Below are 70,828 nucleotides of genomic sequence, written 5' to 3'. Positions count from 1 at the left end.
TCTAGAGGGCCAATCAAGGTTACATCAATGTTTTAGTACTCATGGCAACCTGGTTCAGGGCTTAGATATGACATCACCATGTTTTATCCGGTGCCTCGCGAAACACTCCTATTAGTGTTCTTGACATGGTCTAAGGTACGAAAAAACGGAACTCACTAATATCAGCAATAACTCGAAAGATTGGGACAAAAGAAGTGAAATAAGATAAGGAATAGACATTAACAGTTCACTCCGTCTACTCATCCATCTCTTTCCGTCTACTCATCAACTTTACAGTTCCTTGGCCACTTTGTTATTTTAAGGAGTTTCTACATTGGGATTGCTAATCTGAAGATGGGTATCACAGGGGAGCTTGTTAGGAGTGTCTTCTCGAAAAGCAAGTCCATCAGAACTCATGAAACCAATGTAAGTCAGTTTCGCTAATTTTGTTGCATATTATTTATCATCGTGTAACTCTCGAGACCATTGCACATTAGTACTGCATTCTGCAATCATGATACCTTTGCCGTTTTAACATGCTTTCACCTTCTATTTTGTTGCTCAATTTACACAGTTGTTTTATTTATCGATCAGGTCAGAAGTGATTTAGAACGAAAAAGATGGAAGAGCTCAGTTAGATCGTACCTGTGTGGGGATGAATTCAACTCTGTTCTTGCGGAGGAGGATTCAGCGTCTGTGAGGAGCTCTAAAGTCACTTTATCAACTGAACCTGAATTTAGTTCGACCTGTGTAGATGATCCCGCTTCTTCTGTTTGGAGCTCTGTGGATACAGTCACGCAACCTATGCCAGAGGACTTGGTCGAGAAAACAGATGCAGAGAGCAAGCAAAAGGATGTAGATATTCAAGAAGAAAAACAGAACTCAACCTCTAATTTGTTTCGCAAAGATGATGCAGCAATTGTGATCCAGTCAGCATTAAGAAGCTTTCTGGTCAATTCACACAGTCAGACTTGCACATTACATGCTTAATTAATTTGTAACTCAGATTATCACAACAATCTCGCCATATGTTTATGTAAAAGGGTGCATTGCTACAATTTATGTTCAGGGATTGCAAGAACTAAAGGGGTGAATTTGAATTCTAAACCTTGCAGTGCATATATTCCACTTTTTGAATCTTATGTTTAACGTCTTTCAGGCTCGGAGACACAAAGAAGGACTCAGCTTGATGGATTGTAAGGAAAAGTTCAGTGTAGGAGCAGAAAGTAAAAGGAGTGAGTCTGTTGGAACATCTATAGAAGTTCAAACTGGAAACTCAACAGTTCACTCCTTTCGAGAGGAGAATGAGAGTTTGATTCAACGAGTGCAACACAAAGGTAGAACTCAAGTACTGAAGCTGAAGGTAAACTAACAAATAGTGTAGTTCTCTTGGTAATCAGATACATATATTTAGCACACTATAGTAGCAATGCAGAACAAATCAATTTCTATAGACAATTTAAGGCAGCATATAGAATTGATGATTAATTAGCAATTGGCAGTCTAACTTTGAAATTAGAATTGCAGACATGCCACCTCGATCAAATAATGAACCAACCACCGTTCCCAATTGAGTAGCTTGACCATTCTATTTTATCTGAGATTACTCGATACTGCCATCTTGCAGAAGGACTGGGATGATAGCACCGTAAGCAGCAATAAATCAAAGCTGAGAATGCAAAACAGATTAGAAGCAACAACAAGGCGTGAAAGAGCATTAGCCTATGCCTTCTCGCAACAGGTAAATTGTCAAAATATATAACTAAATAAAATATAGATAATTTGTGACAAAAATAATCATATCAAGTTCATAACTGGTGTTTGATCTTTTAGCTGAGAGTCTGTTCTAAGAAGAAACACACCAGATCCGAATCTGATGTGGAATCTAACATGGGCTGGAATTGGCTCGAACGTTGGATGGCAACACGTCAGCAAGAGAATTGCTTAACAGAAATAACTAAGCAATATGAGCCACTTAACAGAAACCAAAAATCAGCTACAAGGAAGAGGCTGTTATTTGATGTAGCGGGAGAAGAGGAAAGTTGAGGATCAGACGAAATATCTAAACAAGTTGATAATATTTCTATTTCAGCATTCTCAAAAGAAAAGGAAGATTACACAAAGCCCTTACAGGATAGGCTAAAGCCAACAAGTGTTTCAAGATGCAAGACTTTGCCAAGCTACCACTATTCAAAGGAGACTGTTAATCTAGATGCTCAAACAAATAATCCAAAGGACAAGGTTAAGGTAGATTCTCAAATAAATATATAATACTAACTAGAAAAGTGCAGAATTTCTGTCCGAAACAGATAATTTTCTGCTCAAGTTTCTCAGACATGATGGAATGGAAAGTACCATATCAGCATTCAGCAGCATTAACAGAACTATGTCATCTGATACAGGTCTTCAAAAAATATTCTGCAGGAAAGGATGAAATGGACAAAAAACATAACAAGCTAAAATAGTCTTCGGAATTAAAGAGAGAAGCAGAATGTAAAGATGCTGCCACTAAAGCATCGCCAGAGCTCTGAGATTGCACATAACTACTCCAAGTATTTCAGTAGCAGAATATTCGGCTAAGATTGGATTTGCATAATAGTGTTGTGGCTTCTTACTATATGTAACTCGAGGTCGACTTGGTGTAACAGGGTTGTGCCTTTTTAGAATATGTAGTATTTTGTTATCTGCCTACATGTGCAGGTTATAACTTTCAAGGGAAAATAAGTTAAGAGTGCTACATTGGATGTTTTATATTAGCACTGGATAGAGAATTGAGATGTGTTAACCAAGCATGTCACACCAGTCAGTGTAGAATCTTAACAGGGTACGGGTATACCAGAAGGCCTTATATCAGGAACATACTACAAACTGTCAAAAAAGACTCAGAAAATTTCTTATAAAGTAAAATTTGCCAAGATTATAACACATTAACAATTGGAAAATAAGTCTCAAAGATTGCAATCCAAAAAATTTAATACACTCACTCTGGCTACCTACCAATGTTTACCTACCAATGTTTCCGTATAGACATAAAATACCTAGCAAATCAACTTAAAGAGTATAATTTATTCAATAAAATTTCATCACGGAGGACATTTTTTAGGCTTCTCATTATCGACATCATCATTCACGAACCTTTTCCAGAATGCATGTGACTTCCATACCATTGCCATATCTTCGATAGGAATGCCTTTAGTCTCAGGCAACAAGTAGTACACGAACACGGTCATTACTACGACGAAGATTGCAAAGAACACGAAAAGGCCAAATTTCATCCGACATAGCATCATCAAAAAGAGTTGAGTAATGACAAATGTGAAAAACATGTTCACTGAAACTGTGATAATTTGTGCGGCCGATCGAATTTCGATTGGAAAAATCTCACTTGCTATTAACCAGCCTAGAGTCCCAAGACCAGGAAAATCCAACCATATATATTAATATGAAAGCCACAATAGCAATAGCATACCACTTGGATAAATTATCACTGTCGCCAGATGTTCCAAATTCTTTGCCAATAAATTGCAACAATAACCTGTCAAAAAAAATTACATACACAACAAAGTAAGAGCATACATCTCAAAATAGGTAGGGCTAAGTCCATGATATTATAAATAGCATTGTTTATTGAATTAAATATGTATATCTGTCATGTAATCATCTAAATACCTCCTTGGTAGAAAAGAACTTTCCGGCTGAATTTATCAACAACATACATAGCCACAAAAGTTGCAATCACATTCACTAAACTAGTGATCATATCAGATGTAAATAAGATTAAAAAATATAATGAAATTATATTTTATAGAAGTCTCGTGCAAATAATGAACTTAAATATCTTAGTGAGACGGAGGGAGTATGTACGAAGCAAACAATTTATTCATCTTCATGAGAACATGCAAAAGAACAAACCAAGTACAAGACATGTCAACAGAGAGCATTAACATAGCTATGAGATCAAAGTACTGTCGTAAAGCTTGAATAACAAATAATATTATAACTATAATATTGATTTATTGATGCTAGTTTGAACAATATGTTCTACATTCTTGTAGTCAATCAAGCATTACATCCCCAAATCTTTAAATAATAAAAAAATCGGCCTAAATTGAGTTTTGGAAAACCTATACTAAATCACTAGCATAATCAACTCGTTAAGATAACATAAATTTAAATTTAATCAAATACATGCTATAATTTTAGTTCAGATATGCTATAAATTACTTTAATAACCTTTATTAATAAGCGAAACCGAAACTTCATTTCAAGTGGTACTTGGTTTCACTTATTTTTTTTATACCACCACCTTTTGGTTTCACTTATTTTTTGCTACCACCACATTTTGGTTTCACTTACCTTTTGGTTTCACTTTTGATGATTCATGTTATAAATCTAACTCTAATTGTATTATTATTATTATTTTTGATTTTTATATGAATTATAATTATATATATTATTTTTACCCGTTTTTCTTTATTAATAATTTTTTTAAGTGATATTTTGTTTTCACTTATTTTTTATTTCTATCACTTTTTGTTTTTTTTTATTTTTATGATTCATGGTGTAACTCTAGTTGTAATATTTTTATCCTATTTGATTACTATTTGACTTATAATTCTATATGTATTATTTTTACCCGTTTTTCTTTATTAATAAACGAAACATATTCACTTATTTTTTAGTTCCAACCTTTTGGTTTCACCTTTTCTAACTCCAAGTGTATTATTTTTATCCATTTTTATTCCTATATGACTTATAATTGTATATGTATTATTTTTACTCATTTTTGAATTTTTTATTATTTTTATAGGTTTGAATCCTATTTTTAATTATATTTTAAAATAAATAAGTTCATATATTGGCTTAACTAAATAGGTTCCGAGAAATATAAACCACGACCAAGTAAATAGGCTATGTGTTTAAATTGAAAATTTTAATTTAGAATTTTTTAATTTGTTGGTAGAATTCCATTTTAATAAAATGGTATGAATATTATAAAAAATTGTATTTTGGTTTCACCACTAGAAAATAATAAAATTGTTCAAACCGTAATATGATTACAATTCTATTTTCGTAGAACTCCAAATTATTTATTGATTGGGTACTTGGTTTCATCTTAGTACGCTTACGCCGAATATTGGTTTCACCCCTATAGTTCTCTTTCCTGCAGAGTTTTATATTGTTTTTTAACAAAATATATATTGGAATCATATTATAATTACGATATTTCTATTTTTCGTGAATTCTTTTTTATTTTTATTAAAATAATAAAATGGAATCCTTTAAACAGTGTTATTATTAATTAATAAGGAAATCATCTTTTAAGGGATACTCTGGTTTCACCTCTTTTCGATTTTACGAACTTTTGGTTTCACCCTTTTTTTAAATCTTGCTATAACTCTAAATATACCATTTTTATTCTTTTTTATTCATATAAGACTTAAAATTCTATATGTAATACTTTACCCTTTTTTGATTCGTATATACCACATATTTATATTGTTTTTATATAAACAAAATCGTATATACATTGTAATTTCTAGATTCATGCCTACAGAATGCTATTTTAGCACCAATTGCAAATTTATACATACATAATGATTATTTTATCAGAAAAAATTATGCAATCACAAACTATATAAAAACACAAATTCAGCTAACAATAAAAAATTTAATATGCAATTACTTAGTGCTGTTGATTAAATTTTTTGTTAAATTATTCATCAATCGTGTCGCGACTAAAGTTTTGATGTAAAATATTAGTTATGTCTTTTTGAACAATATATACATAATAACGTTGAGTTTGTTGTTATAATAAGATTTGAATTAATGAAAGATACATATAATTTAAAAATAAAAATTGCAATAATAGTACAATTTTATTTATTATATATTTAATAAAAAAATTAAAATAAATTTTTATAATCATTATTAAATATTGATATTTTGATATCGGCCTGTGTTTCGCACGGGTTATCTACTAGTACATAATAAATGATTACTTACATAATAAATGGGTGGTATACATGGGAGGATCTTTTTGGGACACGTGTCCTCCTTAAAATAAATTTTTATCATTCTTTATGAATAATTTTTTAGAAAATATATGAAAGTGCACCCCGAAAATTTAAAAATATAAGAGTATATTTACAAAATATGGTTAGTGTCCCTGATCATGTATGGTTTGGATAGTTGTTAATATTTATATATTGCTCATTTATAATATATAACTTTAAAGAACTTTAATATAGTAATTTTTTTTATCGCAGGTAACCGCAGCTTCTATCTTTCGAGTGCGCACGGAGTAAACCAAGTAAACCACATTTAAGCGAAAACTCTGGCTCGTGAGCCATAATCATAAATTCTCCTCCCGTGAATTCGAACCCGTGACCAAGAAGAAGATAGTTATCATCTCTTTAACCAACTGAGTCAATGTAATTATAATTTTTGTTTAAATGCATTTGATTTATAATTAAGATCAAATAACATAAAATAATAAGTGATTGGTGAGATTCAAACATTTATTTGTAGTTTTTTGGAAATAATAATATATTGCTGGACAAATTTGAAACTAGAAACTTTAGTTAATATATTTTTAGTATTTAAATTCAACGGTTTTGTTCATTTTATTACCGACGATTTGATTGCGATGCTAAAATAAAGGGTGCATTATAAATTACAAATTATCACTTAATTTACAAGAGTTCAAACACTACACCCAACAACTTTGTTGGCACTTATTTGCAAGTTGCAACTAGGCTACTTGCAACTATGTTGACTAAGCCAAAACTTGTACCAAAATAATTATAAAATGAGTGATATGTATCGGAATTTAATTCGTGTGCGCACATAAATGCACGCGAGTCCTATATTATTTTGAGAAAAGTTACTATTTATAAATTATTTGAAAAAAAATTTGTAACAAATTTGAGTCCGTCTAGCATTTTTCATGAGTTATCATAGATCATGCATAGAACCTTGGTAAAAAAGTTACATCATCTTTACAAAAGTTTTCTTTTTTGCCAGTTTTACCAGAAAAATAGTGCATTCTAAATTTCTAATGTGTCAACTGTCAAGTATAAGTCTTGATACGCTTTATATCGCGTTTTTCAATCTATATCCTTGATGATTATGCAATGATTCTCAAAAGACATGAAACAACCTCTGGTCTGAGTAGCAAACAAATTATACTAGTCACCTATTATTTCTTCAGATTTCGCGAAAAAATTGAAAATGCAAGGCCTTGTTTATATGTTTACATCAACAAAAATTCGCAAACTTGAATGAGATTGGATACATGAATGTATTTGAGTAAGTAAATCTGATAATCTGGCCATTCTCCAATGGCCTTCCTTCATTTACCAAACAATCATCATAAGAAAGCCTCTTGAAGGCTTTTGGATTAACGATTTTCGCGGAAGCAAACCAACCGCAGTGAAGATGAATGTTTGAAGTTGCACAGCCATGAACACATGTGTTTACTATCTCAACTATGTATTCAGGTATCCCAGTTGATGATCCTTTGCTTTGTGAAATACTCAAATCCCTGCTTGTGCAGCTCCCTGATTAAAAACATACGTAAACGCAGTTTAGCAAAACAAGATTATCCTGTTTGAGGATATCAAATACAGATCATAATGAATATGAACATTTCTTCAATTAAAAGAATTCGAGGCTACAAGTAACAAAATTTTCTTTTACCATGCTGCAGAAGTTTTCTGTGGTTCGGGTTTGTCGATTCAGTCATCGTAGTTGTTGTAGTGTTTCGGACTGCACTTAAGACTGTACTTGAAGATGCATTTTGAGAAGCTGCATAAGGAGAGATGATTCAAAAATACAAATGAAAAGGTTTAAAAAAATATAACTAAGATGAGTTGTTGAGGCTGATCAAGAAAGAAAGTGGTAACTAAGTTGTAGTGTACCTGAATAGAATTCAATGTTGCATACCACAATAATGGCTATCAGCAGGTACAATCTCATTTGAAGTAAGCTCATTTTGCAGCAACTGTCACACAAATGCTCATGTGAGAAAAATTCTGTTGGAACCTTGGGCCACAAATGACAACAAACTTGGTTCAATGCTAAAGAACTGGAGAACAATATGGTGGTTCAAACCAGAGTTTGTGTGCAAATATTGGAAGAGAAGCCTAAAGCAAAGACAAGATTGACAATTTTACATAAGTGTTCCCAAGAATAATAGCTAATGCATGTGATATTATCCCTGTGTTCCAACTTATCTATATCGTTTGACTATCTGGGATTACATTGACTCAATTTTGATAGAATATATTTCGAGTTTTCCAAAATATTATAAATAATGTTTTTCATTTTTGATTAAAGTAGAGTCAATTTGATCACCAAAAATCAAACAAAACCGATCAGCTCGGACACAGGGGGAGAGTATAGTAATTTAAACAAGTTCTGATCACCTAAATACAATCTTCATCCTATGAAGATGGAGCTAGATTACCAGACTAGTAGCAGTAGGGTTGTAGTAGAGGTTGAATTTACATGCATATGTTTGAAAATATGATAGGTCAAAAAAGGTGATATTTCGTATCAATTCTACACAATCACCTCAAATCAAGTCTTGTGAGATTATAAGTCCAGATAAGACTCAGACCCAGCATGCACTGCACAGGCAGTCTTTTTGTAAGGGCTAAAGTCTACAACATCAACACAAACAGCTAGCTACTAATATGCTCTACAATTAGCTAGCTTTCCATTTATGCATCTCATTCTTTAGTTATATTCTTACCATTTCTTGCCCGCCACAATGGTCGAACTAGGATCATAAAATATTCGGTATTAAAATAATTTATTGTTAATTTTTCGAATCTAGCCGGAGTTTAAAGTTAAAATTTTTAAATAATTAATTAAAAATCATGACTTTATTAAAAATTTCTTACTAACATTTTTAATTTAGCTGGGATTTCAGCCTAGATTTCCCGCTATTAGATGATTGTCTAGTAAAATGGTCAATTGGGTGTGTTATTATTGACACTATGAACACTCATACACATGTAACACTGATTAAGATTTACTGTAAAGCATGTTTCAGTTTTACTGATCTTTTAAGATATAAAATAAAAAGCATGATTTGAGAGAGATGACAACTTTAGTAACGTTACGAGGTTGATTTTGATTTACATGCAGGGTAATTTAGTCAGAAAAGATTGAAAAGAAGGCACTGTAGCTAAAACATTAACCATGTTTAGCAAAAGAGGAAAAAAGTGATTTCAACAAAATTCGAATATGAATAAGGTATAGACAGTTATTCTCTTAAACGGTACTCCCTCTGTCCCTTTAAATATTTCCTAAATGATATGTCGGTACTGTTTATAATATGAGACAAATTATTAATTTACGCATAATTTGTAAGCCTAAATATACTCATGAGTGATTTTGTTGGATTCGTGTTTATGAGTATTTTAATACGGTGAAATTTTTACATTTAATATTCATACGAAATTAAAGATATTAACAATCAAAAGTGTGCATTGGCAAACATGCCCGACACAAACAGAAAACGTTTTTAGAGATGCAGGTAGTAGCATACAATAAAAGAATACAGAACATGTGTATCATACAATGATTCATATAACTATATAAGTGACAATAAAATATGATTTTCACAAAAAAAACACACAATACAGGCATGTGTTAATTGATGCAATAATGATAGAATTGTAAAGAACATAATCAAATGGCCTTTCAACAATAAATATCAAATGAAAGAAGAGAATTTTGTACCTTCTAAAGGAGAGGAGGTAAGCGTGTGTATAAATACTCGCATATGATATCTTTTACTTATAAGTTTTTAATTTTCTTCCTAAAATTTTGTTCAAATTTGTAAATTTTTCTTCAGCTGTAAAACTAACCGAAGATTATTCAGCCAAGCTTTCAGATTTTGGCTTGTGGAATGAAATTGCTTCAAATGAGATGCAAGCAAGTTCCAGAATCTAACGTATACAATTTTGGTATTTGTTCCAAAAATCACCGATTTTATTAATTAATTATCCAATTAATCGTTTTAATATATTCCGCTGATTCGATTTTATAATCTGATTAATCACTGCATTATATTAATAATATATTTAATATGATAAATTAATTGTTTTTATATTTTATTAAACACATAATGTTTCGATTAACTATTCCGATTAATCACCAATTATCAGATTAATTATTAAAAAATTGTAGAACAATATCAATTTCCGCCTTTTATAACAATAATTTTGGTATAATATAATATTGTTTGAATCGGTAATGGTAGGCTAATTTACATGGTTGAGAGTTTTACTCTCGAGAACTGGGCATCCGACTATCTAAAACTAAAAGGTAATCAATCTCTCAGGGTTGTAATTCGAGTCGGCTTACCCGGCTCGAACTCGTTTCAATAGGCTCGACTCGATTTGTTTAGTTAAACGAGCCGAGTTCGGATAGAAATCCCGACTTGTTTAATTACACGAGCTGGCTCGACTTGACTCGTGAAATTAAACGAGCCGAGTTCGGGTAGAGTTTTTGGCTCGATTAAGTGTAAAATTAAACGAGCCGGCTCGCACGACTCGTTAAAACCGGCTCGTTTACGACTCGTTAAAACCGGCTCGTTTCGCTAAACGAGGCGACTCAACTCGACTCGTGAAATTAAACGAGTCGAGTTTGGGTAAGGGTTTAGGCTTGATTAGTTAAACGAGCCGGCTCGGCTCGACTCGATTAATCTCGTCTCGACTCGATTAATCTCGGCTCGAATTATGTCCAGCTCGAAATTCGACTCGCTCAGCTCGAATTACAGCCCTACTCAGAAATGTGGATCAAATTTTGACTTTTTTGATGCAGAACAGCTCGAACAAATTGGTAAAGTTATAAAATCTTGACGCCATTACGCCCCCGAAACAAAGGCCCGCAATGAAGCTGCAACTTTTACCAATTGATTAAATTCATTATTAGCAACATACGACAAACCAATCGACTGAAAAATCAAAACATATCTCGAAAAAAACCCTTGACCTGACTATCGATTCCAGCAATCCAACAACACATATATGTACAAATTGATATTAAACAACGAGATACAACTATTCATACCATCATGTTTTATTAAAAATGATTGTAAATGAAACCCCAAATTCACGAGAAAAATAAGAAATTTAAAACAACACACTTCAGTGATTTTGATGATATAAATAGATAGAGGTTGATTTAGGATTCGATTTAATTAATAAAATGCACGATTTTATTAAGAAACAAATAAAATATTTAAGTTTTAATTTCGTTAATGATGAAAATGGGGCGAGGAAGAAGACACGAGAACATGAAATGAAAAAATCTTATTTACCCGTATAAAAAGTAACGGAATTAAATAAAGTACACACAACGAGCTACACTTTCTTTTTTTTTGACAAATGCAGAAATTTCTCATTAAATTGAATATAATACAGTCGGGGAAAATCCCCAATCGTCGATACAACCAGGTGATAAAACAAATAACATACTAAAAATAATTAGATTATTTGTTTCCTGATCGTTTAACACATAGAATTTAAAAATTCTTAAAATAAAAACGAAATCAAAGACATCCCAAGCGATCCAAATTGGAGCAGCATCTCTGAAAATAGCAATATCTCAATTGACCATATCACATAAAAACTATGGTTAGCCCAATGTTCAGAAACACCAATCGCATAGAATGAGATTGGAGAAACGGCACCCCAGCTATCTACATGCCGGACACCAACTATAGACATGTCGAAGGCACCCCATCTATCTACATGCCGGATATCAACTATAGACATGCTGAAAGTATAAACCCATAAAAGATGAACAATCTTTAGTTGTGAAATGTGAGCTCTTGCAATAATCACCACCGTCCCAGATCCGATGCAGGCTTTGCAGATCACCAAAAATATCAATAAATTCGTTCTCAACAGATCCATCACCAAATAAATCCAAGCATGACTAAATAAAAACATAACAAACACTCCAAAAGGAGAGACAAAACACACACTCCAAGCGGAGAGACACACAAACATCCAAAAAATTGGGTTTTATTGAAAGGAAATAAACGAGAATAACAGAGAATAAAGGGGTTCCGGTGGAAAGCCCCTCGATTTACTTGAAAATAGACAAACCATAACAAAAATGATGAAAGAAGGGAGACGGCTCGCGTGGTGGGATCATTATTTAATGAATAAAGTTCGTGTAGTCAACGAGCTACACTTTTTAAATAAATTAAAACTGTCCTGTAACATGTGCTAGTTTATAAATTATATAGCCCATCTGTTTCATTTTATCAGTCGTTTGACTTTTCTGCACACATCTCAAGATGCATTGACCGCATAGTAAAAATTATTATTTTTAAAATTTTCTTTTTATAAATAAAAATTTAAGTTATATATTTTAATTCAAAAAAAAAATATTAAAAATTATTATTTTAACTATTCAGTCAAAACACTTAGAAATGAGTGCAAAAAAGTCAAAACACTATTAAAAAGAAACAGATGTAGTAATATTTAAGTGGACTACCACCTAAAGTATTCCTACACCAATCTCTCTGTATTCTTTCTGTCATATTAAATAGCTCATTTTATCCCATACTTATAGCCAATAAAATGTTTCCACGTCACACGAAAATCTGAAATCTAGATTTTAACTGAGCAATCTATGATACAAAGTGTGCTACGTGTCACCACTCCAACCATTACTCTGCTTCAGCTTCACTTACCCATTTACCCCTACCTCTACAACTTATCTCAGGTAAATTAAAGAATTAAGAAATAAGTATTAAACAAAATACAAAATTTTACCCTTGTTTAAACTTAAAGCATATAATAAAATATAAGTAGAATATAAGTGAGTGTGATTAGATAACTAAAGTGGTAAGTGGTAACGTTTCATTATTTCGATAATTCGATTTTCATTTATTTGAAATTTGTTGAAACATATATTAGATAACTGAAGACAGAAGAAGAAATGAGCGCTAACCTTTCATTATTTTGATAATTTTGTGATAATTTGATTCTCGGTCATCTGAAATTCGTTGAAATGTATATTTGTACCATCACACCAAATTTATTTGATAAGTGCAATTTGTCTCATATAATTTTATACATTTTTTTTGGGTACGTTCTTCTCAATTATATATGTTTGAAAAATAATAAAATTTTATAATATAAAAAATAACTACATTCATTTTTCCTTTACATTCATTTTATACATTAAATAATAATTGTTCCCACCACTTAACCCATTTTTCTTATTTTTCTCTACTATATTATATTTTTTACTATATTATATTTTTTCTTAATCCCGTGCCAAACCTCCTATATACGGGACCGAGAGAGTACAAGATTAATTAGTAATAATAAAATATTTAAATAAAAATTTACACTTGTATGGAATGTGAAGTCCCACCACAAAGCTCTCTCTACTACACAAACAGTTTTATCTGTTAAAAAACACACACTAAAAACACACAGTTGAGCAGAGCAATGAAGCTCTTCTCTTCTTCAACCACTTCAAACCCATCAAACTTAACAATCTTCTCACCAAAACAAACCCCAAAACCATCAAAACCGCACATCTCAACACCCTTTAAACCTGCACACACAAAACCTCATTTACACACACTATCATCCTCACTTCAAGAAAACCAAGCTTCAGCTGAACCATTCAGTGAAGACAAAGATAAGCTGAATGAAGAGATCAGAGCTACTAGACAGTCTTTAGAGGAGCTTCTTGTTGTTAGAAGACCAGTTCTGGATTCAGTAGATGAAGATGATGAGGAGAACTTGGCTTCTGTTGATGCAAGTGTTTCGAAATTTGCTAAGAAAATGCCTTTTTTTGAACCTGGAAGAGTTGAGTCTAGAGAAAGCCCTTTGGTTGTGAATTTAGACTTGGCTCTTTATAGATCAAAGGTTTTAGCCCGGAATTTTCGATATCAAGAAGCAGAGGAGCTTCTTAAAAAGGTAACATTATATAAATGATGTACGAGACGTCGAGAGTTCAAATCTACGTGTACCGACCGTACTAAGCCTTTCGGAGAGAAAAAGACTTAATTGCACGAAAATGAGGTGAAGTGTAATATTTTTGCACAAAAATAGATGACATATAATATTAAGCACCCGTGTGACTAAACTTTATACGTGACACGTTTTTGTGCAAAAAAAATTATAGTTCAGGCCATCTTCGTGCAATTAAGTCAAAAAAAAAAGCGGAAATGTTTATGTACATGGGTCATTTTGTGATTTATATGAATGTTGATGATGAATTGTGTTGTGTGCAGTGTATAAATTATTGGCCAGAAGATGGGAGGTCTTATGTGGCACTTGGAAAGATATACAACAAACAATCTAAAGCAAATGAAGCTAGGAGTGTATATGAGAAAGGTTGTCAGGCAACTCAAGGAGAAAATGCCTACATTTGGCAGGTTATTTCATTCATACTATTTTGATGTTATGTCTTTTACATGGCAAACTTGTAGAAATCTAAGCTGGTTTTTTTACAAGTAATTCACTTGCCCTTGTAACTTAACTTTAATGTGTTTTATGTTCCTAACTTGACATGATAATGACCCCGATTATCGAATTAAATGAGTGAATTTAGCTAAACACAGATGGTTGCCTAGTGAAATTTATAGGCTCTGAAGCATATGCTGATTGGTAGAACAAATCATTTAGCTCAATTCTGTAGAACTGTAGTAAACTCTGGTTTGGGAAGATGAAATTTCTTTCATATATTATCGTAATTCAAATTACCAGATAGCTGCAGGATAGAGAAGTGCTAGGTGCATTTTTTAGAATATTGTTTCTTCCAGTAATACTTGCAATGTCCACCTGATATCGGATGGTCGACCATTACACATACACAACTGACATGGATAAAATTTATACTAGGCAAGTTTCTTACCGCGCTTTAATCTCTAAAATGGGTGATTGTTTTCATTTGAAACAGTGCTGGGCCGTTCTAGAAAACAAAATGGGAAATATTAGGAAAGCTAGAGATCTATTTGATGCTGCCACAGTTGCTGACAAGAAACATGTTGCTGCTTGGCATGGATGGGCTGTCTTAGAGCTGAAAGCCGGAAATATTAAGAAAGCTAGGAATTTACTCGGAAAAGGTCTCAAATACTGTGGTAAAAATGAGTATATATACCAAACACTTGCAATGCTTGAAGCTAAAGCAAATCGGTTTGAGCAAGCGCGTTATTTGTTCAGGCAGGCTACAAAATGTAATCCTAAAAGTTGTGCTAGTTGGCTCGTAAGTGTTCTTTAAAAAGGATAATTTTTGTTTGAGGATTGACATGTATCCGCATAATCCTTACCTTATCCCTTGTCCTTTTTTCTGCAGGCCTGGGCACAGGTTGAAGCTCAGCAAGACAATAATCTTGTCGCCAGGCAGATTTTTGAGGTTAGTGTGCTTTCTTATATCTTAATGAACTCCGATATATATCAGATAGCAGTCATATACATATGATACATTCATCTTCTCGAGCAGAAAGCAGTCCAGGCGAGTCCTAAGAATAGGTTTGCATGGCACATGTGGGGAGTGTTTGAAACTAATCAGGGTAATATTGATCAAGGAAGAAAACTTCTAAAGATAGGTCATGCACTAAATCCAAGAGATCCTGTGCTTCTTCAAACTCTAGCTTTACTGGAATACAAAAATTCAACTGCAAACCTTGCTCGAGTCTTATTCAGAAAAGCGTCTGAATTGGATCCACGACACCAACCTGTGTGGATTGTAAGAGCTCGTTTAGTACATTGTTCACAGTTTGTTCTTTGCGATTTTTTTTTTGGCTAAGACATTGCGATCTTTTTAGCTCTTGCTACATAACAATGTAGATCCTTGAAACAAATATTTTGCATCTTTGAGTGCATAAGTTGTATCATAGACGATTAACTTGTTTTAAAACAGGCTTGGGGATGGATGGAGTGGAAGGAAGGAAACATAGCCACAGCCAGGGAACTATACCAAAAAGCACTGTCAATAAATTCAGCCAGCGACAGTGCTGCTCGCTGTCTCCAGGCAAGGGCAACTTAAAGCTTGCTTGATTTGTTTTCCTGTTGGTTCTTAGAACATGAATTCAGGTGGTGCTAGTCTACAAGAAAATTACCTTTCCTGACATGAAAATATATATTGAATTCACAGGCCTGGGGTGTCTTAGAACAGAGAGCTGGCAATCTATCTGCAGCTAGAAGGCTATTTAGATCTTCACTTAATATAAATTCTCAGAGCTATGTAACATGGATGACATGGGCATCACTGGAGGAAGACCAGGGGAATGCTATACGTGCTGAGGAAATCCGAGACCTCTATTTCCAGCAGGTATTAGCCATCATAATTTTGTTTTGAACAATCTTATTAGAGATTAGACCTTAAGCTTATCGGTCATCATACATATGCCATTTGCCCATGCATAGGCTTGGAATCCTCTTATTTCTTGTACCTAAGTTCCAACAAAGGTTTTATTTTATATAGATACACATTTTGGATTTGGTTCAAGTAGGAACTGAAAGTTCTGCACAACAAATTGCAGAACCACAACTTAAAAAGTGCAGAGCGACGAGCCTTTGGTTTATGTTATGTGGAGCCTTTGGTTCTCACAGTTTGTCTGGTTCTCCCCTGAAATGTACAAGTAGATATATAAACTACAACTTAATTAGGTTTTAATGCTAAAGGATTTCGATGCTCTTACTTAATTGTTTCAAAAAAAATAAAAATTCATAGTATCCTAGTGACTACTGACTAGTGCCATGTTTAGTTTTGTCAAGTTTTAGGCCGGCATACCTTGGTATTACTGTAAAAAACTTTATAGTCGTGACTAACAATACGACATACTAATGGCTTATTCTTGTGAAACAGCGTACAGAAATTGTGGATGATGCTTCATGGGTTATGGGAGTCTTCGATATCATTGATCCTGCAATTGATAGCATAAAGAGACTACTTAACATTGATCAGAACTCATATTACAAGGCAACTAACTTCAATGATATTAGTAGCATAAGAGAAGAATTAGTTGTCTCTTCAAATGATCTCGTCAATGGCAGTGGTTTCAACTTGGATGGTTTTATACGAGGGAAGCTATCACTGGACCCGTCTAGATTGGACATTATACTGGAAAGGTCATTTCAGAACCCAGTCCCGGGAAATGCTAACTCTTCAAGGATATGGAGAAGGTCTTCTAAAACAGTTGTCAGTGATCCAAGATCAGGAATTACAACAAGGAGTATAACATAAGCCCAGGTATGCAAAAACAAGTATTTGTCGAGATCAGTTTTGCAGCATATTCTTTCCCGTGGATCCTAGGGAGTTTCTGAGCTTCACCATGATAGAATGTCTAGTAGTGACTACAGGGACTGCATAACTTTTTCTATTCCTGTTAAAGTTGGCACAGATAAATTGTAATTATAGCGTCATTGCCTCGTTTCTCAAGAAAGAAACAGATATAAGAAATTTAAGTTGCTATCCTGAATCTACTTGGCATGAAATTAGGCATCACTTAGCATGAAATAGCATGAAATAGTCATTCTTCTTGACACAGTCATGTTTACTATGGACGAGAAATTGATACATGACCAATTACCTTTTGATTCGACGGTATCACCCTAGTTCCCGATTAATGTAGAGGTCGAGGGAGGGTTTGAATATTGTTATAACAAGTATTTTCTATCTTTCCGACACAAATCAATCACAAAACACTGAAAAGATTTGTTTCTATTATCAATATACTACAAGTATCTACCAACAATTACATAATTGTTCATCACATTGGATATATTATAAGTTTACAGGTTACTACACGAGGATGAACGCATAACCACTAGTTGAATAAAGAGGAAACAAAGTACTTGTGGTTAATCCAATCTTGATGAACTCGTAAACTGCTTGCTGGATACACACACTTATACTGAGGATACAGATCAAAATAAACCTCGTAAGTGGCCGGAGAATGTTGAGAAACAACAACACCAGCCCACCATCCATCTCTGTCGAACGCATCAACCACCTCTCCTAAACCAAACCTCATTGCTGGAACCTTAGGTGGCGCCGGACGAAGTTCCTCTTCCTTGACATGCTCCAACAATGGCGCTTTCGAGAACTCGTCGACCAGATTTTTGTACATTACTTGGTACTCTCTGCTTGCAACTTCTTTGATCACCACTGCTTCGTAGTAGGATCCTACGAAACCGTCTTGTTTGCTCGATACCTCAACTCTATCACCACTTCGAAACACCATTATTATATGATAACAAGAAATATTTACGTAGGCAATGTATATGGTTAATGTGATGAGGGTAAGGGGTATATTTATAGGAGGGTTGCAAATTGTAATCCTATTAGGTATAGGAATTACACACATGAAACAATCTTTTTTTAACCATGACATAGGGAATGTTTGACAAATCTTATAAGACAACTTATTGGCTTATAAGCCTAACTTATTGAAATGTGTCTAACTTATTGAAATGTGTTTGTCGACCAATTTATAAGTTAAATTTACAACTTATAAGTTGATAATATGAATGCTAGTAACGACGTACTTTTTTTCAATTTTTTTTTGATTTTTTGTTTTTTTTATCAATTTTAGTTTTAAAAAATATATATTTTTACTATTAATCTTACTTAAAATATAAGAAATAAGATAATTATATTTAAAAATTATTTATTTTCCCTCATTTAAATAAAAAAAAATTCTAAGTTAAATTATCCAAACACTTATATAACTTATAAGCATTTATTAACTTATCACTTATCAATTACTTATTTAGTTTAAGTCATAATTTGCTTATTTTAAGATTTTCCAGACGTGCACATATAAACTAATTTGATTGGGTTTTGGAAAGTATATTAATCGAATTTAAATGGCTACCAATAGCAGTTGGTTGGCTTTTATTTCGAAACCTCGTTGCTTGCTGGATACAAACACTTTTTAATCTTTTTGTGAATAAAAATTTTGATTTAAATTTTTATTCACATAATAATAAGTAATTATAATATCATATCTCATACAGAGTTTAGTAATGTTGAGTTCGAGCTATTGGCGTGTATTATAGTTATATTTTCTTATTTGTTTGTTTGGGTGTGGTGTTTCCCATTACTCTTGCTGAGAACAATAGCAGCAGTTGCTATGCCCCCGTCGAGATAAGCATAGGAATAGTATCCCGAAACTAAAATCTTCTGAAGAACAGGAGCAATCAAAACAATGGTTTCCTGCAGATGTTGAAACCGCATTTTCGTGGTGTGGTTTGCGCGGTTTAAGTTTTACGCGGTGAGAATTTGGACAAACTGCACCCGCGATTTGGTTTGTGGTTTTGGTCCAAACCGCACCACACCGCACCGCGAACACCCCTGCTTAAAAACAGTTCAACTTGATGTAGAAGATGCTGACATGTATAAAGAAACTCGAAGATTCTCAGTTTTACCAAACATTGTCGTCTCAGATTGAGAGTCCTAATATATTGCAAAACTTTCTCAAGATATTGGGCACTGAATCAAGCATGCAGATGGTTTGAATCCCCACGACTGCAACTTAGCCTTGCAATTTGGTTAAACAAAAGTTCAGTTGGACCGGTACAGTTGAAGGATTTGATCCAATTTTATCGTTGGCAGAATCAAGGGTTTTAGAAGCTCTTGGTTGTTCTGTTCTATCTGTCAACGAGCTTTGTAGAAGACAAGCTCTGAGATTGACTCTCTTTTTCATGCCACATTGTCCATTAAAATTATATGACACCCTGCTGCAGACAAATTGGATAGTTGATATGTTGAATAGGATGGTACTATTTGGTAACAGCTTTTCGATGTATCTACATAATAGTAGTTGTATCAGCAACTCGACCATAAATCCCAGCAGGCAGCATATCCTACATGTTATCAGGTTTGCTGAAGAGTTTAAGATAGCTACATTTTCAGATGATTATTTTCGAGCTTTCAATGATTCAAGTTGGCATTTTTTAGGACTGGACTCTGAATCACAATTGCAGCTGGTCAAGTTATTATTTGATATCGATTATCATCAATTTCTATATTGTCTTGTAACTTTTTATTGTTGTGTTTCAGTATTTACTATACTGGGCGATTAAGTTAAAATGTTATGCTGATCCCCTCCCTCTCTCCCTCTCTCCCTCTCTCCCTCTCTCCCTCCCTCGCTCCCTCTCTCCCTCTCTCTCTCTCTCTCTCTCTCTCTCTCTCTCTCTCTCTCTCTCTCTCTCTCTCTCTCTCTCTCTCTCTCTCTCTCTCATCCCCCTCCCTCTCTCCCTCCCTCTCTCTCTCTCTCTCTCTCTCTCTCTCTCTCTCTCTCTCTCTCTCTCTCTCTCTCTCCTTCTCTCTCTCTCTCCCCCCCTCTCTCCCTCCCTCCCTCTCTCGCTCTCTCTCTGCCACAAAGAAACGGTCTCGGGGCCAACTAAAGTCATACACTCTTCAAGGTCAGTAAAACATAATGATTAATGTTCCCTAACTTTCTAATGAGCAATTGATATTTGTGCTTTCGAAAAAATTGATTCAAGATTTCGTGGAATCAACTGAAACTTCATGCACCCTTGACAAAGCTTCAGCAAAATTGTTATCTTTAAGACATCCTATACAAGAGATAGTGTAATTACAATCCTTCATCTTGCTAATCCACTTTTACTTATCTTCTCTTCTGCCAAAAACTTCGGCCCAATGATCCGTTTTGAAAAAGAAATTTTACCTATAAGATATAGAATAAGCTAGAGTCTGATCCTCTGGAGTCAAAATAGCACAAACACGAGTATTGCAAGCATCTGATTCAGCAGTAAACGCCTGATTTAGCAGCAAACTCCTTAGTGAAGTCTGGTAACCTCAGAACATGAATGTTGACCATAGTCTGCTTAAGGCCAAAAAAGCAGTAGTGACCTCCTCATTCTAATTCATAGTATCCTTCTACAGCAGATTTGTTAAAGGTTTATCTATACTGTAATACCATAACCTTTAACATACTTCCCCAACTGCAGAAAACCCCTCAAGGATTTATGGTTTTGTGTACATGCCAATCCAACATTTCTGCTATCTTAGCTTGATCCACTGCTACCCTTCTTTAAAAAACATAAATCACAAATCACATAAACCTGGATAAGCCACTCATAAACTCACATTTAGACTTCTCAGCAAAAAAATTATTTTGCCTCGTAAAATTTAAAGATATGCTCATGCAAAAGATCCTCGGAAACTTGGAATACACAAGTATATCATGAAAAAGACCAATATGAACTTCCTGAAATATGGCATGAAAACATCATTCATCAAATTTTGAAAAGTTGGGCATTTGTGAGACCAAATGGCATCCCAATCAACTCATAATACCCCAAATGAGTTTTTAAAAGTTGTCTTCACTTCTTTCTCCTTCATCATCCACCTAATGATAGCCAGCTCTTAGATATAGTCTTGTAAAGTACTTGAAGCTCATCCATGTTTAGGCTAATGATCAGAATTCCCCATCAAGTAGGGCACTAGACACACTAACAGTAAGGTTCCGCTTATGATTTATTTTTTTCTAACTTATTTTTCCGGGAAGAAAATTTCTTTTAAAAAATAAAGTTATTTTACACAAACGAAGCCTAAAATTTAAAAACTTGATGTCTACTTCAAATGCTAACAATGAAGAATGTACAAGGGTGTTCCAATAGGCAAATAACAAAAAATGCATTAATAACTAAGATGTTTTCATCCCATCAAAATTCTAATGCTGCAGCAATGAATACACAACATAAAGTTCACAGCAGCATTTGTAATAACCAATTAACCAAATTACTCTTCCATGCGATTTTCCTTCGACTGCTGGGGAACCTTGACCTTAAACCTTTCTGGTAATACAAGGGATGGGTCTTCTCGGTTGGCACCAGGAGCTCTGACCATGCTAATGCTCTGTTCCAACTCCTTTGCATCTTGCATGCGCTCAACAGATTTCTTTCCCTTCATCCTAAAGGAGAAAAAGCTCAGAAGGTAAATTGAAGAATTTAAAACTTGATAAAATATTACAGTACTATTATTAAACAAATATTGATAGAAAAATAACCTATTCTTATGGTGTGCTTCGGCCCTAGCAACTCTAACTTTTTCAATCTTCTTAATGGCCTTCAGTGTATTCTCCGCAAGATTCCTGTCATATCTCTCTGGCCTATTACGCTTCCTCTCAAATTCGAAAGTTGAATCCTAGAAGAGTAAGATTTACAGATACATCACTACATCAGTATCCATAAGGCACAACAGAAACAAAAAATTGGAAAGCCATACAATTACGAAATATAAGATTTCTTCACCTGAGTCATGTCCTTCCCATGTAACCGCCTATAAGCCTTGGTCCATTTAACTTTCCGAGGGTTCCTCTTCATCTTGAAATTCTTGTGGCATTTAGACCTACAGAATCGAAAAATCTGCACACAAAAAAAGCAAAATTTTTTTTTTTACTTGAAATGATTGTAAAAGGAATATACCCACATAAAATTAATTTTAATGATGCATCTTCTCAGATTTTACCCCATTTTTGAAGAAAAAATCAGAAAAAAAAGTTTCAGAGTTCCCTTTCTATGCAGTTCAACCTTTCCCATGAAGCTTACTTTTGAGGTTGCAGAGAATTAAAATTAAAAACAAGAGACATAGTTACCATTCAAAGCTAACTACAAGTCACCATTACAAAACTTAGAATGAAGCTTTCAAGTACTAAAAATATGTCTAGATCATAATAAACACCCCATAATCTCGAACCAAAAAAGCCTCAAAATTGTAAACCTCCGAGATACAACTTATCTCCCAAATTCCACCATCACCCCTGAAATTCTACTTACATTAGACTCGCATAAAATCTTAAATTAATCACAAAAACCGTAAAATCTTCCCAAACCTAAGCATAAAAAATTTACCCCCGAAAAAAGTATCAACCCTTTTGCCTCCATACCCTTATATAACGAAACCCTCCTGCAAATTCTTTTACCTTCTCGAACAAAATCAATAAACCTACTACACATAAAATCACTACATGTGTTCCATTAACTACTACGCATCAAATCATAAATTTCATTCCTTTATTCAGCAGAACTATTAAAAAATAGACCCGACAATTTTGTACACGACACGAAAACACGAAAAAAGATTATACCTTTGTGTAGTTCCTAATAAACTGAATAATCAAAACCTCACACAAATTCTTTAAGCTTCTCTAACAAAATCGATAAACCTACTACACATAACATCACTAAATGTGTTTAATCAACTAATACTTACAAAAAAAATGATAAATTCCATTGCTTTATTCAGCAGAACTAACATACACAAACATATATATAAACAAAAATTAGACCCGACAATTTTGTACACAGACACGAAAACACGAGAAAAGATTGTACCTTTGCATCGTTTCGGACAAACTGAATACCGTGGCCAGGATAAACAGTTGAAGAACAAAACCAGCATTTCTCCAATCTCATCTTTACTCTAAATTAAAACCCTAATTCAATAAATTTAACACTAATTAAATTAAATCAAGAAACAATAAAAATATAAACAAATATAAATAATTATAAATAATTATATAAAAATTGGAATCGAGACTTACAAATTGAAAGCAAAGAGAGCTTCAAGAGCCTATTGTTAGCTTAAATGAGGCAAGAAAGTTGTGAATTTAGGGTTTTAGCAAATTGGGATGTTAAAAGGTTCTAAACGACGACGTTTGCTAAATTATTGGGCTGGATAATTTAATTGTTGGGGACACGATGAATTATTGGGCTAGAACCTGTTTAAAGGCCTAGTTAAGGCCCAATAGAACATAAACCAGAGACAAAAATTTGTTATTTAATTTTTATTTAGTTGAATAAAAATATTTATTAGCGGAAAGACTCTCAGGAATCAGGATTGAGTTATGCTGGAATTAAAATTACTGCACTTGAAAATTGACATCTTGTTATTTATCTATACTATACTATCTAGTTATCTATTATAACGAAACATTGAAAATTTTGATACGGTATTTGTACACGTTAAATTTACTGAATTACCTTTATTTAAATTAAAAGTTTTATTAGTTTTAGTAATTGAATTATAATAGAAAAAAAATCATTTTCAACTATAACATGTTACTTTTTTTTTGTCTCAATTAAGACTTCTCTAAATATCACAGATAAGTTTATTTAATAAAATACAATAATAATATTATAATCACTAATAACTAATAAACTACCTTTTTCAACTACTTAATTGTTTATTTTATAACATTGAAAGTTTTGATACGATACCTGTTTTTTTGTACACGTTGAATTTACTAAATTATCCTTATTTAACTTAAAAGTTTTATTAGCTTTAGTAATCGAATTATAATAGAAAAATAAATAAAAATCGTTTTCAAATATTACACATTATAATTATTAAACTTAAATGATCTTCAACAATTTTAATGAATTAGTGATATTCGTAAAACATATTTTACAAAATAATATATTTCATAATGTTTTGATCGCAAAACTTAGGTGTTCTCCCAGGTATTCGATAAAAATGTGGTATTCATAGATTTTTTTTCTCTCTCTCTCTATTAATTATATATATAATATTAGAATTTTATATATTAAACAGTAATATATATATATATATATTCTATAATATACATTATACATATTATTATATAATTTTTAGAACATATATTTTTATATTTATGTTAAAAATTAACTAATTATAAAGTTTAATGAAATATAATTATTCAATCATTTAAACGGGTGATGAGCTTTATAAGTAGGGTTGAGAATTCGGTGGGCTGAGCATTCGGTCGGTTCGGCCAGAAACTGAACCGAACTGAATTAACCGAAAACCAAATTGCTGATTTTTTTATAACTGAACCGAACCAAACTTATTTATAAACCGAACCGAAAACCGAACCGAAGTATTTCGGTTTATTCGGTTCGATTTATGAAAACCGAATTTTTTAAAAATTCTATTTCTACAAAAGAAAGTTTGAGAACACTGATGCCATTTTATCGGGTTATAGCACAACAATGTCTTTAGCTTTGCACATAACGATTGATGAACAAAAGTGTTACATCAACTACATTTATGCTAAATTATAACGGTGAATACTGCACTACCGTGGATAAAAATTACCTGCACACAAGCTTTGACTTATTTCAAGCCAAGAATAGCTAAGCCAAGTCTATTTATAAATCAGTTTGTCTCCTAATTATTGAAGGTGCAGGTTATTCAAACAAGTCTACTAAGTTTTATATTATATAAATAAAGGAACCTGACATTATTATTTATATTTTACCTTGTTCTCGAGCACAATTTCGTCAGAGAAGAAATTAAAATGTAAAGTGTTGGTGCTTCTGGAAGAAGTTAAGAAGAATCTTTCATACTTGAATGAATCAAATGGCTGTTTGAAATTGAATCACCCTCTACTTAGGATTATGTATTTAGTTAAGTCATTTATATTATGCTCGACTGGTCTTTTGTTTTGTATAATATTTTACTAAAATATTATATATATATATTATAAATAAATAAATATATGTATAATTCGGTTAAAATCGAACTAATATTTTGAGAAATCGAACCGAACCGGTTTTATTTCGATTCAAACCGAAAAATCGAAATAATCGATTTTTTTTGAAAAAGCTCAAACCAAACCGAACCAAAAAATTTCGGTTCAGTTCGTTTTTTCGGTTTCGGTTTTGCTCAGCCATATAATTATAAGGTTAACAAAATATCTTTTAGTAATAAATCTAAAAAATTGGGTATCAATTAAGTTGATTTTTTTAATATAAGTTATACATATGATAACACAATTAATGATGTGGTGGAGTAGTTGAAGATAACACGTTAAAACTCTTTCTTAGCAAGTCGCGTGTTCGATCCCAAGCACTTGCAATATCAATAATTATACAAATTTTCAGATTTCGGGTTCGGGTTCGGGTTTTAGGTTTCGGATTCGGATATAAATATCCAATTCAAAAAAAATCAGGTTTCGGGTATATCCGAATTTGATCCAAAATCCGATGGATTATAATTAATTTAAAATTTAAAAGTATTACAAGTACATAACATTAAGATAAAGTAATTATAAACGATAAGATAATCACATAAAACATAATTCATATCTAAACTTATTTAAATTTATATAAAAGCATCAATTATTTAAAATTTTAAATTAATTTTTTTATTTAATATGTAAATATTACTATAATATTAAATAAACTAATTACCTAAAAACTATATAATTTAGAAAATGATATTATGTACAAGTTGTTTATTATTCTTATTCTTCTAGTATTTTTTTCCTAATTTTTTGTTACTTATTTAATATTTAGGATTAATTTTTTTTTTAGAATTTTATTCTAGATAATAATTTAAAATTATTTTATATTTACTATTGTTAACCTTTCTTCTATTTGTATTTTTTATTAGAAAATAAAGTTATATTTACTTTTATTTTTTCAAACAAAGAAAATATACTTATATACAGTTGTATGTTGAAAATGTGACCCTTAAATTTTAGGACCCTATTCCATCTAACACTTGAAACACCCTCAGGAACAGCGGGAACACCCTCAGGAACCGGCTTTGAATTAAAGGTAAATGTATCTAAATTCATTAGATTAACATGGAGTAGAGTAAGCACAAATGTCATACATAATTAATCAACTAATTGGTGACCATGATATTATACTAGCTAGTCTAGATTTAGAATTATATGTACATCGTACATGCAGTGCAAGCACAGTAGTCTAATCTTAGAAGTCTCTAGGATCAACAAATACATTTCCCACCTCTCTTTTCACAACCAAATCATCTGTATTATCATCTTCGTTACTGCATTTTTCGATCTTTTTTGCATACCATAAGTCCTCAATGCATGCTGTAGAGACTTCATTCGGAACATGTTGCATGAGAGGATCCGAAAAACCTAATTCGGTCATTATTGCCTTGCAATCCTTCACATTTTCAGCCATCTTCAATGCAAACCTCCACAAAGATTTGACAAGCTCCCCTAGTCTTTCTCCCTCCCCGAGAAGCCCGAAGAGGAAGAGAAATCCAAAGGGTTTTTCTATTGAGTCACATGTCATCTTTTTAGGGTTTTCTTGGTCATCTTTGATTGCATGGTTGATTGGTGATGAATGATAATTAGACCTTTTTACTTGAAGCTTATAAGCTTCACAAGTGTTCCAAATACTGAATATCGCCCACGAGTCTCCGGTAATTCTGCTGTTTTTATCATTGATCTTCACATTATCCTCTTTGAAGTTGCATAGCCATGTGCCAAGGCAAAGTTTTTCCTTCAATATCACGTCGATATCTGTAGGATACATATCTTTGGCCTCAATATGTGTCTGGTAGAAATAAATGGCTTGATCAGTAGACAACTTCTTGAAATTTATGCCTTCTGGCAGATCGTTAACTGGTGGATTTAAGCGTTGAACGAATATGGAAAGGGAGCTTAATTTTATGTAATTGCGTCTGAGGGTGAAGAGATTTGTGGAAGCTGCATTGTTCTCCTCAGTGGCAGCAAATGTGTAACTTGCCCCATTTTTCTTCATCCATTCTTCTATTGATTCGACAAGCTTTAGTCCTACACCCTTACGCCTGTTCAACGAATTAACAACATGCTAATTAAATAATTTATGGATAGCTAATTATCGTATGTAGCCACATAAAAGGAAAGACAGAGAATCTCGATAAGGTTATCATGAGAGAGAGAGAACTAGTGATGACCACAAAGTAAAACACTATCTGATGCATAGAACTCACAAACTCACCGCCTTCACTATTTTAGCTATCCGGTCAAAGTATCTAATAATGTGTGTCAAAAGTCAAAACGTCAAATAAAAAACAGAAAATTTAGCTGACACTACTATTAAGGGTCACTGCTTGTTAAGAGAGATCACCTATGAGCAGGAGATACTCTGAGGCCTAGTATCGAACCGAATGGGACTCGCCTACGCCCTTCAAGTCCAATCTCCACATACTTGATGCATCCTCGAACAATGCCAACAATTTCTCCACTACTTTGTAGCTCAGCAATCTGCAACTCAGACCATACATGTGATAGAAACAATTAACACAAACTATTCAAGTATACACAACCACGTAACCAGACACCGAAAAACAACACAAAATCTTAATATAACAAAACAAGAGAGACGCACCAGCAATACATGAAGTGGATAGAGCCTGATTCTACACAAAGGATCATCTCCCATCATACTCGAAAATATCGAGATCCCTTCATTACTAGGAGAAGCTATTGTTTTACTTTTACAGCTCTTTTCAAGCTCCATCACCATTTTTAAATCACTTTCTTCATCATATTCTCGTATTAAAACTTGCTTACCTTTTTCCTCCTCCATTTCTTTAGCACATATAGAACTTAAAAAACAGTTACTAAAGAAAACTACACAAATACCTTCTACTTGATAGTGTGTTTTTTCTTGTATATACATGAAAGGGATGTATAATCATGTATGCATGGATGTGCACATATACAGACACAGTACATTTAGAGCAGCAGCAGCACATTTATCTGGTAGATCGCACGACAAGTGTCCCCAGTGTGTTGGATGCTAATTAATCCAACTGGTATATATGTTTGCTTTTTGTAGGGTCTCTTTGACTGAATTTATTATTCCAAATTAGGTGTTTTCTAAAACTTTCTAGTGAATAGACTTATGTTTCAAGTACTACAAAAAACAAACAAGTTTTTTTACTATTAATATAGTTGGTAGTTTTGTAAATATTGATATAGTTCACGGTCATTTTAGTCTTTTATGTTTTTCTAGTTTGTTACGTTTGGCGGGAAATTCAGTTAGAGAAGATAGCAGCTTGTATATATTTTTTCAATATTTCTGTTTTGAGTTTGAGACTGAATGAAATATACAGTTTACTGTTTGTATGAAAGTGAAGTTTTTGTTTCAATATCAAAAAAGCAGCTTCATTCTTCATGGTATCAGAGCAAGATTAACGTGTTCAGATCCTCATTTCCGCCATTAATTCCGGTTTGAAGCTCTTTTTGTTCCTTCATTTTTGGTTTTCCTTCATGATTTTCGCGTTTTTCTTCCGTTTCTGTGATTGTGTTTTGTTTCTCTAATCGAATCTGCAAAAATATCAGATTCTATTACTGCTTTTTTATTTTTCTTATTTTCGATTACTTTTCTTCTTTCAAGCTTTTCATCAAACACTTATGGCTCAATCTGTATTAAATCCAAATACATCTTCTTCGCCTATTTCGACTGGTTCTAATTATGCAATTAGTTATAATGATCTGTATTTCTTGTTCTCAAATGATAATTTGAACTCACAACTCAGTCATATTGTATTTTCTGGCAACAATTATGTGAATTGGAGTCGCAGTGTTATGCTAGCTCTAGGAGCTATGTAACAAATTAGGTTTTACCGATGGAACCTTGATACGACCTCCTGATGATTCAATAGACTTGCAGAAATGGATACGTAACGATTATATGGTTACAGGATGGTTATTGAACTCTATTGAGAAATCTATTGCTGAGAGTTTTATTTTTACACCTTCTGCTAGAGATTTATAGCTAGAGATCAAAGAGAGGTACGGTCATTCCAATGCTCCTCAGTTGTATGATTTTCATAAAACGTTAATGTCTACTTCTCAAAATGATGATTCTATAGTGGACTATTACAACAAGTTAAAGAAAGTGTGAGATCAGTTACAAGTTTTGGAACCAACACCTGATTGTTTATGTGGAGCCTTGCTCAAGTATTCTTGTGGATTCCTGAAGAAAATAATTGAAGCAGATCAGTTAAAAAAATTGATCCAGTTTGTTGCTGGTTTGAACAAAACCTATGATCAAGCTAAGATAAACATTCTTAGTATGGATCTCTTACCAACTGTGAATAGAGTTTATCACATGCTTCAGCAGATTGAGAGATAAAATTCTATCATGAATAATCAACCTGTTGAGATGAGTGCTTTGATGTCAATCAGAAACTCTGTCAATTCGGCTAATTCAAGGTTTCCTCAGAATTATTCACCGAATTTCAAGAAGGATATTAAAGATTTCAGGAAGCTTAAATCTGATAGGTTTTGTGAGTATTACAAGATGAAAGGTCACTTGAAGGATCAGTGTTTTAAACTGGTCAGTTATCCATACTGGTACAAAGGAAAAATCAGTTATGGTTCTTCTTCTACTTCCAGTTTCAAAAATGCTCCTTCAAATTTGCGGCACATGTGCAAGAATCTCCTCTGGATTTTCAGGATTCTTCATTTCCTATTGAAGATAACAATGCACATCTTTACAAGGAATTCTTAAGGTTCATGCAGTCTAATCAATCTTTGGGATCTTCTTCTGATTCACATTCTGCAATCAACTTTGCAGGTACTCTATCTGTTTTCAATGCTTTTTGTACACAGTTTCCTAGTGATAAACATGTGTGGATTATTGATACTGGTGCCAGTGATCACATGGCTATATCTTTGGAGATTTTTTCCAGTACACAACAGCTTCTGCAACCTATACACATTGTCTTACCTGATGGTACGGTTAGGCAAGTTGTTACAACTGGTACTGTCATTCTGAATTCTGAGATAACTCTTTCTAATGTGTTTTACATACCAGAATTTAAACACAATTTGCTCTCTGTAGCTAGACTTTTGGATCAGACTAATTTGATTGGTCATTTCTAACCAACTTCTTGTTCTTTTCATGATTCTGTTTCAAATGTTGTTAAAGCTGTGGGAATAAGACATGGAGGTTTATATAAGTTCTTGTCTGAGAATGGACCTTTTTCTCTCCAGTCTTCTCATTTCGCTTCTTCAGCTTGTTCTGTTCTTGATAATCCCTCACTTTGTTCTCATGTTAGACAATGTGACATTCCACTTGCTCTATTTCATGCTAGACTTGGTCATATGTCTATTCCTAAATTCAAACATTTGGCTGGTTTTGATAATAAAATTCTACCTGTTCTTGATTGTGAAGCCTGTGTCATGGCCAAACGTCATAAACTTCCATTTCCTGACTCCATATCATTGGCTTCTTGTTATTTTGATTTAATTCATATTGACTTGTGGGGTCCTTATAAGACACCTTTATTGTCTGGTGCTTCTTATTTCCTCACTATTTTGGATAATCATTCCAGATTTACTTGGACTACTTTACTACATTCTAAAACTCAGGTTCCTACTGTTATTTCTGCTTTTCTATCCCATGTTCAAAAGCAATTCAGGGCTTCTGTCAAAATCATTCGCAGTGATAATGGTACAGAAATTGTGCAAGAGTTTTGTGCTCCTCTTTTTTCATCTCTTAGCATTATTCATCAAAGATCTGTTGCTGGTAATCCATAAAAAAACGGCTGTGTTGAACGGAAACACAGACACTTACTTGATACTGCTAGAGCCATCAGACTTCATGCAAATTTACCGATTAAGTTTTGGGGTGATTGCATTCTAGCTTCAACTCATTTAATCAATCTCATGCCATCTTCTGTTATGAATTGGAAGATTCCTTCTCAGATTTTAATGAACTCTGAACCAGATTATTCCAGATTAAGGATCATTGGTTGTCTGTGTTATGTAGCTGTTAAGAGTTCTGATAAATTTACTTCAAGAGCTTCGAAATGTGTGTTTTTGGGATATCCATATGCACAAAAGGCTTATAACCTTTTTGATTTAGAAAATCAAAAGGTTATTTTTAGCAGAGATGTTCTTTTAAGGAATATATTTTTCCTTATAGAAAATATGTTGCTTCTTCTACGGATGAAGGTATTTCTTCTATTATTTTTGACTCATTTGATGAGGATGTTATCTTTGGAGATATTGTTCATGAGTCTTCTACTTATGAGATTAATTTACCTCAGATTTTATCTCCATCTGATTCTGTTAATCTTGAGCATTCTGTTGATAGATCTGATTCTATTGATCTTCCGAAGTCTGAGCAATCTATGATTCCTATTAGAAGGTCTTCCAGGAATTCTGTGGTTCCTAAACGATTTGATGATTTTATTGTGGGTAAACATTCTACATCAACTCCTTCTGTTCAATATGTGTCTCAGGCATTCTGTGTTTTTAATGATTCACAATTAACCAATTTTAGTAATGCTTATCTGAGTACTCTGGACAAGGTTCTATCTATTCATGAACCCAATTGTTACTCTCAAGCTAAGCATGATCCCCAGTGGGTTTCAGCTATAGCATCTGAGATTCAAGCTTTGGAACAGAACAAGACTTGGGATTTAGTTCCTTTACCACCTAATAAAACTGCTATTGTTTGCAAGTGGGTTTACAAAGCAAAATTCAATCCTGATGGTACTGTGAATAAGTGTAAAGCTAGATTGGTGGCAAGAGGTGATAAACAGGTCAAAGGTAAAGATTTTAAGTACACTTTTAGTCCAGTGGCAAGGTTTACCACTGTTAGAGTGCTTATTGCCTTAGATGCTGCAAATGGTTGGCCTTTGCATCAGTTAGATATAAACAATGCTTTCTTGCATGGTTTTGTTGAAGAAGAAATCTATATGCTTCCTCCTCCTGATTATATTGTTGCTCCTGGTTTGGTATGTAGACTGAAAAGGTCTCTTTATGGTCTTAGACAGACAGCCCGTCAATGGAATGTGGAATTAAGTAAGCATTTGGTTGAGTTTGGTTTTATTCAATCAAAACAAGATTATTCCTTGTTTATTAAAACTGATACCAGTGGTCAATTTACTGCTGTGGTTGCTTATGTGGATGATCTCCTTCTTACTGGCAACTTGCTGTCTAATATTCAGCTTGTGAAGACCTCTTTGCACAATGCTTTTACAATAAAGGATCTTGGTTCTTTATCTTATTTCCTTGGTATTGAAGTTACAAGAACCAGTTCTGGTATCTTGTTGAATCAGAGAAAGTACATTTTGGATTTGTTAAGGGATACTGATATGGAATCTTGTAGGGTGGTCACTACTCCTTTTCCTGTTGGCATTCATCTTAGTATTCAAGATGGACCTCCATTGCCTGATCCTGAGATCTATAGACGGATTGTTGGAAAGCTATTATATCTTAATATGACTCGTCCTGATATTTCCTATGCGGTTCAACAACTGAGCCAATTTCTAAATGCTCCTGCATCTTCTCATTACCAGGCTGCAATGCATGTTCTTCAGTATCTTAAGTGCTCAGTTAATATGGGATTGTTTAATTCTTCTGAGAATAATTTTCTATTACAAGGATATTGTGATGCAGATTGGGGCTCTTGTGCTTTTTCTGCAAAATCTTTATCAGGATATGTCATGTTTCTTGGCAATTCTCTGATTTCCTAGAAAACTAAGAAGCAGAAAACCACTTCTAAGAGTACTTGTGAAGCAGAATATCGCAGCATGAGTTATGCTACTAGTGAACTGATCCGGCTCCATGGTTTATTGGTTGATCTTCATGTTTCTGTGGTTTTACCAGTTCCATTATTTTGTGACAATACTGATGCTCAATATATCGCTGAGAATCAGGTTTTTCAAGAACGAACTAAACATCTTCGTGTTGATTGTCACTTCATTCGGGACTACATAGATGCTGCGTTTCTTAAGTTATTTCATGTTCAATCTTCCTTACAACTGGGTGATCTCCTTACTAAATCTCTTGGTGCTGCTCAACTTCGGTTTCTTTCTTCCAAGCTTGGTCTTGTCTGTCAATATCCAAGTCCAGCTTGAGGGGAGGCTATTAATATAGTTGGTAGTTTTGTAAATATTGATATAGTTCAAGGTCATTTTAGTCTTTTATATTTTTTTAGTTTGTTACGTTTGGCGGGAAATTCAGTTAGATAAGATAGCAGCTTGTATATATTCTTTCAATATTTCTGTTTTGAGTTTGAGACTGAATGAAATATACAGTTTACTGTTTGTATGAAAGTGAAGTTTTTGTTTGAATATCAAAAAAGCAGCTTCATTCTTCATTTACTCACCACAAGTTCAGTTGTAATTCAAAGAAAATCTACTGTATCATTTTGATAAAGAATGACCCAATGAATTTGATCGTTGTTTACTTTTTCTGATCACAATTAATGTCGACTAACAAATGATTTAGTTCACGTGCCACTGCAACGTGGATGAATTCTTACTAACAATACGAGTACTTGACTGTCGATTGTAAACATTCGATCAAAAATATACTTATGCCGACTGATTTTTACTTACGGTCGGTATTTACTTTATTATTAAGACCGACTGTCAAGGTCGGTCGGTATTACCTCGTGTTTCAAGTCCATCAATTTCCGACGGTTGAAATTGAATTGTTTCTTGCAGTAATGCATCGAGGGTTCTTCCACTTTGATTGATTATATATTTTTTATTAAAGAAATTCATTTTTATTAATTACACTGTAATCTCATAACTCAAACACCTCATGATCTCATTTTCCAAGTAATCACTTTGTATAAATTTAAGATTGGAGCAATGAGAAATAAGACGGAGTTACCTTTTTTAGTTTTAAAAAGATTCAAACAAAAGAGTTATATGTAATTTATTTTAATGTTATGAAAACGGATTCTTAATCACAACCCACGTAACATCAATCTCGAATCGTCCTCTTCTAGGTATTACAAGAAAGTACGTCAAAGGTCAGGGGTGTCAAAAGTGAAGTTGGTGCTCCGCGAGTTCAAGAAATGCTCCTAGTCGCTAGCTAGCAGCTTGTAGCAAGAACACCAAATATATACAAAAAATAATGCTGGTTTCCCAAGAATGAGAGATTATTTAACATGAAAACGGGTTAAAATCGACCGAAGAAATATATTTACTTTATATAATATCAGTAGATTCAATCATGGTCAATTTTGAACCGAAAGTAGTCTTATATTATATAAAATGTGGGCCACACACACAAAACATGTACCTAATCATCCTAAAACTAGTTGATCGGACTTAACACCGGTAACTGACTTGGTGCGTGTTCAGATATTATAAAATGTGGGCCACACACATTATGTGTTGACATGAGATGTACCTAATCATCCCTCACTAGTCGATAACCCGTGCGAAACACGAATTCAATATTTTATTAATATTCTAATAAAATAGTAGAAAGCCAAGATTTTATTGCATTGGAGCCAAAGAAAAAAATAAAACAGCATAATTCCTGGTAAAATTTCAGTTATCATAACCAGATTGAGGGGACAATCTGGCCATATGACAAACACAAAAGAAGGGGACACCATATGAATGCGACAGATGCATAATTTCATATATATATATATATATATATGTAAAATCCGCAAATAATATAATTCATGCAGGAGGAGGACCTATACATTGTTTTCCCAGTGCAGCTGCAGGCATCTTTCTGTACACAAGAAGTTGAAAGCTCTCCTTGTGTCAAAATCATAGTATTCGATAACGACACACTTGGTTACAGATCGATCACTTACAATCGAGCCTTTCGCAGGTCTAATACATTAAGAACTTAATTTGCTAAGCAAATGCATGCCATTTTTCTTCAGCTTTTTTGGTACAGTTCACATATATATGGGCAGTTTATGTATGTGTATATCTGGTCATTATTTACATGTGGTGCACCACAAACATGAATGATAGTGTCACGGATCTCTGCAGCAAGTCTGCAGTAAACTCATTTCTCTATTTCTTTTTCTGTACCATCTTGAATGATTGGTTGGCAATGTGTCGATATATCGTTCATTATAGCCCTTGGATTTTCTGTTTACCTTTACATATATATGAAAATACGAGAGGGATTTTTCTTTTTACCTTTACATATGAAATACGAGAGTCCTGCAAAAAATAACAAGAAAATTCTATGTGATGTTCTTAGTTTTAGCTTGAACTTTTACCTGTTCTTTGCTTATGCATGTTTGCATAATGTGTGTGTATATATATATATGGAATTTGGTCCATGTCAAACGACTGTTGTTAACCATCTGTCACACTGTCATCGGCTATAATTTTTTGCCGATTGAAAAAAATCCTGGAAGAGGTAAATTAAACATTGATAGAGGAATTCAAAATAGTTTGTGTTAAATTTATAGGTGAAAAATTATAGGGGATAACAATCGCTCAGATATGATAGCATAAAAAACAGGCAGTGCATGTTTCACTTCCACCTGAAGTATTCACTGTTCCAAGCAACAGTCATTTTCATGATTTTATGAACTTAAAGTCTACCCAACTTAAAAGAACTTACTCCCTCCGTCCTTTTCAATTATTTACATTTTTTAGAGAGTGTGTGACACGTATTTTAAGGTGCATATAAAGTATAGTTCCGTAATTTTTTTTTTACAATTTTATTTTTCTGAATAAAAATTAAAACATTCAACTTTTATTCAGAAAAAAGAAAATTGTAAAAATAAGTTACATAACTATACTTTTTATGCACCTTAAAATGCGTGCCGAACAATTTTTCAGAAATGTAAACAATTGGAAGGAATTGATGGAGTATAAGAGAATATGCCTGGTTTAACCGTTGTTTGTTTGATTAATAGAATATGTTCTACACTAAACCCTTGTATTAAGAGTCACAAGTCATCCCTTACTAAGTTGCGCGTTTCACTAACCTACCACTCAACTCTGTGCACCACTAGTCCTACGATGATCCGCACACAAAAACAACAGTGGAATCTGTAATATAAACAAGTACACACCCATAATTAGTAGATCACCATTCACTACATGCAACACTAGTAATTAAGTACCATTTTTAAAAAATAAACACGATACAAACGAATCGCCGAGTCTCGATGTAATGTATGTGCAAATCTAATATTTATGATTGTATTTAGTTTATTTAATAATTAGGCTTATATGGTGAGTATATATTTTAAGAAGATATCGGGATGAGTGAGAGTCGAACATGGGGAGGTCTTTTAATGGAATGAATAGCTGCTATCATGTAAAACCCATACAAACTATAGTACCAAAGTAAGTCAAATTTACCCGGCAGGACATGAGATTCAGATACAGATAGACCAAGTTGGCCCAAACAGAAAAAAGAAAAAAAGAGAGAAACAGATGGACTGAACTCAAAACAAACACCTTAGAAACAGTTTTCAGTGTAGACAGCTGCACCAGTGATATACAAATACATTTAAACAGATGCTGTTCACTATAACGATAAAGAAACAGACCTTCTTGGACTTTTATACATGGACAAGGTATTACTAGGAGAGACGTGGGATCTGCCATAATAAGAAATCACAGTAGGACAACATATTATCTAGCTAGTTATATTTACTCAAGTAGTGGGAAAAGAAATAACTAGCTTCCTTTTTTTACAGGATTATATATTGTAGTGAACTTAAGATTTTTAAAAATAATTGATCAACAGTTAACATAATATATATAGAAATTTGGTTTCGGGTTCAAGTCTTCCCATATGGACGGGTAGAAAATGGGTTTTTCCTATTTGTTGTTTTAAAATCCACCTAAACGAAGACTCTATGTTAAAATTTAGTTCGTAGAAAATGGCTACGTGGTATGACATGACAAATGACATGATATGATATGATGATTACGACAAGTCATTGACTTGAAGATGTTTGTGTGGGGGATCCGATTACTATGATCTCATAAAACTTATGGATTAACAATTCCGCCTTGGAACAAAAGATTCTACCGATAGAAAATTTCTCGTTACTCTTAAGTGAAATGTTGTGTTAAGGTTTTGTCATTCTTCTTATAATAGTGAGTGGGGCTACTTCACAATAATCCAAAGTCGGACCCAAGAATGAGAGTCTGTGCTAAAATGCTGACATTGAAGAACGGTTGGCTCTAACGGGAACAACAAATTAAGTTGATGATATGTAAGATTGGACATTTGATGCTACCTATACAATTTGTTTATAAACGATACAGCTTGCACAAGGGACTGAGAAATGAAACTCCCCATACTTGCTCAAGTTGTGGCTAGGAGTGTGTTTGTGTGGTGCATATATGTTTTGGATCTTATGGTGGTTCCAAGATCTCATGTCCTTTCTTTCTAATCATATCATCATCATTTAAATGACTTTTACTTGTTGCAAATGGCTACCCCCCTGCTAGACCATGTGACAAATTGTACCCGACCTTCGGCATCTTCTGACTCTCCCCCTTTATTTTATCAGATTAGTGAATACATGATGAAAATTTTTAGTCTGAGAGGTAATACTCCAATGGTTGGCGTCCTTCGTATGGTGGTCAATAGCAAAGGTCAAGATTTGTAAAATTCGAAATCGATTTTACGCGGTTGTGTTGCTAAGGGCAACTCCAATAGTTGGGGTCCTTCGTAGGGTGCTAACTTTGTCACATAAATTTATTTATTTTTAAGAATTTCTTTTTTATATCAATTTTGATAATCGAGCCTAAATCTCTATTCAAACTTGACTCATTTAATTTCACAAGTCAAGTCGAGATGTTTTTTTAATTAAATAAGTCGTAATCTCTACCCGAACTCGGCTCGTTTAACTAAACGAGACGAGTCCGGAGTTCAAAGTGTCGAGTCGAGTCCACTTAAACGAGTTTGAGCCATACGAGTTCGCGAAACACCCGACTCGAATTACAGTCCTACAAATAACACTTCAATGATTGACACCTTAATTTATGAATGTCAACTTTTGATAACCCAGCACCTCACTTGAGACCTCAATGTCATCCTGCAATTTCACCAGAGTGATAAGGGTGCCAAGCCACGTCATGTGGCATTTCGTTTACACCCCTTTTGGTTGCCATTGTTTGAGTTGTTCTATGACTTAGAATATTTTTTCCGTTCACTACTCTCGAACAAATATTACAGCTTGACAATCCTAATTGTGGCATTTCAAAGAAAGAACGAGAGATCATCCTAAAAGGATGCTATTTTTGAACCTCCAAAGGTGGAATTTCCCATTCAAGACTCTCTTTTTCAACATTAACCGAATATCTTGTAAAATGCCTAGTAACAAGGAACTCAAGAGATTGGATAATAAGCCTAACACCGGTGCTTCTTCTTAAGTTGTCAACAACTTTAGACTTCTCAAAAAAGGGTTAAATATCAAAGTAGTCACTGAAGTGAAGGTCATATATCACTTCCTTCACTAATCTTAACGGGTTATCATTTTGATCACTAAAGTCATATAAATATCAATAGATAACTCTAAAAATGCGATTATAAAGTAAATATTATCATATGTTATGTTCTACACATTTTTCTTCAACGCTACTATAACCAAATGAAAAGTTGTGAACTCTAGTATTTTAGATAATATATCTAGATTTTAAAAAAATTATTTACTATTTATTTTAAATTTTCTAGTTATTTTATCTTACTTAATTAAAAATAAATAGTAAATAAAAGTTTTAAAATCTAGATATATTATCTAAAATACTAGAGTTCATAACTTTTCATTTGATTATAGTAGCGTTGAAGAAAAATGTGTAGAACTTAACAAAAGATAATATTTACTTTTTCGTCACATTTTTGTAGTTATCTATTTGATAATTATACGACTTTAGTGATTAAAGTGATACCCCGTTAAAATCAGTGAAAGAATTGATATATCACTTTCACTTCAGTGACCAATTTGATATTTAACCCTCTCAAAAAATATGTCATGAACCTCATTTTTTACTGAACTGAGTCGTGTCGTATGTCATGAATCTGTAGAACATTTGAAATGTGAATGACTTTTAATCCTCTCTTGTGTCTGTGGCATCAATGAAAAATAGGTATCAAGTAGCACTGATACAAAAAACATATCACGGGGCAATTAGCAAATATACAAAATAAACATCAAGAATCAAAATGGCTTAAATCTCAAAGTAGTCACTGAAATGAGGGTGACATATCAAAAATACCCTTCTAGTTATCGGGGTCTCGATGACACCACTCTAGTTGAGAGTAATGACTTTCCCGTTAGTCAAGGACGTTGACTTGACGGGAGAGTGGACGTGGCAGAGATGGTTTGGACAACATGGATGTAACGGTAAAGTCTGTAGACGTGGCTAAATAGCAACGTCTATATGTCATAGTGCTTATACATATATAAACTAGGGTTCTTAGAGTTGAATGAACACAAATCAAAATCCTGTGATTTTCTCCCCAATTCCTTCAGTATAGTTGCTACTCATATGTCTAAGTATCAAAGCCCCATGGGTAGAAGTGCAGATAGTTCCTCCTCTGTGCAGTCGGTGAAGAAGGAAGAATACAAAATGTGTTTTTGTAGGAGACGAGTTAGAACATGTGTTTCATGGACTTTAAAAAATCCGGGAAGGCGTTTCTATACTTGTGTCATACCAAAGGTAATATTTTGATTTTTTTTATTATTTTTTATTGTTGTAAATAATGTTTAAAATTTGTTAATTGTAGAAAGGTGAAGGCTGCCATTTTTTTCAATGGTTTGAGGAAGAATTCTGCCCTAGATCAATGGAAGTGATAACTCACTTGAACCACCGGAGAATTTATTTGGAGGAGAAGTTAAAACTTGTTCAAGAAGACTTAGAGGAAAATGTTAAAAAAAGGAAGATTTTGAAGGAGGAAAGAAAGGTGTTGATTGATGCAAGAAGTCAGTTAGAGGATGAGAAGAAAAAGATGAAAAAACAACTCAAGTTCTGTGTGCTATTTGCTGTGATGGTGGTTGCATTTGTAATGAATATGAATTAGTTGGTTTATGATGGCAGTAAAGATGCATGTGTAATGGTAGTTAGGAGTAGGGAATGTAATGGTTTGAATAGATTGTATGGTTGAATCCATTTGTAATGGTTGTAATCAATGAACAGGTCATTATGGACCACCTTTTGGTATAATTTGGGACAAATTAGATAGTCATTTTCACCATGATAATAACTGAAAAATAATATAACAGATACCAAATTACAAAATAGAAACCATTCATCATAAATAAGTCTTACAAACACAAGTTACATCAGTCTTAAGAGATACCAAATACTTAAACAAAAGTTGCAACAGTCTTAACAATAACAAGTTCAAGAGAGACTTAATAGAATTGGCTTAAATAAAACTTCCAAAAGCAACACTACTTAAAAATTCATTCCTCTAGGTTAATTGGATCTTCTGCAGTATTCTTGAAGCCACTTAACCTTTTTAACTCAGTGCTGAGTCTGAAACCATAACTTCTAGGGGCTGCCGCAGCCCTTGGCCTCTGCTCTGGTTTAGGAGGTGGTGTGTTTGCAGGTGGTGTAGCCCTAGGTGGTCTGAAAGGCACCAAGCCAGGTGTTGGCATGAAATCTGCGTTTGTACCTACAGGGCCTCTAAGCTCATCACTGAACCTCACATAATCCTTGTCACTGTTAGACCACTCATCAGCATTTTGGCCTTTAACCAAATGCATTTTCTTCCTTGGAATTTTCTTGAAAGAGGCCAAGGGCTCATCATCTCCAAGCTCAACCATCTGTGCATCTTCTTGTGCTTCAACTTCTGTCACCAACTTCATCTTTTTCTGACTTCCTTCATTGCCTTGAAAGTAGTCATCCTCAAACAACTTCCAAACCTCCTCTGCAACCCTGTCACTAGCATCACTGTCATCATCCAAACTTCCTTCATCTTCTTCTACCAGTTGCTTACCTTTGCCCTTGTATGTGTCCTTTTTGCCTTTTGGATGTTTAGAGCCTGTTTGTGAACCTTGAGTCTGTGGTTCATTTATTGTGATTCCCTTAGTAGGTCTTCTCACAGCAAGCTTCTGTCTTGCCACCTCCTTGGCCTTTTTCTTCACTGGTGTACCCTGTGTGTCTTTCTTCTTTCTTGTCTCAGTTGCAGCATCTTTCTCTTTTGTCTGTTCAGGTGTGGCATCTGTATTCTTTGTTGGACACTTGGAGACTCTATGCCCTGGCTGTCTACAATTACTATAATGCATCACTCTTCTGTTGCTATACCTCTGTAGGACAATTCCTTGAGATGGTGTAGCCTGACTTCTGGTGCCACCTTCCCACTCCTCCCTCCTTCTCATTTTCTTTGGTCTTCCTCTGAGTTTCTTGGGAATGTCAGGAGGCAACATTGTTTCTTCTGAGTGAAAGTCCCAGTATTCCTCACCTTTCATTGCCTCAAGAGAGTGTTTGTAGCTTTCAAGATATTTCTCCCTTTTATAGTAGTCAGACACATATTCCCGTGGTTGGTGCCTCCTTGAGTGTATAGCAGTTATGGCATGTTGGCATGGTATGCCTGTTAGGTCATACATCCTACAATCACATGTGCCCCTCTCCAAATCAACTGTAACTGCCTTTGTTCCACATTTGACTTGAAATTTTCTATCTCCATCCCATGTTGCAGACCATTTTCTAGATTCAGTCACAAGAAGATCCAAAGTCTTTTTTATTTTAGGACAAAGGATCAGATCACTATTCAGCATCTCATCTCTTCTTCTTCTTATTCTTGTCAGTAGTTTGAAATGTATCTCTTGGAGCATGGTCAACAAGGGCATGAACCTGTTACATGACAATGTCAAGTAGTTAGGAAATAACATTCAATCATGGTGCATTACATATTATAGAGTGTTACATACTTGTTTTACCTTTCATTTATGATCCATGAATTAAAGCTTTCAGACATATTATTGTCTGTTTTGTCAACTAGGGAGTGTGTTTGGAAATGGGATTTGCACCACTGTTTAGGATCATGTTTTGACAAGAGAGCATGTGCAGCCTTTGAGTGTCTCTCAAGTTCTTTCATAGCCCTTAAATGTGCAACCTTGTGAGTTGACAATGCAATTCTCCAAAACAAATTCTTCAATATTCCAGTGTTGAACCTGCAAGCACAGTAGCAAACATGAGTCAAAATCAATATACGTGAACATTGCAGAAAATTATCAAGTAGAGAAAGAGCATTACTTTTTCTTGAAATTGGCACAAAGATGCCTTGTGCACAATCTGTGCTCAACATATGGAAGAAGCTCTTTCACAGCATTTTCCAACCCTTTTTGCTGATCACTTATGACTGTTAATCCAGCTCCATCCTCCAGATCTAAGTCATCCTTGAGCAACATAAGAAACCACCTCCAAGAATCCGTATTCTCAGATTCAACCACAGCATAACAGATTGGAAACATTTGGTTGTTTCCATCTCTACCTACAGCAGATAGGAGCTGACCACCACAAACAGTCTTCAAGAAACATCCATCAAGCCCAATAACTGGTATACAGCCTGCTTTCCAACCAGCCTTGAGAGCATAATAGCACACATAAATTCTTTTGAACTTTACAGGATCCTCTGGATTCAATCTAGTTTTTGATATCTTCACAGTATTTTTAGGGTTACTTAACAACACCTCTTGGCCAAAATCCCTCACTCTAGCATAATGTTGTCCAAGACTCTCAGCAATTCCTTCAAGTGCCATTTTTCTTAGCCTCAACACTTTAATTCTAGGAACCTCAATTTCCAGTTCATTTTTAATTGTTTCAGCCATCTCCTTACATGACCATTGAGGGTTCTTCCTGATCCTATCCCCAAAAACTTCACACAAATACTTGACATTTGCCATTTTGTTGTTGTATGGCTTAGTGCACAAGTGTGTGTCAACCAGTATTTTTACAGTTACAGTCTCACTATCCTTGTCCCTACTACACCAAATGTAGAAGGGACAGTTTGCCTCACAAGACACTTGACATCTTCTACCATCATTAGTAATGAATTGGACCCCTCTTCTATCAAGCACACCATATCTCCTAACAGTATCTCTGAACTCAGCCATGTTAACAAACTTATGTCCTACTTCAAACCTAGGTACCCCTTCAGTACTACCCTTTTTTTTCAAGATTCTTCTTTTCTTGGGATTAGGTGGACCAACATATCCAATTCTTGCATTCTCATCCTCACTTGAGGATGAGAGAGACCTCAAAACTTGAGAATCATAAGCAGACTCTTCACTAGGGGACTTGTTTGGTATGTTCATAGCATTATACATTATCTTTAAATTTCTTAACATTTTGCCTAATGGTATACAACTCATCATCACTGTCACATACATTATCAGGGCATACACTATCATCATCATCTGATTCCTCACTATCCTTAGCAAGTCTGTACTCAGGGTCATAAGAATCATCTGTATCATCCCCATTATCACTATTATCACTATTATCCCTAACTATTTCTTCTTCCATCATTCTACTCACATTGTTCTCCTCAGGCACAGTTTTAATTTTACATTGTTTAGGGGTTTGCGGAACATCAATTAGGTCATCAAGGTTAAAATGATCTACATATAAATCAATCCTACCATACGGCTTAGACAAATCAACTAAATCCCTCACAGAACCATCATCATATATTACCCTGATACCTTCACTAAAACTAAACCCATCACATTTAAAATAAACAAGAGAATTCACATCATAATCATATTTCTGGGCAAAATCTTCTAGGTCACGAAAGGACATCAAATCACTATCAAACTCTTTAATGACCTCGGTTTTACCCCCAACATAAGTAATAGTAGGAGGAGGGGTAAAATCACCATGGTGGTGAAGATACAGAGTAGTAGACATGCTGAAAAAAAACAAAAAATAACATATAAATGTATATATGTGCACATATCAACATACTTACAGATACATACAAGTCAATACATCTAGGATTCGTCAATTAAGGGAATCGAACATACCTTCGATTGCAGTATTAGATCTTCAAGTGACGGTATTCGCACTCCCCCCCACAATGTTCTTCCAATTCGCCCCTCAATTGCACTCTCTCAGACGAGTTCTTCACTTAGGGTTTTTCCCCCAATTTTCCAATCACACTCTTCTATCTCAAATTTGTTTTTAATCGATTATGACTGTTTATTTTTCTTGTTTTTTTGTTTTAAACGTAGCTTTGCTTATTTGGAAGACACGTAACTTAACAGTTGTTGCCATGTAGGTGCCATCTGGATTTGCCGTTAAGTAAGTAACGTCTCCCGTCAAGTCAACGTCCTTGACTAACGGGGAAGTCATTACTCTCAACTAGAGTGGTGTCATCGAGACCCCGATAACTAGAAGGGTATTTTTGATATGTCACCCTCACTTCAGTGACTACTTTGAGATTTAAGCCGAATCAAAATTGTCGAAAACAAAACATTTGATGCAATCCAGGGTACCCAAGATCCTCAACTGACCTTGCCCTGTTATTACTCGTAAAGTTCAGTGACTATCCTTTTTAGAGTCCAAGTCTTTTGACTCCAGATTTCAAAATACGGCTCATGAATGAGACTGTTGCTGTCGGAGTTGCAATGTGATGTAATATGGATTGATAGCCTATAATAATTCAGGCCCAATAACAAAAGCCCAGGGCTCAATCACAAGAGCCCAGGGAGTACTCAGCATTGACCTTGGGAAGCCCAGGACACGTGGCAACATCACCACCGTCCAAGTACCCGGGATCCAGAATGTTCCTACGGTCCAGATCAGATAGTACCCTGACGCATTCAGCTTTGACCTTGAGGAGAATAGGACACGTGGTGACATCCCCACCGTCTAGGTACCCGGGATCCAGAATACTCCTACGGTCCGGATCTGACAGTACTCTGACACATCCCAGGCGTCCAGATGCCCTACAATCCAAAAGGCCAACCTACGGTCCAGATTAAAGGAGATAAACCCCTAAACCCTAGTAGGAGGCCTATAAAAGGTAGAACAGAAGGAAGGTTACAGGTTACAATCTCACATACTCTCTCTCTCCTATACTTACATGCACACACGTACACCCCACAAATATATTCGCATAATCCCCACTTTGCCCTTCTCCTTAAAAACCCTTTCTCATTCTCACGCCGGAGGTGCCGCGGGGATGCCACCCCCCTCCGGTTCTGTTTTGTAGGTTCCCACCCTACAGCTACACCGCACGCCGTCGCCGTCGACGTCCAAAAGGAGTTTGAGTCCGGGTCCGGCCAGGAGAAGGCCCCGGAGTGATTTGGGATTATCATTGACGCTAGAAGGAGGGGCTGAACCTCCGACCAGTGGTGTTCCTATCCGCAGCCCCACCACCCTGAAACTTGAAACACCATCTCCAAGTAAGAACGCTACTACCAATCTCTTAGATCTGTTTTTATGAATTTTATTATTTTGAGTTCGTAGCACCTTCAAATAACCATGACTACGAGAAAAAGCAAAGCAGCAGTTTCTGCCTCTTTCCTTCCGCCTCCTCCCCAACCCAGGGATGGAGACATGGAAGACCTGGACGAAGGGCTCCCCATAACCCAGACTCCCTCTCAAAATCTCCAACCAGGAGACCAGAGAATAGTTATTGAAAGAGCTGCCCACAAACACACAGGGGTCCCCACAAATCCATGGGAAAGCATGACACCGGAACAGATACATGTGGCAATGGACTTGTGGAAGAAAAAGCAGAACGGCGAACCTGAGACCCGCCCAGGGGATCAACGAGAGCGGTCCGGAGAATCTCGGGGATCCGTCTTCGACCGGATTGCAAAGAATTTAAAGAAGCCACCAGAGGATGCCAGAGATGAGATAAGAAGAGCTGCCCTCCGTGAGAGAATCCGGAAAGAAGAAGAGGCTAAAGCCCAGGAATCTATAGAAAGGAGAGTCCGGGAAGAAGAGGCCAAGCTAAAGAGAAAGGCACACCAGATTCATGTTTCTTCAGACTCGGAGCCAGGGAAAGAATCCAAGCAAGAACAAATGGCCCGTGTCCTTCGGGACCTTAAAAGAAAAGTGGAAGGCGACATGGAAGTAGGAGCGGCAGCAACCCCGTTCACAAAGAAGCTGGAATCCACCCCCGGGGAATCAGGGTTGAAGCACTTCAATTTTGACTCTTTTGATGGACTGGCCGACCCCGAGGAGCATCTGAACTATTTCGAGCAAATATCTAATATTTATGGTTACAGGGACCTGACTAGATGCCGATTCTTCGCATCAACGTTGAAGGGGGCGCTCAGAAATGGTTCAGCCGCATCCCATCCCGGAGTGTGGACTCCTGGAAAGACTTCCGTGAGATATTTTTGAAAAGATTCAGGGCCAACCGGATGAACGAGCTGCAGATGTGTCATCTAGAAACAATCCAGCAAAGAAGCAAGGAACCCCTCCCGGAATTCATCAAAAGATTCCAGGAAGCAGTCAACCAACTCTCCAACTTGGAAGAAAAGGAGGCAGTGAACATTTTTCGAAGAAACTTGCACCCGATATCTTGTGAAGGCTATGTTAAAGACTTGATTCATAGGGAGCCCCAGAGCCTAGCGTCGGCATACGCATTGGCATCAAAGTTTATAAAGGAAAATGATTTCCTTAAATCAATGAAGATGAACAGGAGGATACACGATGATGATGAGTCCCCGGAGCGATGCTCGTCATCCCGAAGAGACAAAAGATACAAGCTTGACAGGCAAGCCAACTACATTCAGCAGTCTCGGGGAACCCCACCCCGGGATGCATACCCTGAATTAAAAAAGAATGAAAGGAAACCCAAGACAGAGAAGGAACCCAAGCCGGAACCGGAGTGGACACCCCTCAACAGGCCCCGGGCCGACATTTTGCGCGAAGTCAAGGGCAAGCCATTTTATTATCCGCCAAAACCCTTGCTGGCGCCTCCCGAAAATAGGGACCGGGACAAGCATTGTGGCTATCACGAGGATCATGGTCATACCACTGAAAACTGTTTCTCCTTCAAGATGTTCATAGAAGACCAAATTAAGAAAGGAAACATGAACCAGTATCTTCAAAGGGGGTCAAATGACAAAGACAGAGCCCCGGGAAGAGGCAAAAATGTGGTGAATGTTATTTTCGGAGGCACAACCTCTCCACCTCGGAGCCCGGACCAGGAGAATGATGTGATGATGATCCAGACTCTGGTTGACGAGCCGATCTGCTTCTCTTATTCTGATTACGAGGGGCTCGATCCGGACCACAACTTGGCATTGGTGGTGACCCTTGATGTCGCAAACAACGAGGTAAAAAGTATTTTAGTTGACAATGGTTCATCTGCTAATATTGTATTCGAGCACACACTTAACAGGATGGAGCTCAGCCATTTCTGAATGGACCCCTGTCTCGAAGATCCCTTGTACGGATTCGGGAACACGATAATTCCAATCCGGGGCATCATTTATCTCATCATAATCTTTGGGACTGCACCCCGGCAGATCTCTCATATGATAAAATTCTATGTGATAAGTGCAACCTCCTCATACAACATGATCCTTGGAAGGCCCACTATCACCAAGCTCAGAGCAATCCCTTCAACTATTCACTTAAAACTCAAATTCACCACCCCGGGAGGCGTTGGAGAATTGAAAGTAGATAGGGAAATGGCAGGTAGATGCTATGGTCAAGCACTTGTCATGGAAGAAACGGAGCCGGAAAACCGGAAGAAGATAATGTCCCTACCCAAGGGACAAAGCAGAAAGAAGCATCGAGAGCACCTTAGTAAAAAGGCCCGTCTGGATGTAAATATGATTGAGGACTCCGGGTACGGTGTAACCAACGCTGATGTCCGGATTCAGAAATTTGTAGAAAGCAAGGAGAAGACAAAGGTAGAACCTGCCCAACAGATAATAGAGTTAGATTTGGAACCCGGGAACCCCACCCGAAAAATCAAAATCGGCAAAGGCCTGGAAACCACATTCCAGAAGGAACTCATCGACCTACTAAAGGAATAAGCCGATGTGTTCGCTTGGTCCCCGGAAGACATGCCGGGGATTGATGAATCTGTGGCCATGCACAACCTGGACGTGGATCCAAAGCAAAAACCAATCAAGCAAAAATGAAGGAACTTTGCCCCGGAGAGACAACAGGCAATCGACCAAGAAGTTGAAAAGTTGTTAAAAGCAGACATAATCTGTGAAATTAAGTATCCGGATTGGCTGACAAATGTTGTGCTGGTCAAGAAACCCAATGGAAAATGGCGAATGTGCGTGGATTATACAAGCCTCAATTCGGCGTGTCCTAAAGACTCCTACCCCCTGCCCAACATTGACCAGCTGATAGACGCGACCTCGGGCCATGTAATGCTAAGTTTCATGGACGCCTTCTCGGGATACAACCAGGTCAAGATGAACCCGGCAGATATTGCGAAGACGACATTCGTCACACACCGGGCTGTCTACGCTTTTATTATGATTCCGTTTGGGTTAATCAACGCCGGGGCAACATACCAGAAAATGATGAATACCATCTTCAAAGATCAGCTGGGCAGGAACATGGAATTTTATGTTGACGATATGATCTCTAAGTCGGCCACAATCCCAGAACACATCCGAGACCTCAGGGAGTGTTTCGACAACTTGAGGAAGTACAACATGAAGCTTAACCCGGAGAAATGCGCGTTCGGGGTTCCCTCCGGAAAGTTTCTTGGTTTTCTGGTCAGCGAAAGAGGAATAAAGGCCAACCCGGAGAAGATCAAAGCTATAATGGAAATGACAGTCCCCCGGACTCAAAAGGACATTCAAAAGCTTGCAGGATGCTTAGCAGCTCTTCGAAGGTTCATCCCAAAATTGGCAGAAAAGTGCCTGCCTTTCTTTGAGATATTAAAGGGGGCCCAGAACAAAAAGATGATCGACTGGACCCCGGCTTGCCAAACAACGTTTGAGGAAGTCAAGCGATATCTGATGAACCCGCCTATTTTGTCAAAAGCAAAGCCCGGGGAGCCCCTTTATCTCTACATTGCAGCCGGGGAAAGAGCGGTATCTTCCGCACTCGTTCGGGAAGAAAATGGGACGCAGACCCCGGTATACTATGCAAGCCAAGTCCTGAAAGATGCTGAAACCCGGTACCCAAACTTGGAAAAATTCGCACTGGCTCTTGTGCACTCGAGCAGAAAGCTGAGACAATACTTCCAGGGCCGGGAAATCAGGGTAATCACTAATCAACCACTTCGCAAAATCATCCATAAACCAGACGCCTCCGGAAGGTTAGTCAATTGGGCAATCGGGTTGAGCCAGTTCAATATCAAATTTATCCCGAGGACAACCATAAAAGCCCAGGCGTTGGTCGAATTCGTCATGGAATGCACCTTTCCGGAAGCCCCCGAGACTCCTAAAACCCGATCCAAGGGGAAAAAGAGTCTAACAGCCGGGATTCTTAGACATTACATGTTGATGGCTCGGCTACAGCCGAAAGGTCCGGAGCCGGCCTTATCCTCTCCAGCCCAGATGGATTCGCAATCCAGCAGGCCATTACCTTCGCCTTCAAAGCAACAAACAACCAGGCTGAATATGAAGCTCTACTCTCCGGACTCAGATTAGCCAAATCCCTTGGAGTAAGGAATTTAACAATTTATAGTGATTCTCAGATTGTGGTAAGGCAAACCAATGGTGAATATGTTGCAAAAGATCCCAAATTGGCCCGGTATCATGAAATGGTTAGAACAATCCTGGAAACCATCCCGGACTCAACCATCTTGCAGATAAACAGAGAGGAAAATGCGAAAGCAGACGAGTTATCCAAGCTCGTCCAAAATACTTCAGATTTAAGCAGCTCGGTTTACTTCGAGGAGCTCGGAGCCCCCAGCACCGATCGACCCGAAGTATTATGTGTTAGTAGCCCAGAGAACTGGATGAATCCTTACATAACCTATCTCAAGGACGGCACCCTTCCGGAAGATCAGAACAAAGCCCGGTACCTCAAGTATAAGGCTGCCCGCTTCTTTTTAGAAGACAATCAGTTATACCGGAGAACTTTCTCTGCACCAACGTTAAAGTGCGTTGATCCGGATGAAGCAGATTATTGCCTCCGGGAGGTTCACGAGGGGATCTGCGGGGATCACCTTGCCGCTAAAGCTCTAACCAACAAGGTCATCAGACAAGGCTATTATTGGCCAACAATCCACACTGATTCAGTCACCTATGTCAAGAAATGTAGCAAGTGCCAGAAGTTCAGTAACGTACCAAAACAAGGTTCAAGCCTCCCTGGGTCCATTCTCTCCCCGATCCCATTTGCTGTCTGGGGAATTGACATCATGGGCCCTTTCCCTCGGGCAAAAGGGGACCTTCGTTACATTCTGGTAGCAATAGATTATATGACTAAGTGGACGGAGGCCAAGGCTATGAGAACCATTAACCAGCAAGACTGCATCAAGTTTGTGGACATGATTGTAGTGAGGTTCGGGATCCCGATGGTTTTCATCTCGGACAACGGGCCACAGTTCGTGGGTTCAGATTTTGAAGCCTATCTCAAAGAGCTCGGGATAAGACACAAAAAAGCATCTGTTGCCCATCCACAAGGGAATGGACAGGTTGAGGTCACAAACAGAACCATACTCCGTGGTCTGGAAAAGAGAATGGAAGACTCTAAAAAGAACTGGTCGGATGAACTCCCGAAGGTTTTATGGTCATACAGAACCACCTCCCGGACAGGAACCGGGGAGACTCCATTCAAGCTTGCCTACAGTACCGAAGCCCGGTTACCGGTAGAGACCGGATCCCCTTCACATAGAGTGACCAACTTTGACGAGGTCTCCAATATAGAAGGCCTCAGAACCAACCTCGAACTCCTGGATGAAGTAAGAGATCGGGCCGTAGAGAAAATGGAAAGCTACAAGGAAAAACAAAGCTTCACTTTGCGAAGAAGGCCAGGATAAGGGAATATGTGGCTGGAGATCTGGTGCTCCGGCACACTGAAGCCTCGGACCCAACCAATCAGGAAAAACTACAGCCGAACTGGGAAGGCCCTTATATAATCACGGAAGTGATCTGTCCGGGAACTTACAAGCTGAACTACCTCAGCTGAAACGAGGTCCCCAACACCTGGCATGGAACCCGCTTAAGAAAATTCTACCAGTAAGGAAAAGGTGCACACTCTGGGAACACCTCTACATTCATACTATGATATTTTGATGTAAACATTATCCTCATTCACCCCAGAATGTAATTCTTGCTTTCAATATGAATGAAAAACTCTACTTTAAGCCTTCCATAACTTGAATCAATTTCATTACGTTGCTCATTTATTTGCCATCAAATTTAAATAAACACAGCCCATGTGTACTCAAAAAAAAATTTCTATAAAAACTCAGCCTATGAGTATTCATAATTTTTTTATAAGTTAAAAATTTTACCCCATCCCGGGGTCCGCAAAAACACAGCCCATATGTACTATGAAAATTTCTATCAATTGGAAAGTAACCCCTACCCGGGGTCCTATAAAAACCCAGCCTATGAGAATTCATAATTTTTTTTTAAGTTAAAAATTTTACCTCATCCCGGGGTCCGCAAAAACACAGCCCATGTGTACTATGAAAATTTCTATCAAATGGAAAGTAACCCCTACCCGGGGTCCTATAAAAACTCAGCCTATGAGTATTCATAAAAAAATTTTAAGTTAAAAATTTTACCCCATCCCGGGGTCCGCAAAAATACAGCCCATGTGTACTATGAAAATTTCTGTCAAATGGAAAGTAACCCCTACCCGGGGTCCTATAAAAACTCAGCTTATGAGTATTCATAAAAAATTTATAAGTTAAAAATTTTATCTCATCCCGGGGTCCGCAAAAACACAACCCATGTGTACTATGAAAATTTCTATCAAATGGAAAGTAACCCCTACCCGGGGTCCTATAAAAACTCAGCCTATGAGTATTCATAAATTTTTTATAAGTTAAAAATTTTACCCCATCCCGGGGTCCGCAAAAACACAGCCCATGTGTACTATGAAAATTTCTATCAAATGGAAAGTAACCCCTACCCGGGGTCCTAAAAAATCAGCCTATGAGTATTCATAAAATTTTTATAAGTTAAAAATTTTACCCCATCCCGGGGTCCGCAAAAACACAGCCCATGTGTACTATGAAAATTTCTATCAAATGGAAAGTAACCCCTACCCGGGGTCCTATAAAAACTCAACCTATGAGTATTCATAAAAATTTTATAAGTTAAAAATTTTACCGCATCCCGGGGTCCGCAAAAACAGAGCCCATGTGTACTATGAAAATTTCTATCAAATAGAAAGTAACCCCTACCCGGGGTTCTATAAAAACTCAGCCTATGAGTATTCATAAAATTTTTATAAGTTAAAAATTTTACCCCATCCCGGGGTCCGCAAAAACACAGCCCATATGTACTATGAAATTTTTTATCAAATGGAAAGTAACCCCTACCCGGGGTCCTATAAAAACTCAGCCTACAAATATTCATAAAAATTTTATAAGTTAAAAATTTTACCCCATCCCGGGGTCTACAAAAACGCAGCCCATATGTGCTTAGGAAAATTCCTAACTATTCCTGAATTCCTACGTCAAAAGTTTTAATATGCAAATCAAAATGAAGGAAACGAAGCACAATCACATTAAACTACCCCGGGGAAACACACCCCGGGGGACAAATCGAAAGCATTTAGATTACAAACAAGTTAAAAATAAAGCCAAAAGGCTCAGTTCGGAATGGCTTAATTTAAAAACAAGAGAATAGAAATTACATGCCAAAACATGGCAAAGTCTTCAAGCTTCGACGGCAGGATCGGCGGGAGGAGAAGGAGGCTGCTCCGAGTCATCCTCTGGTACGGGAGGCTGTTCAGCAAGTGGCGACCCGGGGAAGGAAGGAACATTGTTAGAGGTTCCGGCACCGGACTCCCTCGCCTGGATGACTTCTTTCTCCTGCTCCATCCGAGTCTCCTCCTCTATGTACTTCTCCAGGAAGACATCAATGGTACCCTGGGGCTCTTCAACAAGATACTTAGAAGCAACATTCCAGCAGATCTGGATCTTCTCCAGGGCCTTGTCGTTCAGTTCTTCGAAGTATGCAGGAGTGCCCCGGAACCCTGCCAGAACCTCCTCGGGAGTGGGCCGGGCGGCAAGATCATCCTTCAACTTCTGATTTTCAGCCCTCATCTCCCGGACAGAAGCCTCATCCCGATCCTGCCTCTCCCGGATCTCGTCTAAAATCTTCTTATGAGCAGCAGCCTCCCTTGCACTTGCCTCCTTCAACTCCTGGATCTCCCGGGACAGCCGCTCGGATTCAGTCTTGTAGACCTCGGTAGCATCAGCCTTCTCCTGAAGGCTCCGGGTTATGCAAACCAGTCCAGCAACCCAGGAGTTAGCCTGAAAACATTATAAATCATGATTAGGCAGCACAAATACAAGACACAAGAAGGCAAGTAAGAAAAAGGCTTACAGCAGTGATATCCTCCTGAAGCCCGACCAGAAAGTCGTCGAGAGGCTCCTTCCTGTACTTCTTCCTCTCCGCGTGCTAGCATAGTTCTCAAACAGCTCTCTCCGGCGAGTCTCCGGGGTGAAACTAGCAAGCAGGGCCTTCAAAGTTTCCGGAGTATCCGGGGCCAGGTCAATAGCAGCCTTCTTCGAAACTGGGCCCTCAGATACATCATCACCTTTGTCCCCGGAACCCGCGGGAGCACTCTTCCTCTTTCGGGGTGCCGGAATCCTTATCACATCCCCTTGATGCACGTCCTCGACCCGGGGCTCGTTGATCACGATCGTTGTCCTCCCCGGACGAGACGGCGCCGCCTTCCGGACCGCATCATCACCCTCACCAACCTTCTTCTTCCCGGTGTCCAAGCTCGTCATTCCCCCAATCCTTCGTAGCTTGGCTGAGAGATCCTTAAGTTGGGCAGACATATTCGGGGGATAAGGAATTAACTTCGGAATACCTGAGAAGGAGACAACAAATTATCAGTCCCGGATACGAACAATCAAAGCTAAAGCAACAAAAATAACACTAAGGCAAATGACTTACATCCGGCAGCATGCATGTTTGCATTGCTAGTAAAATAGTCTCGGGTCCACTGCGTCCCAAGAGCCCCACAGAAGGCATAAACCATCGCGAGAGCTGCTTGCCCGAGCCGCTAGACCGGAAACCTATCTGTTTTAATTTCAAGTTTATGGAGCGGCATGAACTCCAAATCCCCACCCCGGACAAAAATGAACTCCCGGTGCCATCCCTTAAGCGACGTCAACATACTAACCGGGAGAACCATCTTATCAGAAGGATACCCATAGTCCTCTATCCTAAATATGAACTCATGAATCGGCCGAGCGGTGGACCTCTTAATTTTGAAAATATGATGGAAAAGTTTGAAGGTGGGGAGGTAGTTTTTGGCATGACAACAAGCTAAAAACCAGCTTATCCATTTCACCGAATTTGGGGCTAGCTGTGTGAAAGGAATCCCATAAACATCCCGGCATAGGGATTTGATGAACTGATGTAATCCGAGTCGCATGCCCCGGAGATGCTCTAATGGAATACCAACCCATCCCCCCTCCGGTCTGTGGTATACCCTTTCATGCTCCTCGGGTCATCTCCACTGGTATGTATCATCAAGGTTAAAGGTGAGTCTAAGGGCGCCATCTACCTCAGCGTCCGTATATTTCTCCTGGACCTCTTTATGAACCGCCCCACACTCATACCTAGTCCCCGGGGCAGTGAAGAACTTCATATTCATGTCATCTTCATTATAGGGCTCCCTGCCTCCCAAACCATCCGGGCCCCCATATGCCTCGGACAAGTCTCGGTAATAAAAGCCCAAAGGCTTAGGATTCACGCGGCATTGGATAAAGTATTCGTCCACATCTTCCCAAGACCCATCCGGATTGGACAGGGTACCCCCGGGGCCTAAAACTAAGGTCTGGGCTAAAACTTGTTGAGGCTGGTCAACCCGGGGAGGCATCTCTACTAAACTACTGCTAGAAGAGGAAGAAGGATAGAAGGAGTTAAGTTCGCCTAACCCGACAGGACGCTCGGGATACTAGTTCCTAAGAGTAGCAGTACACTTAAAACGGCTACCTGGCATATACTATGTGTGTCTATATAAACACACCCCGGAGTCAATGCCAAATCCCGAACCCAACAACAACAAAAACAAAACAAAAAACAGAGAAGGTTTAGAAACAAATTGTATACGTATCTTACCCTAAAAACAGGATCTACAGCATATACAAACACATACAACCAAGACCACATATCAAGAACACACCCCGGGCCCTTCAACTTTTTACGCTGCTAAAAACCCACTTACCCGCATACAAAACTACCAAAATTCACGATATTTACACAAACCAAACACAAAATCGTCGAAGAAGCCATGAAAAATTTACACAACTTCACAGATTTAAGATTAAGGAAACAACACAGCGGTGGAAATCGAAAAAGGGATATGAAGGGGCGAATCAAAACTCGCACAAAACAACTGCATGCATTGCAAGAACGAACGAAAAAGAAATGAAACAAGAAATAAAAAGTGCAAGACACTTACAAAGTAACAGGAGAAAGAAATGCGGCTTCAAAAAATCTCTGCAAGATTTCTCAGGTCTCTCTCTCTTTCTCTCGTTATCGCTCCGTGGAAGTTTCTGCGTAAAAGAAAAAAGAAGGGGAGAAGGCAGTATTTATAAAGAAAAGAAAGATAGGTGAAAGGTTTTTTGAAGAGAAATTACCTCAACCACGTGGCAGAAACCAATTGGTCCCAAAAAGTAACTGCACTAACCAAGTCAACCCCGGAGTCTCATCCCCATTTGACCCCGGGGTTAGAGGGCAACAAATCAAAAAACCCCCAAAAAATTTCAAAGGCGTCGCGGCACAATGGTAATTACTCTACTCCCCCATCCGGGTAAACCCGCATAAGGGAGTGGGGGGCAAATGATAGCCTATAATAATTCAGGTCCAATAACAAAGGCCCAGAGCTCAATCACAAGAGCCCAGGGAGTACTCAGCATTGACCTTGGGAAGCCCAGGACACGTGGCAACATCACCACCGTCCAGGTACCCGGGATCCAGAACGTTCCTACGGTCCGGATCAGATAGTACCCTGACGCATTTAGCTTTGACCTTGAGGAGACTAGAACACGTGGCGACATCCCCACCGTCCAGGTACCCGGGATCCAGAATACTCCTACGGTCCGGATCTGACAGTACTCTGACACATCCCAGGCGTCCAGATGCCCTACAGTCCAAAAGGCCAACCTACGGTCCAAATTAAAGGAGATAAACCCCTAAACCCTAGGAGGAGGCCTATAAAAGGTAGAACGGAAGGAAGGTTACAGGTTACAATCTCACATACTCTCTCTCTCCTATACTTACATGCACACACGTACACCCCACAAATATATTCGCATAATCCCCACTTTGCCCTTCTCCTTAAAAACCCTTTCTCATTCTCACGCCGGAGGTGCCGCGGGGACGCCACCCCCCTCCGGTTCTGTTTTGTAGGTTCCCACCCTACAACTACACCGCACGTCACCGCCGTCGACGTCCAAAAGGAGTTTGAGTCCGGGTCCGGCCAGGAGAATTCCCCGGGGTGATTTGGGATTATCATGGATTTTACGTATTAAGGTTCCTCTTGCAGATTAGAGTGCTAATTGTTTTTGTATGGAATACGAGATTACTAGCCCTAATGCTACAGAGTTACTAATAGGGGTGAGCAGAAAAAATTTAAACAGAAAAGATAACTGAAAAAAACCGATAAATCAAACCGAAAAAAAACAAACTGCTAAAAACGCCAAAGAAAACCGAACCGACAAAAACTGAATTAGTGGTTCAGTTTCGTTCCGGTTTTCAATCAAAACCGAACCGAAATTAACCGCACCGCCATATTATATATATCTATAATATTATGTATATATACGTGTATATATAATCATAACCCGGTTCAAATATTTTGTTAAATAAATATTTACTTAACATTAGTAATGTAAATTGTATAATATAATAGCATAAATTAATTAAAATTAATATGTAAATACTCTTAAATCATAATTTTTTTAATATGTATATAATCAATTTTATCATATATTTTAATGTATACTCTTTTTTCCATTGTTGTCAACATATATTTTTATCATATTTCGTATTTATAATTTAGGATAATATGATTTATACATTCAAAAAATAACTTTATAAAATATATCAATTTTATTTAACGAATTTTAAAGTGACAAATCTTTGGTGATTAAGGTAATATTATCATTTAACTTGATGTTATTTTTTTATCCAACACATTACCCTTAAAAAATCGTACAAATAAAAAATGTGTAAAAAAACTGAATAAGAACCGAAACCGATAAATGGTTAACTGTAACTTAAAAACCGTTTTAAGCGGTTTGGTCTCGGTTAATAGCAATTAACGGAACCGAACCACATAGTATTGGTTTGGCTACCGCTAAAAACGGCACCATACACGCCCCCACTTACTGAGGCGATCTTCTCTATTTGTTGATCTCTATGAAAATTAGCTCCATTGTTTTTTTGGCCCTAGTAACAGACTAGCAGGAGTTTGATATAACATGAGTTAGATGACCCGGTGACATAAATCAAAATAATTTATAACCTCATCGAGTTCAATCATCTGAGGTTAACCAAATACTCCCTTCTTGCAGGTTCACAGCACTGAACTTCGCATGTTTGCTGGTTCGAACGAAGCTCACAAGTCCAATCAGGAAATTCATAGTCTGAATAACGAAAATCTTAGATTTTTTATTTTTTATTTTTGCTAAACAAAAATCATAGAATTTTAATTTCTCATCTTTGACAATCAAACTTTACTGTAAATGTAAAAATAATAATTCCGACCCCCCTTATGTTCAAACCTGGATCCGCCACTGCAAAGTCATTATAGTGCATGTCTGCAATACGAGGTGCTATTATTATGATTAGGCCTGGTAACAATGGCGAAACTATTTTTCAATGTTGCTCATTGTTTGAACAAATTTCATTAATCTTGCATACTTGAATCATATTAAGGCAAGTTAAAACAGTTTTCATTGCCGCTTATATGTTTAATCTGCTTTCATTGTTACAGCTCATTCCTAGCTTAGATCAAGGTTAATCCAGACATCTGCAGAACAGTGCATAAAGGTAAGCTTTAGTCTACTTCCTTTTTTATTTTTCTGAGAGAGTTATTAGAAGCCAGATCTATGGTATATATGAAGAGGTATAGTGAGGGGGAGTGTTAAAATATTAATATAAGATTCCGGAAAAGCCCTTCCTCTAACACCTAAGTTTTTAAAGCTAACACCTAAGTTTTTAAAGCTAATGATTCATTAACATGGTATCAGTATTCAGACTGGCGAGAGACTCAGGTTAAATATACGTGAAAATGGTCATTTGTCACCTGGCAGGCAGCAGAGTGATAAACTACTATACACACTCCGTTGTAGTTGCAATCATATGGTCCATACAGATTCGACGTGAAGTCTTTTAGTCATAGGTAATTTTTATATTGCATGTTTCAATGCTTCTTCTGCATGATCTTTTCTGTCTGAACTTTTCACTACTCACAAATTAAAGAAAAATACCAAACAAATTTAAGAACAGTAGAGTTATGCTGTGACATCACAAATACAACTATGAACTACCACTACAAAATTCCTTGAGAAATCAAGGCAAAGCCAGCTAATGACACGAGTCAAATTCATGTTTTCAGCTGGGAAGTGAGGGGTATTCAAATTACTCCTCAAATCTCAACTAATATCGAATTGACTTTCTCAGCATGTCGTCGTATATTACATGCAATTATTCATCGACTTGATTTACTAAGTAAATTTCAATTCCTCATCTCCACTAGACCCCTACGAGGCACAGCCTGCAATTATACTTGGTGAGGGAAGGGATTGCGTCATTTATGACTATATGACTACTATAACGGGCTAAAACAAAATTAATGTATATTAGGGGTCTGTGCTAAAGCAAAATTATACGTCTATTCCACTTTATTAAATCCAATATACTCGTTAGTAGAAGCTAGACGAATACTGGTTGATCACATTTCTAAAAATATTCGGGTGAAGGGTTCAAAGGGTTCTAACTCATCCAGACCAGACTCCTGAAAAAAAAACAGCATGATCTTCAAAATAAACTCACGACTTCATTTGCGATAGCCAACAGAATTCCCAAGTTCTACGATATATCATCACCCATTTAACATCGGTTGCATTAACAATTTTTAATCAGGTTGGGAATGGACTGGGTGCTTGAGAAGTAATCACTCTCCCAGCATAGGTTTCTGGTTAAAATGAACCCAACACATTCCAATAGCTGTACCTGATAGCCCAGGTTGCTACCAAAGCATCTGATTCCAGTTTTTAAACCGTACACTATCAACCACTCTGGCGAATACCATTCCAGATGCTCACTTATTAGACACGACTACTATAAACTTGGGAAAATTTGTGCCTAAAATTGATTAAAGAATCTGATTCTGTGATCCTGTCAAGTCGACAAATTGGCAAAATGATCATTTAGTTCTACTTGTTAAAAAGTATAAGATCCTGTTTGGGTCTTCCTCTACCACCTTAAGGTTTTAGTGCGACCGGTTACTTAACATGGTATCAGAGCTCGGTTTAGGGATGGTTTCCAGTTTTCTGAAACTATTTAAGTTTTCTGAGACTATTTAGTGTGAATAAGAAGTTACACATTCAAGAAGATCAGAATACACGTGAATAACATTTAGAAGAGAAAAAACTCAAAGTATCATTCTTAAATTAAAAACTAACTTATTTGGCACTCAACAGCATATGAAAACCAAGTTTTAGATATGTCCATTTATTATATCAGCAAGTTTTCTTGGATTCTGAGGGTCCTCACCTTGATATTTTTATGAATGCAATAATAGCTAAACATAAACATTTAATCTAAGCACTTAAATACATTTATATATCTGAACTTCTGTTGTACCTTCAAAATAGTTTCAGGTTAGCAAGCAGCCATATTATTAATTCTTATGTATACGATCAGTTCTCGAGCAGGTGACTTTTACACTTCTTCCCCTTCTATTATAATTTTCAGCTATTTTCTGCGATGCCATACCAATCTTATAACATACTTTTTTGACAGCTTTGTGAACTAAGTTTTGCGTCTGTAGCTTCGTGAATTAGAATAAAACACGGTAAGTAATAGTGCAAACTGCAATCTGAGGTGCTTTAATTTTAATTAGGCCTAGTAACATTGGTGAAAATATTTTTCAATGTTGCTCAGTGTTTGAACAAGTTTCATTAATAATGAATGCTTGAGTTACTATTTAGGCAAGCCAAAACAATATTCATCGATGCTAATATGCTTAACCTGCTAATTTTACAGCTTAATATTTGCTTATATCGAAGTTAATCCAGAGATTCACAGAACAGTGCATACAGGTAAGCTTTAGTCTAATTCCTTTAGTTATTTTTCGGGGAGAGTTGCTAGAAGCCATAACTATGGTATATAACCCCCCCCCCCCCCCCGCTTCCCCTTCTCTAGAAGAAATTAATAACTCGACAATTTTTGATGAACTGATGATGCAGGAGTATTATAGTCTTACTAGAAGGAGCCCTAGTGTGCTCGGCCATAAGATATAATAAAATGGAAGAAGAAAGAAGACCGGGAAAAGATGCCTTAAATGAAATTTCTCAAGAACATGAAGATTTTGTACTCTCTGTTAGAGAAAAGATGGAAAAAGTATCGTATTCACATTGCATCTGCAGAATCCCAGATAAACTTTTCAACCATAAGGAAGACAAGTACACTATCCCTGCCCTAGTTTCTATTGGTCCTCTACACCACGGTGAAGAAAAGTTTACATTCATGGAGGGTCAGAAGTGGTACTATATGAACACACTTTTAAGTCGAATGCCAAACATGGAGGCAAGCTTAGACACATGTGTTAGAAAGTTGAAAGGGTTAGAATGGAGAGCACGGAAATGCTATGGGGAGGATGTCACTCTTGAAAGCAATAAATTCATAGAAGTGATGTTGCTTGATGGTCTTTTCATCATAGAGCTTTTTCTCAAGTTAGCTGTCAAGAGTTTGAGACGTAGAGGCGATATTATTTTCAGCAGACACGAGACATTTATCCGTTTAAGAAGTGACTTAATACTGCTAGAAAACCAGATACCCTTTTTCATTCTTTGCGAACTTTTTATTCTTGTTCCAATTCCTAAACTATGTAGTCTTTCCCTGACAGAGCTGGCCCTGCACTTCTTCAGATCTATGATTTCAGGAGATGTACTAATTCTTCAAAAGAAGTTTGGTCAGGATTTCAGCCATTTACTCGACCTAATCCACCAGAGTTATCTTCCTACATTTCCTACGGTGCAACACAGTGAAGCAGAAACTAAACTGCATAGTGCAACAAAACTCAAGGCACTAGGAATTGATATCAAGAAGTTCAAGAATGATAACTTACTGAACATCAATTTTTTTGATGGAGTGCTCCAAGTCCCACCTCTGAAGTTTAATGATCATACTGAAATCTTACTAAGGAATTTTATGGCGATGGAGCACTGTAACCAAAATTGCTCAAAGCTAGTTACATCTTATGTTTACTTCATCAGTTATCTTATGCAATCTAAAGAAGATGCAAGATTATTATGCCGAAGTCACATATTCAGTGGTCTGGAGGAAGAAAACATTGTATTAATGTTCACGAAGATCCACGTGGAGATCGATGTTGAAGAATTTTACTACAAGGGTCTTTCTGATCAAATTGATATGTACGGCAAATCAGGAAAGCAGGTATGGTGCATTCGTGTTTTGTTTGGTTATTTGGTTTTATCGTCTATTCTATAACAGTCTCATTGTTGCGCGTAGTGATATATTATACCCAACAGTTTGCAGGTTTGAAATTATGACATTTTAAGCACAATTAGAACTTAGAAAGCATTGAAGGGTCTTTATGGCATTATTCACATATTTATGCTCTCAGAGCTTTTGGTTTCTTTATGGTCATTAAGTTTAAAGTAATATATATGAATATATATAGCCAATAGAAGTTTATTTATTAACACTTTTGATTTCTGATGCAGGAAAAAATGTTGAAAATGCTGGCCAGGTTTTTCAGGAAAGCAAAGGCTTTGATTACCTAGATATGCTCGTGCTTCTTTTTCATTTCCGTCCCAAAATACAAGTCCGACTTTTTACGCGTATTTTAAGATGAATAGTATGTTAAGGTTAATAAAAAGGACCGCTCTACAAATCATTTTTCAAATTTTTTTCTGAATAAAAATATACATATTAAATTTTAATTCAAGAAAAAAAAATTGAAAAAAGTATCCAGAGTTATTGAATTTTATATATCTTAAAATACGCGTAAAAAGTCAATGGACTTGTATTTTGAGACGGAGGGAATATATAGTTTGTTTATAAGAATTTATAAGAATATATTTGTGCTTTGTGATCGAATCCAGAAATTTGAGCAAGTCCGGCTGCTTGAAAATGTAATTTTGGCATTCAACTGTTATACCAGAAAGATTATTTTTTTCAATACAACGGCAAAAAATTTTTAACACGAAGAGTGATATACGAGAATAAGAATACTGCACACAGACACACCCCTACATTTCTTTTTTTGTTGCATTATAGTATAGTACCTCAACTGTATTGTAAATTGAACACAAGCAAAGTGAGAGCTTTGGCCAAATCTCGATGCTAATCCTTCTACTTACCCCAAAATATCCAGGGTTAATCTGAGATATCAGTTGTGTGCCAATAATAGCACAATGAAAAAGGAACTAGTAATACAAGAAAATTGATAAATCCACTGCAATATGTACAATTTCCACTGAAATGTACAACTTTTGCTGAAATGGGTATATGATGTTGAAATGCATCATAATTTTCGATAAACATAAAGCCAATAAAACCCGTACGAACTATTATTTTACCTGGTACATACAAGTATTGTATACGGTATCAATGGCTCAGAATTCTTATGCTGTTTCACAATGTTTGGCAATGAACATTGACTAGCACAACCTAAAGCCACACACGCATAAAAGGATTTACGGTTCCCATTAGGTTGGGTCTAGAATACCGAACAATGAGAGCAAAGAGCTATACACATTAAAGACTTTCCTATCGGTGAAGAAAAAAGTTGCTCAAAGTTCATATTCGCCTCCGCTGTAATATCTTTACGACCCATTCATGGAAAAGGTGCCAAATTCGCTAGCTTTCAAAAACTTTTTCACAAGAAGATAAGCAATAGCAATGGTCAGTCCTACAGCAGCTAACGTGAAAAGCCAGTCATCTGCTGGCCTCTGAACTCTAGTAGCTGGCCTCTGCAGCAGTTGATGCTGCTCGCTTGGGTTCCCAGTAGTAACCTGCCTTGCCACCACTATCCTTTCAGCAGGGTTTGCATTAAAAGGACCTTCATCCTGCTGTTCGACAATCCTGTCATCTACTGCAGGATTTTGGAGTTCTTCACTTTCAGCTTGGACACCAGCAGGTAGTGGACCTGCCTCTCCAACTGTAGAGTTTTCTTCAGCATCCTGTGTAGAACCAAGTTCAGGAACAGGTGGTGCCTTGCTCAGCATATAGTCATGAATCTGCATAATTATCTGATGATTAGTCACAGTTCTTTGCCCTCAATAGTGTAGATAAGAAACATTTGTAAATAGAGAACCTCATCAATTAGCTTTTGACGTTCGGGATTCCCAAAATTTGGTGCAGCTTCGCGAGACTTGACTGCAAGAACACGCCTTTCTTCTTTCTTATAATCTAACGAACCCAATGCACCACTTGGATTTGTCGGCATAAATGCAATTAATGCTGTTAAAGCTGTCCGAACTGTCAAAATCATAAAGAAGAACCTATAAAATGTAGAAGTTACACAGATAGCATGTAGAAGGCATTTACGGATGCAAATCGTTAAAACGGCCAAAACCATAAACAAGAACCATAAAAATGTAGAAGTTACAAGGATAACATATACAAGGCATTCACGCATGCAAATTGGTAAGTGTTTGTAAACTAGCACCTAATGTACATGACCTTCGGCTCTTTCTTTTGAGCAACCTATATACTGAGTCACGACAAAAAAGGAAACAGTGCATAATGCTTTATTTCTATTAGGTCCTACATGAGATCAGAAGAAATATTGAAACTTTGTTTCCCCTTACATGACTCGCAGAATGGTAGACAATGAAACACACACACACAAACACAGTGATATATGTTAAATACTCATCTCTGCACTGATATAATCAGAATCGTCAATCCGAACATTCTCCTACTCATGTCACCTTTCTTAACCAGCAAAAAAGAAAGGTTATATATGGTCATCTATGACTATGATATAATTACAATGCGAGCATGAAATATTATTTCAAGTGACTTGTAAATAGAACTTACCACTCCATGACGGCTGCCAGTGCTCAGGATGATGATTTGATATGCTTAAACATATCTTGGTTTGGGTTTCAAATCGACCATTTGGCTGAAACAAGGAACAAAATCTAACTTAGCTAATCATACAAAAGCTCAACAAGTAACATACCAAGTTATGCTAAATACTATTATGAAATCATACAAAGTTATAAAATTGAGGGAATTTGTTGACAAGAAACATTACAGTCAATAGCATAAATGATGGAGGCTTAAAAGGGTATTCTGAAGGCAACTGGATTCTTCCATGATAGATACCTCCCTCAAATTCTGTTTCACTAGGTCCCCTGATTGCGAACTGCCATTCAAAGATGTTTTCCTGACAATGTAATAAAAAGGTTATAAAAATGGTTTGTACATTCAAGCAATTCAGTAAAGACTGTGTCAATTACTAACATTAGTAAATAGAACATTTTATTAGTAAATAGAACATTTTAGAAAGCATATTTAATTTCTATATCTAAAAGAAAGTATATTAAAAACAACATTATAGTTCGCAAGAGGAAATTTCCAGTTCACATATAGCTAGGTATCAGAAAATTCAATACTCCACTTAAACAAGGCATACAACTATATCTTTCAGATACAGCCTTGTACTCATACTGATATATTTCCGTTTAAGTAAAAAGGGGGAAGTCTAGCAGATGTTTTGATGCGGAAAAGTAAACCCCCAAGAGGCCAAGATAAACATCATCTTAATGATGATATCGAGTCGTTACAGAGAAACAGACACGCATTCCGATCACACATTGTGACATTGTCTAACACATTTGTTTGAAAAGAGTAAGGCTCTAACACACTTCTAGCAATTATGAGAGTCTACTGAATATGATAACATGTACAGTTATTTAGGATGCGCTCCAGAGAGCACAGATAAACCATGACAACAATTGTTCTGCACTTACAAAAAAAATGCACAAAAATTACATACAAAAGTACAAAGTATTTGCAGAACAATAAATTTTTGTCACTTGAGCACGAGCCTTAATTTAATAATTTAAGCAACTGTCACTCTACACATCACCACATCACTAACAAATAAAATCGGAGTATGTACTTTTTTCCCACAAAACATATACATCATGAATACGCACCTGTATATCTCCAATCACTTCCATAATTACTGATCATATCCATTGTAATTCAATAAACATTAATAAAACACAACAGGAAATAGAACACCTTACACCTAATACAGCATATATCTTCAAATAAGTTCCACAACTGATAATCGCATCAATAGCATTAGCAATTCACTGAACATTAAAATATAAATTTAAATTCTGCACCTAATAATCACAACGATTGCAATACACTAAATATTAAAACATAATTCTAGGTTCTGCAAGTAATAATCAAACACACACACAAACAAACTCATCTCTCCCTCCCTCCCTCTCTCTCTCCCTCTGTCTCTCTCTCTCTCTCTCTCTCTCTCTCTCTCGCTCTCTCTCTCTCTCTCTCTCTCTCTCTCTCTCGCTCATATCAATAAGTTTCACAGCTGATGATCACATCAATTGCAATCAACTAAACATCAAAACACAATTACCCCACAAAACCTAAACACACACAGATCTCCAATCACTTCCACAACTAATAATCAAACAAAAACATACCTAATTGCACAAAAAAAAATCGAAAAAAATTCAAAAAAAAACCTCGAGAGGAAGGCTCATGAAATCATCAGAAGGATTGGACTGCATCTCCTTAAGCTCCTGTAAAATCCTCTTCACCGACGGGTTTTTACGGTTATATTTCTCTTCCGCCATTTTAATACCTTGCGTAGATCTAACTGCAACTGATTTTTAATAATTTCTATCAGAAGTGATAAATGTATACATACAGATTGTGTATGTATACACACAGGATGTGGATGCAGAGAAAAGACGGTGACACGCGGACTGAGTCTTCGGGGGCGTTTGCTTACCTGTCGCTTCACACGCCTCGTGTTTTAAGTCTTTTTTTTCATATTAATTGCGTTTCAATTTACTTATTCAGTTTGATTTGTATGAGTAGTTTAAAATATTATATATTTTTGTTAATTATTTTTAAAAAAAATTGTGAAAAAAATTTTCAAATTTAAATTTTATTTATTAAAAATAATCAAAAAATTTATGCGATCAAAACAATTTAAAATACGGGTAAAAGTCAAAATGGACAACTAATTTGGGATGGAGGGAATAATATACTTTCAATTGAGTTTTAAAAAAAACATTCGTCAAGTAAATTGAGTAAAAATTATTTAGATGTTAATATAACTATCAAACAGAATTAGTAATTAAAAAATTTGGTTTTTGAAGTAAAATAAATATGCAAATAGTTGTCAAATATTATTAATATATTGGATGAATGAATAATAAATTGATAATCTTATTTTTTGAGAATTTAGTAAAAACTTATAAATATATTTGTATTTCATTATATGTGACGTGTAATCAAAATTACATATATGTATATATAATTAACTAATTTCGGTTATAAATTTTTTTAACCTAATCGAATTTTAAGATAAAATGATCGTTTTATCAACTATGATACGACACATAAAATTATGTATTAGAGATGATGTGGCACAAAAAGCGTCGAGATGTACAAATTACTTATCATAGTCTAGAATTTAGAGATGCACGAAAAGTCAATCGGGCCGAATTTTATCACGGTTTTAAAAACCTCGGTTTTTTGAAAACAGATCGGATCGGGCATTTTTAAAAATCGGGTCGGGTCGGGCTTCGTAAGAGATATAAGGCCCCTTTTAGGCCCGCAGGCTGGGTCGGACTGGGCCGAACCGGACTTTATCCGGGTTTTGTATTTATATATTGAAAATTATTTTAATATTTTATAATTCGAATTATGAGTAGTTTAAATACCGTAGAAAATAATATCTTAATATATCAGATAGAGTAGTTTGACATCGAAATAAATAATTATTTTTTAATATAATATACCTTAATTACTTCTAATATTGTAATATAATAATTTAAAAATTACAAAAAGTATTGTATATTTTCAAATTTATATAAAAAAATATTTTTTTAATCGGGTTTTTCAAAATACCCGGGACTTTTATCAGGACCGAACCGGCCTTTTATCAGGGCTTTTTAAGGCCCATTTGTTGGATCAAGCTTTTCGGACGTTTTCCGAATCGGATCGAATCGGATTTCGGATTTCGAATATTTTAAACATCTCTATAAATACGCACCAGAAAATGCATATCAGCTATTGAGACAAATGAAATTGTGCGACAGAAGGTTATTTAGGGTCGTAATCCTAAAACGGGTTCCCTCCGTTTTTATCATGACATTATCGGGTTAATTATCAAATAAGTCACTAACTGCATCCAAATATATCAGGTGAGTCATTGATTACAAAACTGACTCAAATGAGTCACTCATTTAAAAATTTGTATCAAAAAAATCACTCTATCATTAGTCGAAATTCTTAAAAGTTTTATAAATTAAGTTTCATACATTTTTTATGAATGATATTATATCCAAATGAAAGGTTCCGAGTTCTATTATTTCAGATAATATTGTTAGATTTTTAAAATTTTATCAACTATTTATTTTTAATTTTTTGATTGTTTTATTTGATTTTAATTAAAAATAAATAGTAGATTAATTTTTAAAAATTTAAAAATATTATCTAAAATACTGGAACTCATAATCTTTCATTTAGATGTAATATCATTCATAAAAAATGTGCTAAACTCAATATATAATACTTTTAAGAATTTTGACTAATGATAAGGTGATATTTTTTATACAAATTTTCAAATGACTAACTCACTTGATATATTTGGACGTAGTAAGTGACCTACTTGATATTTAACCCTTTGTCTCGTGATCTATCGAAAGAATCAACGAAGGAAAAAGAGACATTATCCAATCGAAAGGGTTAAAAGTAAGTGGAGAGCTAATTTAATTTTTGTGCTTAGTTTTGAAAGTCAGTTGTAATATCCCGTAATTTTTAGAATTATATTAATAATTGAATAATAGAAAAAAAATAGTAAAATTAGTTAAGGACCAGGATTTGAAATTGAATTAGACTAATGGGCCTAAAATTTGGATCAGATTCTAATACGGATAACTTGGGGTTAAGATATAGGGTTTTGTATCGGTATAAATAGTCTTCCTCATTTTTTGTATTAAAATTCGTAGGCATTTTAGGCACAATCAGCAGTCTTGTAAAATTTATAGAAAATTCATCGTAAGTCAGAATTTTGTGATCCTGGACTTTTCGGAAAGATCTTTTCGTTCTATACAACTTTCGTGTTTCGTGTTTTCCGAGATAACGTCGTTTAGAGGGTCAAAAAGGCTATATGCAGATCTGGTCAGACTTTGAGGTAAGTACTTTTTGACTTATTTTTATTTTTGGAAAAGTTTTGATACTCTGATTTTCAAATTTCTTATAAGATATAAGAATTCTGTTTCGAACTATATAAAAAATAGGATACGAGAATCTTTTGAAACCCAGTCTCTACGTTTTCGAACGCGTTCGTAATTTACGCTATAGTTCCAGAACTAGCCTTAGATAACCTTATTAGGCGCACGAGTGTGCAACTTTAGATACCTATTAAGGGCGCGTAATTATTGAACTTTAGATGCCGACCACTGGCAAAGTGTGGTATAAAGAATAAGAATAAGAATTAGATGCCGACTACTGGCAAAGTTTGGCCGTAGATCAAGAATGTGATATTTATAAGAATTATCGTTTCGTTCTGTTTTATTCTGTTCTGATCTGTTAGCTCTGTTCTGTTTTAAATTTTTGAATTTTAAAATAGAAAACTTTGGGTTGGTGTTGACGGAGGAATTTGGTATCAACAAAGTTTGAGGTTCGTTGCCGGAATCAAGATCTACGATCGTGGTTATTCGCCTGAAAAGTGAGCGGAGTGTGGTGGTTATGATGAATTAGGGGCTGAGATTGCTTAGGGTTGGTGGTGGCTTCTTAAGGATCTCGCTTCCGACCCCTTACAATTTGCCTACGTATCCCTATTTATAGAGAATCAAGCCCACGTAGTTCTTGGGGAACAAGAAATCTAATGGGCTTAGACTTCTTATTCCCAGGCCCGGTCCAGAATCCATCTTTCGCTAGCTTTAGGAATGTCCAACTATGAGGCCCAACCGCGAAGGCCCAAGGCTCGTTTGTAATCGCAGGACTTCACGTATAATGCATCTTCCTGCGCAAGGATAACATTTCGCTACAGCTATCTCCCTTGAATTACGAACACAGGTATAGCCACGGTTCACCCCAAATGCCAGACGCGTGCCTATCCCCCGAATGAGGATAACCCACTAGATAGCAGGACAGGTGATCCCAAACTCTTGGGTGCAAAATGCAGGATGACTCCAAAGTTCTCCAACGAGGACACCCGTTGAATACAAGAACAGAGTTCCCAAAGCACACACCAAAGTTAACCCCGCATCCCCAACGAGGAAACCTGTTGAATACAGGAGGAGGCCTTCAATCATCAGGCATACCCCTGGAGGCCTTCAAGCTTTTCACGGACATCCCCCTCCTTGACCGACTCAAGGAGGGAATTATTCAAAGAGTGTCTACAACAAATACGTTAGTTCCATAATCATCCATTGCTCCTTCCATGTTTGCCTTGTCATGAACTTGTCCTTGTTTTCCCTGTCCTAGATGAGGACAAGCCCAACTAACCAAATAAATCCAAAAGTATGCATCTTCATAGTGAAGGGTTTTTAGCACATAAACGCAGCGAAAACGTAAATTTAAACCTTAAAAAATCGAAACCCTCCGCAGGATCCATGCGAAAAATAATATTTAATTCGTAGTTCAGTATGTTTACCTTAAGAAGCTTTACGTTAATGGAAAGATGGAGGTCTTTAATGGCGATCCAGAAACGATGAACGGAGATCCTTAGCAGCTGCTCCTCAACTGTGAAGCACTCCACCGGTATCCACCAAAAAAACGATGTAATGAAGGAGAAGGAGATGGAG

At 36.2% G+C, this 70,828-nt stretch overlaps 8 protein-coding genes and 3 pseudogenes across 8 annotated transcripts; 5 read left to right on the top strand and 6 right to left on the bottom strand.

Moving 5' to 3' along the window:
* Positions 1-783: 783 nt before the first annotated feature.
* Positions 784-2,829, top strand: LOC141716640 (protein IQ-DOMAIN 33-like; annotated as a pseudogene).
* Positions 2,830-3,062: 233 nt separating this feature from the next.
* LOC141716630 (sugar carrier protein C-like) lies at positions 3,063-3,739 on the bottom strand (annotated as a pseudogene).
* A 3,416-nt stretch (positions 3,740-7,155) lies between these two features.
* Positions 7,156-8,742, bottom strand: LOC141724194 (protein TAPETUM DETERMINANT 1-like). The gene is made up of 3 exons (XM_074526222.1): positions 7,902-8,742; positions 7,681-7,788; positions 7,156-7,541 (listed from the first exon to the last, which is right to left on the bottom strand). Exons 1-3 carry the CDS (start codon positions 7,972-7,974, stop codon positions 7,240-7,242), a joined length of 483 nt encoding a protein of 160 aa, XP_074382323.1. The 5' UTR covers positions 7,975-8,742; the 3' UTR covers positions 7,156-7,239.
* Positions 8,743-13,379: 4,637 nt separating this feature from the next.
* On the top strand, positions 13,380-17,451 carry LOC141678127 (protein high chlorophyll fluorescent 107). The gene is made up of 8 exons (XM_074484376.1): positions 13,380-13,946; positions 14,264-14,407; positions 14,932-15,237; positions 15,328-15,387; positions 15,475-15,720; positions 15,895-16,005; positions 16,129-16,305; positions 16,843-17,451. Exons 1-8 carry the CDS (start codon positions 13,470-13,472, stop codon positions 17,218-17,220), a joined length of 1,899 nt encoding a protein of 632 aa, XP_074340477.1. The 5' UTR covers positions 13,380-13,469; the 3' UTR covers positions 17,221-17,451.
* Positions 17,452-17,803: 352 nt separating this feature from the next.
* On the bottom strand, positions 17,804-18,220 carry LOC141716622 (protein AGENET DOMAIN (AGD)-CONTAINING P1-like). The gene has a single exon (XM_074518813.1). The coding sequence runs from the start codon at positions 18,218-18,220 to the stop codon at positions 17,804-17,806; it is 417 nt and encodes a 138-aa protein (XP_074374914.1).
* A 34-nt stretch (positions 18,221-18,254) lies between these two features.
* Positions 18,255-20,068, top strand: LOC141716613 (protein SENSITIVITY TO RED LIGHT REDUCED 1-like; annotated as a pseudogene).
* Positions 20,069-21,623: 1,555 nt separating this feature from the next.
* Positions 21,624-23,630, bottom strand: LOC141724189 (putative ribosome biogenesis protein RLP24). The gene is made up of 5 exons (XM_074526211.1): positions 23,552-23,630; positions 23,343-23,443; positions 22,260-22,373; positions 22,016-22,152; positions 21,624-21,919 (listed from the first exon to the last, which is right to left on the bottom strand). Exons 2-5 carry the CDS (start codon positions 23,421-23,423, stop codon positions 21,748-21,750), a joined length of 504 nt encoding a protein of 167 aa, XP_074382312.1. The 5' UTR covers positions 23,424-23,443; positions 23,552-23,630; the 3' UTR covers positions 21,624-21,747.
* Positions 23,631-26,659: 3,029 nt separating this feature from the next.
* Positions 26,660-28,322, bottom strand: LOC141716604 (putative N-acetyltransferase HLS1-like). Its single transcript, XM_074518793.1, has 3 exons — positions 28,122-28,322; positions 27,861-27,997; positions 26,660-27,558 (listed from the first exon to the last, which is right to left on the bottom strand). Exons 1-3 carry the CDS (start codon positions 28,320-28,322, stop codon positions 26,709-26,711), a joined length of 1,188 nt encoding a protein of 395 aa, XP_074374894.1. The 3' UTR covers positions 26,660-26,708.
* Positions 28,323-46,826: 18,504 nt separating this feature from the next.
* LOC141716570 (uncharacterized) lies at positions 46,827-47,834 on the top strand. Its single transcript, XM_074518777.1, has one exon. The coding sequence runs from the start codon at positions 46,827-46,829 to the stop codon at positions 47,832-47,834; it is 1,008 nt and encodes a 335-aa protein (XP_074374878.1).
* Positions 47,835-60,204: 12,370 nt separating this feature from the next.
* On the top strand, positions 60,205-63,062 carry LOC141678110 (UPF0481 protein At3g47200-like). The gene is made up of 5 exons (XM_074484353.1): positions 60,205-60,478; positions 60,567-60,618; positions 60,810-60,865; positions 61,013-62,222; positions 62,513-63,062. The coding sequence occupies exons 4-5, from the start codon at positions 61,071-61,073 to the stop codon at positions 62,570-62,572; spliced, it is 1,212 nt and encodes a 403-aa protein (XP_074340454.1). The 5' UTR covers positions 60,205-60,478; positions 60,567-60,618; positions 60,810-60,865; positions 61,013-61,070; the 3' UTR covers positions 62,573-63,062.
* Positions 63,063-63,221: 159 nt separating this feature from the next.
* On the bottom strand, positions 63,222-66,802 carry LOC141678120 (ubiquitin-conjugating enzyme E2 32-like). The gene is made up of 5 exons (XM_074484363.1): positions 66,527-66,802; positions 65,056-65,187; positions 64,836-64,920; positions 64,108-64,271; positions 63,222-64,030 (listed from the first exon to the last, which is right to left on the bottom strand). Exons 1-5 carry the CDS (start codon positions 66,635-66,637, stop codon positions 63,617-63,619), a joined length of 906 nt encoding a protein of 301 aa, XP_074340464.1. The 5' UTR covers positions 66,638-66,802; the 3' UTR covers positions 63,222-63,616.
* Positions 66,803-70,828: the final 4,026 nt, after the last annotated feature.

Source organism: Apium graveolens, chromosome 1 (genome assembly GCF_009905375.1).
Source record: "Apium graveolens cultivar Ventura chromosome 1, ASM990537v1, whole genome shotgun sequence".
Taxonomy (NCBI): Eukaryota; Viridiplantae; Streptophyta; class Magnoliopsida; order Apiales; family Apiaceae; genus Apium; species Apium graveolens.
The sequence above is the reverse complement of the archived record's forward strand: the minus strand, read 5'-3'. Positions and strand labels throughout refer to the sequence as shown.

Excerpts from the sequence above, each read along its gene's own strand:
- LOC141724194 (XM_074526222.1), bottom strand. The coding sequence starts at position 7,974 with ATGAGCTTACTTCAAATGAGATTGTACCTGCTGATAGCCATTATTGTG. Across the intron at positions 7,789-7,901 it reads CAACATTGAATTCTATTCAG|CTTCTCAAAATGCATCTTCA; the intron begins GTACACTACAAC and ends CTCCTTATGCAG. Across the intron at positions 7,542-7,680 it reads CAGAAAACTTCTGCAGCATG|GGAGCTGCACAAGCAGGGAT; the intron begins GTAAAAGAAAAT and ends GTTTTTAATCAG.
- LOC141678127 (XM_074484376.1), top strand. The coding sequence starts at position 13,470 with ATGAAGCTCTTCTCTTCTTCAACCACTTCAAACCCATCAAACTTAACA. Across the intron at positions 14,408-14,931 it reads AAAATGCCTACATTTGGCAG|TGCTGGGCCGTTCTAGAAAA; the intron begins GTTATTTCATTC and ends CATTTGAAACAG. Across the intron at positions 15,388-15,474 it reads TCGCCAGGCAGATTTTTGAG|AAAGCAGTCCAGGCGAGTCC; the intron begins GTTAGTGTGCTT and ends CTTCTCGAGCAG.
- LOC141716622 (XM_074518813.1), bottom strand. The coding sequence starts at position 18,220 with ATGGTGTTTCGAAGTGGTGATAGAGTTGAGGTATCGAGCAAACAAGAC.
- LOC141724189 (XM_074526211.1), bottom strand. The coding sequence starts at position 23,423 with ATGAGATTGGAGAAATGCTGGTTTTGTTCTTCAACTGTTTATCCTGGC. Across the intron at positions 22,153-22,259 it reads ATGGGAAGGACATGACTCAG|GATTCAACTTTCGAATTTGA; the intron begins GTGAAGAAATCT and ends TTACTCTTCTAG. Across the intron at positions 21,920-22,015 it reads GAAGCACACCATAAGAATAG|GATGAAGGGAAAGAAATCTG; the intron begins GTTATTTTTCTA and ends TTTCTCCTTTAG.
- LOC141716604 (XM_074518793.1), bottom strand. The coding sequence starts at position 28,322 with ATGGAGGAGGAAAAAGGTAAGCAAGTTTTAATACGAGAATATGATGAA. Across the intron at positions 27,998-28,121 it reads ATCCACTTCATGTATTGCTG|ATTGCTGAGCTACAAAGTAG; the intron begins GTGCGTCTCTCT and ends TCTGAGTTGCAG. Across the intron at positions 27,559-27,860 it reads AGAGTATCTCCTGCTCATAG|GCGTAAGGGTGTAGGACTAA; the intron begins GTGATCTCTCTT and ends TTCGTTGAACAG.
- LOC141716570 (XM_074518777.1), top strand. The coding sequence starts at position 46,827 with ATGAACGAGCTGCAGATGTGTCATCTAGAAACAATCCAGCAAAGAAGC.
- LOC141678110 (XM_074484353.1), top strand. The coding sequence starts at position 61,071 with ATGGAAGAAGAAAGAAGACCGGGAAAAGATGCCTTAAATGAAATTTCT. Across the intron at positions 62,223-62,512 it reads ACGGCAAATCAGGAAAGCAG|GAAAAAATGTTGAAAATGCT; the intron begins GTATGGTGCATT and ends TTTCTGATGCAG.
- LOC141678120 (XM_074484363.1), bottom strand. The coding sequence starts at position 66,637 with ATGGCGGAAGAGAAATATAACCGTAAAAACCCGTCGGTGAAGAGGATT. Across the intron at positions 65,188-66,526 it reads TCATGAGCCTTCCTCTCGAG|GAAAACATCTTTGAATGGCA; the intron begins GTTTTTTTTTGA and ends TTACATTGTCAG. Across the intron at positions 64,272-64,835 it reads CTGGCAGCCGTCATGGAGTG|TTCGGACAGCTTTAACAGCA; the intron begins GTAAGTTCTATT and ends TGATTTTGACAG.